The following is a 72089-nucleotide window of genomic DNA, read 5'->3' on the forward strand; positions in this document are numbered from 1 at the left end:
CCCGGGGAGTGGAACCCACCCCGAACAGGTTCCAGGCGGTGGCCGATGAGCCTGAGACACCACAAGACACAACAACACAAACACAAAACCAGGTCACCCACCACCTCCCTCCGATCGTCGCGGAGTTCACTCGGAATTACGAGGAACTCTTCGAAATGCTAAAAACAGCAATCGGGGGAGGAAATTTCAAAGCAAAACCTGCTGGTGGTGACAATATAAAAATAACATTATTCACACTCGAGCACTACACCACAATAAAAACACTACTCAACAGCAAAAACATACCCCACTACACTTTCCCCACAACGAAAACACGCAATAGAAACATTGTCATCAGGGACCTGCCGAGACGAGTGGCCCCCCAGGCAATCAAAACAGACCTGACTGCCCAGGGGTACATCGTCAAGGCGGTCCAACAGATGGGACACATAGGCAGCAAATGGCCCCTGTATCAGGTCACACTGCCAGACGTCCCACAGAATAAAAGGGACATCAAGACGATCCTGGCGGTCCCTGTGACCACTGAACCACTGCGCCGCAAAAACAGGACGGTGCAGTGCTTCAGATGTCAGGGCCTCAACCACATTGCGGCACACTGCTCAATGGCAGTGAGGTGCAGAAAATGCGCCGAGGCCCATGACACACGGACGTGCAACATAAAACACACGGACCCGCAAATAAGGTGCGCGCTGTGTGGCAAAAACCACACAGCGGGTTACCAAGGATGCGAGGTCCATAAAAGACACGCACAGCAGGCAAAGGGCGCAAAGGCCGCCCCCCACACACGAAAAGAAAACACCACGAACCCACCCAGACACACAAGAAACCAAAACATGACAACACACACAGACAAGGCCTGGGTAAAACCAAGGCCAGACACACCAAGGGCAACATATGCGGAAGTGGTTTCTCCCCCGAGGAGCCACGAAAGCATTGCCCAACCACCGCAACATCAGACACCAACACAAGAACAACACCGGGTAAAACACAGCAACAACGACCAGGTCCAACTTGATGGAGAAGGCCCTAGGAAACCCCAAACACACTTCCCCCCCATGGATCAGTTGTTAGGCGTAATGGTGCAGACCATGAACCTCGTCATGGAAATGATGAAGGAATTCAGGGAGGCCCAAAAGCAGAACACACAGGTCCTCGCTGCCCTTCAGGCAACAGTCCAGCAGTCGCTCCCCTCTGCGACTTCCACAGTAATATCAAAACCCCATCATGGATAGACGACCAAACATCCAAGGCCTGACAATGTGCGTCTTTAACGCAGACGGCATTGTTAATTAAGAGGTCGAGTTCCGAGAACTCATGAAGGAGTTCTCCATCGACATATGCATGATGGGGGAAACCCACCTAAAACCGGGAGTAAAAGCGACAGTTCCCAATTACGTTAGCTACCGTAAAGACAGGCCAACCCAAGGCGGAGGAGTGGCCATATATGTAAAAAGAGGGATCCCCCACCACCAGGTATTCTTACCAGCTACCAACAAAATCGAAGCAGTGGCGGTGGAAGTAACCACTGCCACTGGACCCCTAACAATTGTTGCAGTCTACCGACCCCCACAGGACCAGATAGATGAGGGAGACATAGCTGCTCTAGGGCAAATTGAAGGCAAACTCGTAATAGGGGGAGACTTCAATGCCAAACACCCTGACTGGAATTCTAGAGTAACCTCCAGAGCAGGCGCCAAACTGCAACAACTAGCGCGCACCCACCACTTCGAAACATGGGGTCCAGTCGAGCCCACACATTTTCCGAAAAACGGAAGCAGGCCCGATGTGTTAGACATAGCTCTCACTAGGAGGATCGCAGGATTTGTGACCGCAAGGACAATCAACAGAATGTCCTCCGACCACAACCCAGTGATTCTAGAAGTCGATGTGGGAGAATGGGTAGCACTCCCACGGTACCAGACGTCGTACAAACGTACAGACTGGGAGCGATACCAAGAAACTGTCGCCTCTGATATCGCTCGCGCTCCGCCACCTACTGCCGAAACAGTAGAACAAGCGCTACAAGACCTAACAGGCACCATCTTGCAGGCAGCGGAAGAAGCCACCCCTCCACAAAGGGATGGCCCACCGCCACAAATACAGCTCCCGGAACACTTGTTAGCTCAAATTCGACACAAGAACAGAGTGGCAAAAGAGTGGAAGATCACCAGAAATCAGGCCACCAGGAGGCTGCTCAATCGTCTACAGAGAGAACTGAAGGTAGCGCTCAATGAGCACAGAAACCAGCAATGGCAAAACCGCCTCACAGCTCTCAAAGTAGACGATCATACACTTTGGCAAGCAACCAAACAATTCACAAAAAGACGCGCTAGGATGCCGCCACTGCACGGCGAGCGGGGACTGGTCTACAGCAATGCTGAGAAGGCCAACGCCCTCGCCGACTCCTTCGAGAAGCAGTTTCAAACGGCAGAACCCGAGGATGAAGAGCATGAAGAGGTAGTCAGTCGTCAACTGGCCGTCTTCCTCAATGCTGAGGAGGACCCAGAGGATGAACCCATACTTTTTGCCCCCGAGGACGTGGCAAGAGTAATCAGGTCCCTCCCTACAAAAAAGGCGCCAGGGCACGACAGTGTCACAAACCAGTTAGTCAAAAAACTCCCACCCACAGCGATCACACACCTCGCGAACGTCCTCAACGAGATTACTCGTTCCCGTGAGTTCCCAGCTTGCTGGAAACATGCGGAAGTGGTCGCGATACACAAACCAGGAAAAGACCCTCTATTCCCGCAGCACTACAGGCCGATTAGCCTCTTGCCAACACTCAGCAAGATCTATGAGCGCCTCCTGCTAAAACCCATACAAGAACATATTACCAGAGAGCAAATTCTGCCGGATTTCCAATTTGGATTCCGGCAGAACCACTCTGCCTCACAACAGGTCATGAGAATGGTTGAAGCAGCCACAGAGGGCTTCAACCACAGAGGCTACTGCGGGATAGTGCTACTAGACGTAGCCAAAGCCTTTGATTCAGTATGGCATAGAGGGCTACTCTACAAGTTGTACTCACAAGGGTTTCCAGGGAGCATTGTTCAGCTAATCAAGAGCTACCTCGCGAATAGGACTTTCTCCGTCAAAGTAGAAACCGCCACCTCCACCAGAAGGCGTATTCGTGCTGGGGTGCCACAGGGATCGGTCCTGGGGCCCGTATTGTACAGCTTGTACACTGCGGACACTCCGACGGCCCCCCTGGTGCACACTGCGCAGTACGCAGACGACACAGCCTTCTACACGAGAAATGCGAACAAGGACCTGGTCATTCGTAGGCTACAAAGGGTTTTAGACGACACAGAAACCTGGGCCCGTCGCTGGCGCATCACCATCAATTCGGAGAAGACGCAGGCAATGCTGATTACCCGCAGGCTCGGAAGGCGCGAACCTCCTCAACGTCCCCCCCTCCACCTCCACCTAAATGGAACCCAACTCCCCTGGCGCAGAACCGCCAAGTACCTTGGCCTAACCTTGGACTCTCGTCTTACGTGGAAACCCCACATAGACGAGGTCCACAGGAAGGCCTGCGCCAGAATGTCCATCCTATATCCTATCCTGAACACAACCAGCTCCCTTCCCTGTCCAGTAGCAGTAAATGTTTATCAGGCCCTGATCCGGCCAGTAATGGAGTATGCGTGCCCTGTCTGGGGATACGCGGCAAAGCAGCACCTGGACAAACTCCAGAGGCTGCAGAACCGCGCCCTCAGAAGGGCACTGCATCTACCACTCGGATTCCCCGTAGACGACCTGCACGCCGCAGCCGAAATCCCACTCCTGAGAGAGCGTTTCCAGGATCTGGCAAGGGCCTTCTACGAGGGTTCTTCCAGATCCGAAAACGCACTCATCCACTCCCTAGGTCGGTATGACATGTCCCGCGATAAGCACAAGCGCCCTATGACGATCTTCGACGACTAAGTCGAAGAGAAAATCCCAACACCCAATCCATCATCCTGTTCCTTCCCATATAACACCAAACTTCTCGCCTACCTCAGGCAAGTACCAGACACACTCACAACAATCATCACAAATCACAGACACCAAAAACTATAGAAAAATCACACACACACGTTCACAGGGGAGTAAAAGCCGAAAGGCTACAGACTCCCCCTCACACTTCCCCAAAGAGGGGAAAGCAAAAGATGAGTGCAGGCAGGCTGCGCCGGCACGCACTCCGCTGCTCGACTCGCTGCCGCTCGCACCGGTCGTTTTCGTTTTCGTTTCCGTTTCGTGTGCACCGTCGCTAGCCCATCGCCATGTCCGGACGCGGAAAGGGAGGCAAAGTCAAGGGCAAGTCAAAGTCCCGCTCAAGCAGGGCTGGGCTCCAGTTCCCGGTCGGCAGAATCCACCGCCTCCTGCGCAAGGGAAACTACGCAGAGCGCGTCGGCGCCGGGGCGCCCGTCTACCTCGCCGCCGTCATGGAGTACCTCGCGGCTGAGGTGCTCGAGCTGGCCGGAAACGCGGCCCGCGACAACAAGAAGACGCGCATCATCCCGCGCCACCTGCAGCTTGCCATCCGCAACGACGAGGAGCTCAACAAGCTCCTGTCGGGCGTCACCATCGCACAGGGTGGTGTCCTGCCCAACATCCAGGCCGTCCTGCTGCCAAAGAAGACCGAGAAGAAGGCCTAAAGGAGGCCAGGCAATCGCAGCGCCGCGTGCTCCCCTGCGCGCAACGCGCTTTGCCGGCTCGGCTCGGCCCGGCCCACAACAATCGGCCCTTTTCAGGGCCACCACACAAACATACGTCCAAAGCAAAATTTCAGTCGTCCTTGTTTTGTTTTAACTTTGCACTTTCACAGCACAGCCGCCGCCGGCGGCGCACGTCCGCCATCTTGTCGTCCACACAGCCCGTGTGGCCCAACACACACACACACACACACATTTTGCACGGTCGCAGTCGCCTTCCAAACGACAACGGCAGCAATAATGACCATTGTTAAAAAGGGAGGCGTGTCGACACACCGCCCTCCGCTCCCGCGCGCAACGGCCGTCGACACGAACGAAACAGCTGATCCGGCCGCCTATGCCCACACGCCTTGCCTCGGAAACCCCAACGCCGCCGCAAACACACAGAGCCAAACCACGCAAGCAAATAATCACCGCCTCTCGCACAACAACACACAGCCCGCCATCTCCATCGCGATCGATACAAAGACACACAATAACAAACACAAACGAAGCAGCTCCACTCTCACACACACAGCCAGCCACATGACACGCTTCCTTTCCTTCTCCCCTCCCAGTCACATCACGTCGCTCAAACGGACAGAAAGAAACAAACAAACAACACAGCGCACACACGCAGCAACAACACAGACTCTTTCGCACTTTTCAACTTCCGAACAGTGTGGTGGCCCTGAAAAGGGCCGTTTTCTAGTCTCTCCCACCCACAAGCACGGCCGCGGGAAGGCCAGCGCCCGCTGCGACGCAGCCTAACCGCCGAAACCGTACAGGGTGCGCCCCTGCCTCTTCAGGGCGTACACCACGTCCATGGCCGTCACAGTCTTGCGCTTGGCGTGCTCAGTGTACGTCACCGCGTCGCGGATCACGTTCTCCAGGAACACCTTCAGCACCCCGCGGGTCTCCTCGTAGATCAGACCAGAGATGCGCTTCACGCCGCCCCTGCGAGCCAGGCGGCGGATGGCGGGCTTCGTGATGCCCTGGATGTTGTCGCGCAACACCTTGCGGTGCCGCTTGGCGCCACCCTTGCCGAGCCCCTTTCCTCCCTTGCCGCGGCCTGTCATCCTTCCTTCCTTCCTCGGGCAAAGCAAAACGTGCACAAACAGCAGCTGCAGCGGCTGGCGAGTCGGCTACGGTCTGCGCCCAGCGCGCCCGCCGCCCCCCTATATAGACTCTGGCCCGCCCTCCCCCCACCACGCGCAACCGAGGGCATATAAGCGCAGCACGGAGGCGCGCGGGCCCGTTGTCAAGGCAGCACCGGACGCCGCGCCGCACCTAACCTCCACGCACGCCGCTCCGCTACCGCTATGGCCCGCACAAAGCAAACGGCCCGCAAGTCCACCGGCGGAAAGGCGCCGCGCAAACAGCTCGCCACCAAGGCGGCGAGGAAGAGCGCGCCCGCCACCGGAGGCGTCAAGAAGCCCCACCGCTACAGGCCGGGCACCGTCGCCCTGCGAGAAATCAGGCGCTACCAGAAGAGCACAGAGCTGCTCATCCGCAAGCTGCCATTCCAGCGCCTAGTGCGCGAGATCGCCCAGGACTTCAAGACCGACCTGCGCTTCCAGAGCTCCGCAGTCATGGCCCTGCAGGAGGCCAGCGAGGCCTACCTCGTCGGCCTCTTCGAAGACACCAACCTGTGCGCAATCCACGCCAAGCGCGTCACCATCATGCCCAAGGACATCCAGCTCGCGCGCCGCATCCGCGGCGAGCGCGCCTAAACCGCGCCGCGGCACCGCACCGCACAAACAAAAACGGCCCTTTTCAGGGCCACTAACATCTCTCCGTCGCGAGCAAACTTTGTCGGTCGCCTGCCTCTCGCCCCACAACCCAAAACAAAAACCACCACTTCCCGTCCGTCCGCCACACCCGCTCACTCTGCCTGCCTGCTTAGCAGCGCGCAACAATCACACATCATCCCTCCCCGGCGCTCAAAGCGCACAATACCCAACGGCCGACGTCACACCGCACGGGTGGCTGGCCGGCCGGCCGCCGCTTTCGTTTCGAAAACACAACCCGCACTCCACTCCGACGGCCAACGGCCAGGCAGGCGCGCCACCGAAATCCCCGCCGACATCTCATCTCAACGTGCCCCCCGTTGCAAAACATAACACACACACACACACAAAGAAACAAACAAAGACCAGACACGACTAGACAAGACAGACATCCGAGAAGAACGAACGCAGGCAAGCCAACCAACGTATTCAAAAAAACAACGTGACAGAAAACCAACCGTCGGCCGCCGCCAAAAACACGGCGACAATCAACCACGACAACAACACCGCTTACCGCTACCGCCGCCCACACCCGCCACCGACCCCCGCAATCCAACCACCACGGCACGCAAACAGCATCCCCACGGGCATACAGAAAACGCCAGACAGACAGACACACACCCACACCGCAACACGACAATCAAAACCTTCCCCGACGTGCTTTGATGGCCCTGAGAAGGGCCGTTTTGGGCCGCGCGTCTCTTGCGCGCCACTAGACGACGACGGGGGCTGGGGACGACGGAGTCAAGCGCCAAACCCTTCCTTTCCCATCCTCTTTCTCTTTCTCCTCTACTCTACTCTACTTCTTCTTCTTGGGCGAAGCCTTCGCCTTAGACGGCGTCGTCGCCTTCTTCGGGCGCGGCGCCTTCGGCTTCTTCGTCGGAACCTTGGCGGCCTTCTTCGCCTTCGACGGCGACTTGGCCTTGGCCGGCTTGGCCGCAGCCGCCTTCTTCGCACCCGCGGGAGCGGCCGACGCCGCAGACGCCTTCTTGGCGGCGCCCGCCTTCCGACCGGTCGCCGCCTTCACGCCACCAGCCTTCTTTGCGCCGGCCGCACGGGCGCCCTTCTTCTCCTTGCTGGCCGGAGCGGCGCGCTTCTTCTTGGCACCGCCAGCACGAGCCTTGCCGCCCTCGGCCGCCCCCCCGCCGCCGGCGCCGGCAAGCTTGAACGAGCCGGACGCGCCCTTCCCCTTCGTCTGCACCAGCTCGCCCGCCACGACGGCCGACTTGAGGTACTTCTTGATAAACGGCGCCAGCTTCTCCGCGTCCAGCTTGTAGTGCGCGGCAATGTACTTCTTGATCGCCTGCAGCGACGACCCGCCGCGCTCCTTCAGACTCTTGATGGCGGCCGTCACCATCTCAGAGGTGCGCGGGTGCGCAGGCTTGGCGCGCGGCTTCTTCGCAGACGACGCAGACTTGGCCTTCTTCGTAGTGCCGGTGGCGGCGGGTGCCGCAGCAGTCTCGTTCGTAGCCGCCTGATCTGCCATTTCGACGACGCGCCTAACACACAGCGAGAGCGAGAGCGAGCGGGACGGCAGGCACGCAAGCACAGCACAGCACAGCGGAGCAGAGAATCACGAGGCCCAGCCAGTGTCGCGGGCGGGCGCGGACGGCCGAGAGAGCGGCCGCCACTCTGCGCGCCGCCGCGCCGCGCCTCCCGCGCTTGCTACCGCCCAACGTCCGACAGCCTGTGCGGAGCAGCCCCAAACCTGCGCCACAACCGCCCGCGCCTTTCAAACCACCGAGGATGGGGCTACACACAGCCACACCACAGTCGCCAACCAGTCGCCGCGGCAGCGCCGCAAACCACGGCCAAACTGCAGCTACCGCGCGCTACAGCCTGGGTCGGCCCGCCGAGAATCGCCGCCCCCGCCCAAATGCCGCCCCCACAGCCCCAGCCGACGACCCGCCACAATGGCCAAACCTTCGGCAAAACTCCCACACCGTCGCCGCGGCAGCCCGGCCAGCGCGGCCGGCGCCACAGCCACACAAGCCGAGGCGTGCGGCGATGACGGCCGTGCAAACGCGCCTCCGCCGCCCCATCGCCTTCCGTCGCCCTCCCGCCGTTTCCCGATCGGCCCGCAGCCGTCGGGCCACATCGCGCGCCGTCCTCCTCCTCTCGCCCGCCAACATTCACAGCCGTTTCTCAACAATTGCCCGCCGCAAACGGACGCCGCCTGCGCAACAGGCACCGCCGCCCCTCGCCGCTTCCGACCCAACCCCTCGCCCGAGGCAAACCGCAATCCGAATCTACAGACCAACCCAATCTGCCGTCAGCACACACGACAGCCGACCTTACACGTTACGCGTTACACATTACGTTCTTACACGTCTAGGGTAGGTTAGGTTAGGTGGACGTGGGTTAGGTTAAGGGGACTTGGGTTAGGTTAAGCGTCCAAACTTAGGTTAAGCATTCAAACACGTCAGTCGTCAGACGTTAGGTTAGGTTACACGTTAGGTTAGGTTAAGGGGTCAGTGCTAGGTTAAGAAGAAGCGTCAAACGTAGGTTAAGAAAGCGTTCAAACGTGAGGCGTGAGCCGGACAGCTTACCTTACGTAGACGGTAGGGGCTCAGGCTGAGCTGACCTCACCTCACCACACCACAGGTTAGGTTAGGTTCGGTTCGGTTCCGCTCGGCTCAGCGTAAAGCGCCGAGGTCAGGGTTACGTTCGTTCACCTTCGGGCGCCACACTACTTTCGGTTGAAAGGTCGCGACGGGACGACGTCGGCAGGCACGCCGCAAACAAACAAACAAAACGTACAGACGGGGAGCAGCACGACCACGACCAGATACCGAGCGCGAACGAGACACACGCGAACCACCCCCACCGGCCAAAGGGCACCACACAACAACCCAGAGCACCACGTGTCGACACCAGAGCAACCCGCCGCTCACGCGACATGGCTGGCACCGAAGGGCAACCGCCCGCAACTGCGCTTTCCGCGCCGGCCCGGACGCACGTCGTGCTACAACACCACCACTACCGTACACAACATCACTATCATGCGCGCCCGCGGCTCGCCGCCGTCGCAGTCGCAGCCCCAACGCCAGCACTTTTGCACCACCATTCACACGCACCGCAACACAGCTCGCCGACACAGCCGAACAAAACAAACAACAGCAACAACGCCGCCGCCTCTACTTGTGCCGGCGACCCACCCCGCCGATGGCGCACCTTTCGCCAGCCGGCAATCGACACGCACGCACCCACCCACCCACCGGGGCCCAGTGCAAAAACACACAAAAATAAAAAAAAAATTAAAACACAAACGACACGGGAAGCGCACACCGCCACTTCGCGCGCACGCCACCCACCAACCAGTCGTCGTCTCAAAATAACAAACAACAACCAAAACACAAACAAAATAAACTAACAACTAGGGCAACACAAAACAAAAACGCCTCGCACGAACCGCCCACAAAACGAACAAGCACACGCACAGCCTCTGCTGACGACCACGACGCAGCGGCACGCTGCTCCTGTCCCGCGCCCCGCGCCCCACTCGATTCACAACTCACGCGACACCGTCAACGACGGGCTCGCTTCCCGCAACCTACCACCTTTCGGCCACGACGCACAGCCCCAGCCCCACCCGACGACGCCCGTGGCAACGACTGCACTTTCACCACCGCCTCCCCCCAACACACACACAGCCAGCCAAAAACGCACTCGCGACCCACACATGCACACGCCAACCAGTCAACGTCGACAACCACACGCAAGGCTCGAAACGAAACCGGCGTCCTTCCACGTTGCCATCAAGCTACCTACACGACACAAGACACAAGGACCCAACACAACAGCCGGCCCCACTAATTCCCACTCTCACGCCAAACGCACGCACATTCCCCTTCGCACTGACACCGACCGGCTCGCTACCACACCTCTCGGCAGCCGTTTCACGCCAATTCACCACACCGCCCACACAGTCGACAAGCGCCCGCCCTGTACGGCACGCAACGACGCAGCGCAGCAAAAGGGCGCCCGCAACACATACCTTACCTCTCCTCTCTCTCTCCGCCGCCCGACGCGCCAACCGCCACACCACACCGCCAGCCACTCGCAAATTGTGCACTGCCACCAGCCACACGTCCAACACGCCGCGCCGCCTCCGGCCACCCGCCAGGGGGCGCTCACGTCCGCCGACAACAGCGCGGCCCGCCGGGCCGGGCCGAACCGAACCGAGCCGCCGCTGCTCTGCACTCGGCACGGCCACACCCTGCTGCAGACCGGGCTCGTCTCTCTGTACGCGTCTGCCTGCGCATCAACACAACACGCCACATCGCGCAATGGCCGTGCCGACCTTTTTTTCTCTCTACCGCCATCCCTTCTTCTCGCGTTTTACTCGTTGTTGCAGCAGCGGCGCACACCTACACATCCACAGCCCCAGCCGAGCCGAGCCGAGCCGGCCTCACCTCAGGGCCCGCCGCCAGCGTCTCCTCCTCGGGCACAGGTGCGGTGCTGTGGCCGCCCATCCAACCGCATTGCTGGCCGTCCAGCCGCCAGGCGTTCCCACTGCCGCGAGCCACGCCGCGCACCGACCCTGCTGCAGAAAACGAAGCATGGCCAGAGACCGACCGATACACAAAGCAAGCCGTCGCCTCGCCTCTTGTCCTTCCTGCCTTCCTTCCGCCCCCGCCCTTCTCAACACCACCGCCTCTCCACTTTCGCCCCCCCCTTCCTGTTTTTTTTTTTTTTCTTCTTCTTTCTTTCTTTCTTTCTTTCTTAGGCCCTCTCTCCTTCCCGCCATGGCGGTTACGGCACCGCCTGCAGCAGCAGATTTTTTTTTTTTTTTTTTTTGCGCCCACACGCCTACTCCTACCACCATTACCTTGCCTTGCCCTGCCCTGCCCTGCCCTGCCCTGCCCTGCCCATCACAACGTCGCAGTCGAACCGACGCTTGCCAACACACTGCCCACGTTCCTTTCTCTTTTCGGCCTACGCCCATTACGCGCCGCCGCCACAGCATATTCTCCCTTCCCTTCCCTTCCCACAACACACCGACGTCATCACACGCACCCAAAACAGGGGCCACGACCGTGTTCCTCGCCCACTCCCATCCCGCACGGTACGCACATTCCCAACTACTACCGCGCACCCTCCCTTTCCAATCGGTGTGTCTCTGTGTCTGTGTCCTGTCCGCGCGTGACGCCTCTCAACATCCGCCGTCCCCCGTCCCGTTTTCGCCCCCATGCCGTCGTCGCGCCGCCTCCTCCTCCTCCTCCTCCTCCTCCTCCTCCTCCTCCGCCCCGTCCACCGCCGCCCCTGTCCGCCCCGCACCACACCATACACCGCTGCTTGTCCCGGCCGTTGCCACCAAAGGCGCCGACCGCAAACGCGCCACGCCGCAGCCCCCGTGCGTCTCGCTCGCTTGCATCTCCGTGCCGACGCTGCCTCTCTTCCCGCACGCACTCGACCTCGACAACACAGTCTTTGGGCTCCGCCACTGCGTGTTCCGGTGGTACGCACGCTGCAACACGTATGTATTCATTACCAGAGCGATGGCGAGGCATGACAGCATCTCCGTCTGACCAGAGGGTTATTTATCGTTGCTGGTCGGCGCTTGGACCGCGCCAGACGACAGTAGTGGCACGCAGCGAGTCGCCAGGAACAGTTGTTATATATATTTATTGTAGCGCGAGTCGGGAGAGGTAGTAGTCAGTCGACAGTAGTAGCGGGTGGACGGTTGTACTGAGCGGGCGTCGGCGGCGTGCTCTGCTCGTCTCGCGACTCTGGTCACGGTTCGGGACGATGTACAGTATATTGTGTTGCAATAAAAAGGTAGTGTGAAGCTGCATTGCGCAAATCTGATAACGTGTGTTAATTGTACTTATTTTGTTCAACAACACAAGCCCCACTATTACTTTTTTCTAAAGTAACTTCTTTCTTTTAACGAAAAACATTCACTTTTTAAAGACTACTTCCTATGGCATTTCCCTCCAAGGAGTGCAATTAATTACCAGCCAGAACTCATTCATTGCACACAGCTGTGTAAGGTGGGGTATCTACAATTGAGGAGCAGATATAAATGCAATTTTTTGTTTCTTTCGTGTGTCTTTTTCATTGGGGTAACGATCTTTGGCTCTTTTTATTCTGAATACAGGGCCAAAGGTCAACGCTGCTGCCCTTATACAATTCATCAGGTTTCATTATGTCTGTTGCAATGTTACATACGGTTCATTCTTTCATTAATATTATCGTTGGGTTTCTTTTGTAGGGACCTTAACATTCTGGCACATTTTTATTATCATCGGTCTCTCTGCCTATTTGTGCGGGGAGGTTATACCTGGGTCCATTTACATTTCAATATTGATAGACTTTTTGTTTTCTTTTTTGTTTCTTGTTCTTTCTTTTTTTCCTTCTTTTTTTTTTTGTTTTGTTTTTCCCACTCTCACCACCACCGCCGCATCACGCCATGCCTCCCCCCTTCCGTTTTTTTTTTTTTTGGTTTCTTTTCTGTTCTTCAACTGCTTCAACATCACCGCGCCCCATTTCCACACCACAGCCATCAGCCTCCAAGACGGGCAGCCGCAGTGTGCCATTTCCGGCGCACAAGCACACCCGTACGGTACTCTCCTCGCCCCCACGCCACCAACAACACGGCGACCACGCGGCTTTCAGGCATGGCACGGCACCGGCGAAATGCCCCGCCCCCGCCCCCGCCCCTCCGCGCATCCGTCCGTCTCGCCACGTTCACTGACAGCCGCGTCTGCGGCTACACCACGACAACCACAACACAACACCGCTCCCCTCCCTGGCAACTCATTGTTTTTCTCCTCCTCTTTTGCACAAACCACAACGCCGAGCACAGGCGCAAGCCACCCACACCGCGCCCCTCCCCGTGTCTTTGGCCGCCGCTCCTCGTTTCCTCGTTTGCCCCCTCCCATCTCCCGAAATGCCATGCCAGCAGCGTTACGCATGCCCCTCCCCTGTCCACACAACACTACCGCCAGCCAAACGAACAGCCTTCCGGGCCACATGCAGGGCAAGCCCACCTCCAAACACTGCCAATTCACGGACGCAATTCGCTAAACACACACACACACACACACTTTCTCGACACCTTTCTGTACGGAGGGTGGCGTCATCTCGACCGTGACAGAGTGACGGCAACTATCGACGATCCATTTCCCCCCACTGGTAAAACATGTCCACCAACACCTACATACATCATTCAAGTACACAGACAATAGCATACACACAATGGGAGGGCACACGAACATGGACGGCACGGCACTGTCATACACTCTTCCTCAGAACCATATCAACAAACGTTACGTACACCCGGGAAAGCGAAAGCGAAAGCAAAAGCAAAGCCCAATGCAGCCGTCAAAGGTAACGTTCACCACGGCAGACACTTGCAGCCGCGCCGCCGTTAAACGCATTTCAGTGCGGCTCCAATACGCCTCCGACACGGGAACGTTCCGTTGCTCTGCGAATGCGTTTCTCCCTTTTTCCCTTCCTCTCTCTTTTGCCCCCCCCTCTCCCTCTGTCCTTTCCTCCTGCACTCTTGCCTCATTCCTCACGTTCTGCCCAGACATTCGACCGATCAAAGTCAACCTTTCGTTACCGTTCTCAGCGCGACGGCGTACAACAGTATGACGGGTGTGCCCAAGACTTCGGTTCAGTTGCGTGACGCCGGTCTATCGCGCCGATCGACAGTTACTCAGGGGGCGACGGATCGGACCACGTCACCGACACACAAAACACTTCCAAACAAACAAATACATACACACCGGATGGACACAGACAAACACGTGTACAGACATTCGCCAAAAACGACCGCCGCCGCCGCCGTCTAGCGTCGCGCTTACTGTACTGCACTGGACACGCGTGCATCTTGAATGACGACATCGGTGTGCGTGCGTCGTACGCAATCAGTCAGACACGGCTATCAAAAATCAGAGTCGAATGGTACATCATCGTGCGTGTCGCCGTACACGTACAGTACAATACAACAACAATGCGTCTTAGTGGCACGTTCATTTCAACGTCACTCACACACCTCCACGCTGCAGTTACGTCGCACCATTGTCAAAACTCGGCGTACAGCAAAGGGAATAGTGGGCGGCAAAAAAACAAAAAAAAAAAAAACAAAAAAAAACAAAACAAATAAAAACATTTCACATTTCACCCTCGCCATGTATGGATGTGCAAAAACAAACCCGCAAACGGCCGTCGTTACGGTGACAACAAAAAGTCGGCGATCGCACTGTCCCCCCTCGCAGACAGGTAACACACACACACCAACACCAATGGGTCAAAAAACCACGCCACGGCGACCAACCTCGTGGCCGTACCCCGCAACACCCTTTGACGCGCCCCCCCCACCCACAATCAAAATGCACACACACACATCACAGCCGTCCACACAAACAACAACAACAACAACAACAACAACAACAACAATTCCGCCCTTCCCGCAAAAGGCAAGTTGGTGGCCCTGAAAAGGGCCGTTTTGCCGCTCTCGCAACGGAGGAGCCTTCTCCATCCTTCCTTCCTTCCATTCCAGAGCCACCTCCTTACTTGGAGCTCGTGTACTTGGTCACCGCCTTCGTGCCCTCGCTCACGGCGTGCTTGGCCAGCTCGCCAGGCAGCAACAGCCGCACAGCGGTCTGGATCTCGCGGGACGTGATGGTCGAGCGCTTGTTGTAGTGCGCCAGGCGAGAAGCCTCGGCCGCAATGCGCTCGAAAATGTCGTTCACGAAGCTGTTCATGATGCTCATCGCCTTCGACGAGATGCCCGTGTCAGGGTGCACCTGCTTCAGCACCTTGTAGATGTAGATGGCATAGCTCTCCTTCCTCTTGCGCTTCTTCTTCTTGTCGCCCTTCGAAATGTTCTTCTGCGCCTTGCCAGCCTTCTTGGCGGCCTTCCCGCTAGTCTTGGGCGGCATCTCGAACCAACGTACGGCAGCAGCAACACCAGTAGCAAGCGCTCCGCTCTAGTCAGCGTCTCCCCACACAGTGGCACCCGCCGCCAGCCGCCGCCGCACCTTTACCAGCTCGCCCTGTTGCGGCCGCCGACCAATGGGGCGCGCGCGCAACCGGCCGCCGCACCCGAGCCCATAAAGCACCCCCACCCCGGCTGCGCCGGCACGCACTCCGCTGCTCGACTCGCTGCCGCTCGCACCGGTCGTTTTCGTTTTCGTTTCCGTTTCGTGTGCACCGTCGCTAGCCCATCGCCATGTCCGGACGCGGAAAGGGAGGCAAAGTCAAGGGCAAGTCAAAGTCCCGCTCAAGCAGGGCTGGGCTCCAGTTCCCGGTCGGCAGAATCCACCGCCTCCTGCGCAAGGGAAACTACGCAGAGCGCGTCGGCGCCGGGGCGCCCGTCTACCTCGCCGCCGTCATGGAGTACCTCGCGGCTGAGGTGCTCGAGCTGGCCGGAAACGCGGCCCGCGACAACAAGAAGACGCGCATCATCCCGCGCCACCTGCAGCTTGCCATCCGCAACGACGAGGAGCTCAACAAGCTCCTGTCGGGCGTCACCATCGCACAGGGTGGTGTCCTGCCCAACATCCAGGCCGTCCTGCTGCCAAAGAAGACCGAGAAGAAGGCCTAAAGGAGGCCAGGCAATCGCAGCGCCGCGTGCTCCCCTGCGCGCAACGCGCTTTGCCGGCTCGGCTCGGCCCGGCCCACAACAATCGGCCCTTTTCAGGGCCACCACACAAACCTACGTCCAAAGCAAAATTTCAGTCGTCCTTGTTTTGTTTTAACTTTGCACTTTCACAGCACAGCCGCCGCCGGCGGCGCACGTCCGCCATCTTGTCGTCCACACAGCCCGTGTGGCCCAACACACACACACACACACACATTTTGCACGGTCGCAGTCGCCTTCCAAACGACAACGGCAGCAATAATGACCATTGTTAAAAAGGGAGGCGTGTCGACACACCGCCCTCCGCTCCCGCGCGCAACGGCCGTCGACACGAACGAAACAGCTGATCCGGCCGCCTATGCCCACACGCCTTGCCTCGGAAACCCCAACGCCGCCGCAAACACACAGAGCCAAACCACGCAAGCAAATAATCACCGCCTCTCGCACAACAACACACAGCCCGCCATCTCCATCGCGATCGATACAAAGACACACAATAACAAACACAAACGAAGCAGCTCCACTCTCACACACACAGCCAGCCACATGACACGCTTCCTTTCCTTCTCCCCTCCCAGTCACATCACGTCGCTCAAACGGACAGAAAGAAACAAACAAACAACACAGCGCACACACGCAGCAACAACACAGACTCTTTCGCACTTTTCAACTTCCGAACAGTGTGGTGGCCCTGAAAAGGGCCGTTTTCTAGTCTCTCCCACCCACAAGCACGGCCGCGGGAAGGCCAGCGCCCGCTGCGACGCAGCCTAACCGCCGAAACCGTACAGGGTGCGCCCCTGCCTCTTCAGGGCGTACACCACGTCCATGGCCGTCACAGTCTTGCGCTTGGCGTGCTCAGTGTACGTCACCGCGTCGCGGATCACGTTCTCCAGGAACACCTTCAGCACCCCGCGGGTCTCCTCGTAGATCAGACCAGAGATGCGCTTCACGCCGCCCCTGCGAGCCAGGCGGCGGATGGCGGGCTTCGTGATGCCCTGGATGTTGTCACGCAACACCTTGCGGTGCCGCTTGGCGCCACCCTTGCCGAGCCCCTTTCCTCCCTTGCCGCGGCCTGTCATCCTTCCTTCCTTCCTCGGGCAAAGCAAAACGTGCACAAACAGCAGCTGCAGCGGCTGGCGAGTCGGCTACGGTCTGCGCCCAGCGCGCCCGCCGCCCCCCTATATAGACTCTGGCCCGCCCTCCCCCCACCACGCGCAACCGAGGGCATATAAGCGCAGCACGGAGGCGCGCGGGCCCGTTGTCAAGGCAGCACCGGACGCCGCGCCGCACCTAACCTCCACGCACGCCGCTCCGCTACCGCTATGGCCCGCACAAAGCAAACGGCCCGCAAGTCCACCGGCGGAAAGGCGCCGCGCAAACAGCTCGCCACCAAGGCGGCGAGGAAGAGCGCGCCCGCCACCGGAGGCGTCAAGAAGCCCCACCGCTACAGGCCGGGCACCGTCGCCCTGCGAGAAATCAGGCGCTACCAGAAGAGCACAGAGCTGCTCATCCGCAAGCTGCCATTCCAGCGCCTAGTGCGCGAGATCGCCCAGGACTTCAAGACCGACCTGCGCTTCCAGAGCTCCGCAGTCATGGCCCTGCAGGAGGCCAGCGAGGCCTACCTCGTCGGCCTCTTCGAAGACACCAACCTGTGCGCAATCCACGCCAAGCGCGTCACCATCATGCCCAAGGACATCCAGCTCGCGCGCCGCATCCGCGGCGAGCGCGCCTAAACCGCGCCGCGGCACCGCACCGCACAAACAAAAACGGCCCTTTTCAGGGCCACTAACATCTCTCCGTCGCGAGCAAACTTTGTCGGTCGCCTGCCTCTCGCCCCACAACCCAAAACAAAAACCACCACTTCCCGTCCGTCCGCCACACCCGCTCACTCTGCCTGCCTGCTTAGCAGCGCGCAACAATCACACATCATCCCTCCCCGGCGCTCAAAGCGCACAATACCCAACGGCCGACGTCACACCGCACGGGTGGCTGGCCGGCCGGCCGCCGCTTTCGTTTCGAAAACACAACCCGCACTCCACTCCGACGGCCAACGGCCAGGCAGGCGCGCCACCGAAATCCCCGCCGACATCTCATCTCAACGTGCCCCCCGTTGCAAAACATAACACACACACACACACAAAGAAACAAACAAAGACCAGACACGACTAGACAAGACAGACATCCGAGAAGAACGAACGCAGGCAAGCCAACCAACGTATTCAAAAAAACAACGTGACAGAAAACCAACCGTCGGCCGCCGCCAAAAACACGGCGACAATCAACCACGACAACAACACCGCTTACCGCTACCGCCGCCCACACCCGCCACCGACCCCCGCAATCCAACCACCACGGCACGCAAACAGCATCCCCACGGGCATACAGAAAACGCCAGACAGACAGACACACACCCACACCGCAACACGACAATCAAAACCTTCCCCGACGTGCTTTGATGGCCCTGAGAAGGGCCGTTTTGGGCCGCGCGTCTCTTGCGCGCCACTAGACGACGACGGGGGCTGGGGACGACGGAGTCAAGCGCCAAACCCTTCCTTTCCCATCCTCTTTCTCTTTCTCCTCTACTCTACTCTACTTCTTCTTCTTGGGCGAAGCCTTCGCCTTAGACGGCGTCGTCGCCTTCTTCGGGCGCGGCGCCTTCGGCTTCTTCGTCGGAACCTTGGCGGCCTTCTTCGCCTTCGACGGCGACTTGGCCTTGGCCGGCTTGGCCGCAGCCGCCTTCTTCGCACCCGCGGGAGCGGCCGACGCCGCAGACGCCTTCTTGGCGGCGCCCGCCTTCCGACCGGTCGCCGCCTTCACGCCACCAGCCTTCTTTGCGCCGGCCGCACGGGCGCCCTTCTTCTCCTTGCTGGCCGGAGCGGCGCGCTTCTTCTTGGCACCGCCAGCACGAGCCTTGCCGCCCTCGGCCGCCCCCCCGCCGCCGGCGCCGGCAAGCTTGAACGAGCCGGACGCGCCCTTCCCCTTCGTCTGCACCAGCTCGCCCGCCACGACGGCCGACTTGAGGTACTTCTTGATAAACGGCGCCAGCTTCTCCGCGTCCAGCTTGTAGTGCGCGGCAATGTACTTCTTGATCGCCTGCAGCGACGACCCGCCGCGCTCCTTCAGACTCTTGATGGCGGCCGTCACCATCTCAGAGGTGCGCGGGTGCGCAGGCTTGGCGCGCGGCTTCTTCGCAGACGACGCAGACTTGGCCTTCTTCGTAGTGCCGGTGGCGGCGGGTGCCGCAGCAGTCTCGTTCGTAGCCGCCTGATCTGCCATTTCGACGACGCGCCTAACACACAGCGAGAGCGAGAGCGAGAGCGAGCGGGACGGCAGGCACGCAAGCACAGCACAGCACAGCGGAGCAGAGAATCACGAGGCCCAGCCAGTGTCGCGGGCGGGCGCGGACGGCCGAGAGAGCGGCCGCCACTCTGCGCGCCGCCGCGCCGCGCCTCCCGCGCTTGCTACCGCCCAACGTCCGACAGCCTGTGTGGAGCAGCCCCAAACCTGCGCCACAACCGCCCGCGCCTTTCAAACCACCGAGGATGGGGCTACACACAGCCACACCACAGTCGCCAACCAGTCGCCGCGGCAGCGCCGCAAACCACGGCCAAACTGCAGCTACCGCGCGCTACAGCCTGGGTCGGCCCGCCGAGAATCGCCGCCCCCGCCCAAATGCCGCCCCCACAGCCCCAGCCGACGACCCGCCACAATGGCCAAACCTTCGGCAAAACTCCCACACCGTCGCCGCGGCAGCCCGGCCAGCGCGGCCGGCGCCACAGCCACACAAGCCGAGGCGTGCGGCGATGACGGCCGTGCAAACGCGCCTCCGCCGCCCCATCGCCTTCCGTCGCCCTCCCGCCGTTTCCCGATCGGCCCGCAGCCGTCGGGCCACATCGCGCGCCGTCCTCCTCCTCTCGCCCGCCAACATTCACAGCCGTTTCTCAACAATTGCCCGCCGCAAACGGACGCCGCCTGCGCAACAGGCACCGCCGCCCCTCGCCGCTTCCGACCCAACCCCTCGCCCGAGGCAAACCGCAATCCGAATCTACAGACCAACCCAATCTGCCGTCAGCACACACGACAGCCGACCTTACACGTTACGCGTTACACATTACGTTCTTACACGTCTAGGGTAGGTTAGGTTAGGTGGACGTGGGTTAGGTTAAGGGGACTTGGGTTAGGTTAAGCGTCCAAACTTAGGTTAAGCATTCAAACACGTCAGTCGTCAGACGTTAGGTTAGGTTACACGTTAGGTTAGGTTAAGGGGTCAGTGCTAGGTTAAGAAGAAGCGTCAAACGTAGGTTAAGAAAGCGTTCAAACGTGAGGCGTGAGCCGGACAGCTTACCTTACGTAGACGGTAGGGGCTCAGGCTGAGCTGACCTCACCTCACCACACCACAGGTTAGGTTAGGTTCGGTTCGGTTCCGCTCGGCTCAGCGTAAAGCGCCGAGGTCAGGGTTACGTTCGTTCACCTTCGGGCGCCACACTACTTTCGGTTGAAAGGTCGCGACGGGACGACGTCGGCAGGCACGCCGCAAACAAACAAACAAAACGTACAGACGGGGAGCAGCACGACCACGACCAGATACCGAGCGCGAACGAGACACACGCGAACCACCCCCACCGGCCAAAGGGCACCACACAACAACCCAGAGCACCACGTGTCGACACCAGAGCAACCCGCCGCTCACGCGACATGGCTGGCACCGAAGGGCAACCGCCCGCAACTGCGCTTTCCGCGCCGGCCCGGACGCACGTCGTGCTACAACACCACCACTACCGTACACAACATCACTATCATGCGCGCCCGCGGCTCGCCGCCGTCGCAGTCGCAGCCCCAACGCCAGCACTTTTGCACCACCATTCACACGCACCGCAACACAGCTCGCCGACACAGCCGAACAAAACAAACAACAGCAACAACGCCGCCGCCTCTACTTGTGCCGGCGACCCACCCCGCCGATGGCGCACCTTTCGCCAGCCGGCAATCGACACGCACGCACCCACCCACCCACCGGGGCCCAGTGCAAAAACACACAAAAATAAAAAAAAAATTAAAACACAAACGACACGGGAAGCGCACACCGCCACTTCGCGCGCACGCCACCCACCAACCAGTCGTCGTCTCAAAATAACAAACAACAACCAAAACACAAACAAAATAAACTAACAACTAGGGCAACACAAAACAAAAACGCCTCGCACGAACCGCCCACAAAACGAACAAGCACACGCACAGCCTCTGCTGACGACCACGACGCAGCGGCACGCTGCTCCTGTCCCGCGCCCCGCGCCCCACTCGATTCACAACTCACGCGACACCGTCAACGACGGGCTCGCTTCCCGCAACCTACCACCTTTCGGCCACGACGCACAGCCCCAGCCCCACCCGACGACGCCCGTGGCAACGACTGCACTTTCACCACCGCCTCCCCCCAACACACACACAGCCAGCCAAAAACGCACTCGCGACCCACACATGCACACGCCAACCAGTCAACGTCGACAACCACACGCAAGGCTCGAAACGAAACCGGCGTCCTTCCACGTTGCCATCAAGCTACCTACACGACACAAGACACAAGGACCCAACACAACAGCCGGCCCCACTAATTCCCACTCTCACGCCAAACGCACGCACATTCCCCTTCGCACTGACACCGACCGGCTCGCTACCACACCTCTCGGCAGCCGTTTCACGCCAATTCACCACACCGCCCACACAGTCGACAAGCGCCCGCCCTGTACGGCACGCAACGACGCAGCGCAGCAAAAGGGCGCCCGCAACACATACCTTACCTCTCCTCTCTCTCTCCGCCGCCCGACGCGCCAACCGCCACACCACACCGCCAGCCACTCGCAAATTGTGCACTGCCACCAGCCACACGTCCAACACGCCGCGCCGCCTCCGGCCACCCGCCAGGGGGCGCTCACGTCCGCCGACAACAGCGCGGCCCGCCGGGCCGGGCCGAACCGAACCGAGCCGCCGCTGCTCTGCACTCGGCACGGCCACACCCTGCTGCAGACCGGGCTCGTCTCTCTGTACGCGTCTGCCTGCGCATCAACACAACACGCCACATCGCGCAATGGCCGTGCCGACCTTTTTTTCTCTCTACCGCCATCCCTTCTTCTCGCGTTTTACTCGTTGTTGCAGCAGCGGCGCACACCTACACATCCACAGCCCCAGCCGAGCCGAGCCGAGCCGGCCTCACCTCAGGGCCCGCCGCCAGCGTCTCCTCCTCGGGCACAGGTGCGGTGCTGTGGCCGCCCATCCAACCGCATTGCTGGCCGTCCAGCCGCCAGGCGTTCCCACTGCCGCGAGCCACGCCGCGCACCGACCCTGCTGCAGAAAACGAAGCATGGCCAGAGACCGACCGATACACAAAGCAAGCCGTCGCCTCGCCTCTTGTCCTTCCTGCCTTCCTTCCGCCCCCGCCCTTCTCAACACCACCGCCTCTCCACTTTCGCCCCCCCCTTCCTGTTTTTTTTTTTTTTTCTTCTTCTTTCTTTCTTTCTTTCTTTCTTAGGCCCTCTCTCCTTCCCGCCATGGCGGTTACGGCACCGCCTGCAGCAGCAGATTTTTTTTTTTTTTTTTTGCGCCCACACGCCTACTCCTACCACCATTACCTTGCCTTGCCCTGCCCTGCCCTGCCCTGCCCTGCCCTGCCCATCACAACGTCGCAGTCGAACCGACGCTTGCCAACACACTGCCCACGTTCCTTTCTCTTTTCGGCCTACGCCCATTACGCGCCGCCGCCACAGCATATTCTCCCTTCCCTTCCCTTCCCACAACACACCGACGTCATCACACGCACCCAAAACAGGGGCCACGACCGTGTTCCTCGCCCACTCCCATCCCGCACGGTACGCACATTCCCAACTACTACCGCGCACCCTCCCTTTCCAATCGGTGTGTCTCTGTGTCTGTGTCCTGTCCGCGCGTGACGCCTCTCAACATCCGCCGTCCCCCGTCCCGTTTTCGCCCCCATGCCGTCGTCGCGCCGCCTCCTCCTCCTCCTCCTCCTCCTCCTCCTCCTCCTCCTCCTCCGCCCCGTCCACCGCCGCCCCTGTCCGCCCCGCACCACACCATACACCGCTGCTTGTCCCGGCCGTTGCCACCAAAGGCGCCGACCGCAAACGCGCCACGCCGCAGCCCCCGTGCGTCTCGCTCGCTTGCATCTCCGTGCCGACGCTGCCTCTCTTCCCGCACGCACTCGACCTCGACAACACAGTCTTTGGGCTCCGCCACTGCGTGTTCCGGTGGTACGCACGCTGCAACACGTATGTATTCATTACCAGAGCGATGGCGAGGCATGACAGCATCTCCGTCTGACCAGAGGGTTATTTATCGTTGCTGGTCGGCGCTTGGACCGCGCCAGACGACAGTAGTGGCACGCAGCGAGTCGCCAGGAACAGTTGTTATATATATTTATTGTAGCGCGAGTCGGGAGAGGTAGTAGTCAGTCGACAGTAGTAGCGGGTGGACGGTTGTACTGAGCGGGCGTCGGCGGCGTGCTCTGCTCGTCTCGCGACTCTGGTCACGGTTCGGGACGATGTACAGTATATTGTGTTGCAATAAAAAGGTAGTGTGAAGCTGCATTGCGCAAATCTGATAACGTGTGTTAATTGTACTTATTTTGTTCAACAACACAAGCCCCACTATTACTTTTTTCTAAAGTAACTTCTTTCTTTTAACGAAAAACATTCACTTTTTAAAGACTACTTCCTATGGCATTTCCCTCCAAGGAGTGCAATTAATTACCAGCCAGCACTCATTCATTGCACACAGCTGTGTAAGGGGGGGTATCTACAATTGAGGAGCAGATATAAATGCAATTTTTTGTTTCTTTCGTGTGTCTTTTTCATTGGGGTAACGATCTTTGGCTCTTTTTATTCTGAATACAGGGCCAAAGGTCAACGCTGCTGCCCTTATACAATTCATCAGGTTTCATTATGTCTGTTGCAATGTTACATACGGTTCATTCTTTCATTAATATTATCGTTGGGTTTCTTTTGTAGGGACCTTAACATTCTGGCACATTTTTATTATCATCGGTCTCTCTGCCTATTTGTGCGGGGAGGTTATACCTGGGTCCATTTACATTTCAATATTGATAGACTTTTTGTTTTCTTTTTTGTTTCTTGTTCTTTCTTTTTTTCCTTCTTTTTTTTTTGTTTTGTTTTTCCCGCTCTCACCACCACCGCCGCATCACGCCATGCCTCCCCCCTTCCGTTTTTTTTTTTTTGGTTTCTTTTCTGTTCTTCAACTGCTTCAACATCACCGCGCCCCATTTCCACACCACAGCCATCAGCCTCCAAGACGGGCAGCCGCAGTGTGCCATTTCCGGCGCACAAGCACACCCGTACGGTACTCTCCTCGCCCCCACGCCACCAACAACACGGCGACCACGCGGCTTTCAGGCATGGCACGGCACCGGCGAAATGCCCCGCCCCCGCCCCCGCCCCCGCCCCCGCCCCTCCGCGCATCCGTCCGTCTCGCCACGTTCACTGACAGCCGCGTCTGCGGCTACACCACGACAACCACAACACAACACCGCTCCCCTCCCTGGCAACTCATTGTTTTTCTCCTCCTCTTTTGCACAAACCACAACGCCGAGCACAGGCGCAAGCCACCCACACCGCGCCCCTCCCCGTGTCTTTGGCCGCCGCTCCTCGTTTCCTCGTTTGCCCCCTCCCATCTCCCGAAATGCCATGCCAGCAGCGTTACGCATGCCCCTCCCCTGTCCACACAACACTACCGCCAGCCAAACGAACAGCCTTCCGGGCCACATGCAGGGCAAGCCCACCTCCAAACACTGCCAATTCACGGACGCAATTCGCTAAACACACACACACACACACACTTTCTCGACACCTTTCTGTACGGAGGGTGGCGTCATCTCGACCGTGACAGAGTGACGGCAACTATCGACGATCCATTTCCCCCCACTGGTAAAACATGTCCACCAACACCTACATACATCATTCAAGTACACAGACAATAGCATACACACAATGGGAGGGCACACGAACATGGACGGCACGGCACTGTCATACACTCTTCCTCAGAACCATATCAACAAACGTTACGTACACCCGGGAAAGCGAAAGCGAAAGCAAAAGCAAAGCCCAATGCAGCCGTCAAAGGTAACGTTCACCACGGCAGACACTTGCAGCCGCGCCGCCGTTAAACGCATTTCAGTGCGGCTCCAATACGCCTCCGACACGGGAACGTTCCGTTGCTCTGCGAATGCGTTTCTCCCTTTTTCCCTTCCTCTCTCTTTTGCCCCCCCCTCTCCCTCTGTCCTTTCCTCCTGCACTCTTGCCTCATTCCTCACGTTCTGCCCAGACATTCGACCGATCAAAGTCAACCTTTCGTTACCGTTCTCAGCGCGACGGCGTACAACAGTATGACGGGTGTGCCCAAGACTTCGGTTCAGTTGCGTGACGCCGGTCTATCGCGCCGATCGACAGTTACTCAGGGGGCGACGGATCGGACCACGTCACCGACACACAAAACACTTCCAAACAAACAAATACATACACACCGGATGGACACAGACAAACACGTGTACAGACATTCGCCAAAAACGACCGCCGCCGCCGCCGTCTAGCGTCGCGCTTACTGTACTGCACTGGACACGCGTGCATCTTGAATGACGACATCGGTGTGCGTGCGTCGTACGCAATCAGTCAGACACGGCTATCAAAAATCAGAGTCGAATGGTACATCATCGTGCGTGTCGCCGTACACGTACAGTACAATACAACAACAATGCGTCTTAGTGGCACGTTCATTTCAACGTCACTCACACACCTCCACGCTGCAGTTACGTCGCACCATTGTCAAAACTCGGCGTACAGCAAAGGGAATAGTGGGCGGCAAAAAAACAAAAAAAAAAAAAACAAAAAAAAACAAAACAAATAAAAACATTTCACATTTCACCCTCGCCATGTATGGATGTGCAAAAACAAACCCGCAAACGGCCGTCGTTACGGTGACAACAAAAAGTCGGCGATCGCACTGTCCCCCCTCGCAGACAGGTAACACACACACACCAACACCAATGGGTCAAAAAACCACGCCACGGCGACCAACCTCGTGGCCGTACCCCGCAACACCCTTTGACGCGCCCCCCCCACCCACAATCAAAATGCACACACACACATCACAGCCGTCCACACAAACAACAACAACAACAACAACAACAACAACAACAACAATTCCGCCCTTCCCGCAAAAGGCAAGTTGGTGGCCCTGAAAAGGGCCGTTTTGCCGCTCTCGCAACGGAGGAGCCTTCTCCATCCTTCCTTCCTTCCATTCCAGAGCCACCTCCTTACTTGGAGCTCGTGTACTTGGTCACCGCCTTCGTGCCCTCGCTCACGGCGTGCTTGGCCAGCTCGCCAGGCAGCAACAGCCGCACAGCGGTCTGGATCTCGCGGGACGTGATGGTCGAGCGCTTGTTGTAGTGCGCCAGGCGAGAAGCCTCGGCCGCAATGCGCTCGAAAATGTCGTTCACGAAGCTGTTCATGATGCTCATCGCCTTCGACGAGATGCCCGTGTCAGGGTGCACCTGCTTCAGCACCTTGTAGATGTAGATGGCATAGCTCTCCTTCCTCTTGCGCTTCTTCTTCTTGTCGCCCTTCGAAATGTTCTTCTGCGCCTTGCCAGCCTTCTTGGCGGCCTTCCCGCTAGTCTTGGGCGGCATCTCGAACCAACGTACGGCAGCAGCAACACCAGTAGCAAGCGCTCCGCTCTAGTCAGCGTCTCCCCACACAGTGGCACCCGCCGCCAGCCGCCGCCGCACCTTTACCAGCTCGCCCTGTTGCGGCCGCCGACCAATGGGGCGCGCGCGCAACCGGCCGCCGCACCCGAGCCCATAAAGCACCCCCACCCCGGCTGCGCCGGCACGCACTCCGCTGCTCGACTCGCTGCCGCTCGCACCGGTCGTTTTCGTTTTCGTTTCCGTTTCGTGTGCACCGTCGCTAGCCCATCGCCATGTCCGGACGCGGAAAGGGAGGCAAAGTCAAGGGCAAGTCAAAGTCCCGCTCAAGCAGGGCTGGGCTCCAGTTCCCGGTCGGCAGAATCCACCGCCTCCTGCGCAAGGGAAACTACGCAGAGCGCGTCGGCGCCGGGGCGCCCGTCTACCTCGCCGCCGTCATGGAGTACCTCGCGGCTGAGGTGCTCGAGCTGGCCGGAAACGCGGCCCGCGACAACAAGAAGACGCGCATCATCCCGCGCCACCTGCAGCTTGCCATCCGCAACGACGAGGAGCTCAACAAGCTCCTGTCGGGCGTCACCATCGCACAGGGTGGTGTCCTGCCCAACATCCAGGCCGTCCTGCTGCCAAAGAAGACCGAGAAGAAGGCCTAAAGGAGGCCAGGCAATCGCAGCGCCGCGTGCTCCCCTGCGCGCAACGCGCTTTGCCGGCTCGGCTCGGCCCGGCCCACAACAATCGGCCCTTTTCAGGGCCACCACACAAACCTACGTCCAAAGCAAAATTTCAGTCGTCCTTGTTTTGTTTTAACTTTGCACTTTCACAGCACAGCCGCCGGCGGCGGCGCACGTCCGCCATCTTGTCGTCCACACAGCCCGTGTGGCCCAACACACACACACACACACACATTTTGCACGGTCGCAGTCGCCTTCCAAACGACAACGGCAGCAATAATGACCATTGTTAAAAAGGGAGGCGTGTCGACACACCGCCCTCCGCTCCCGCGCGCAACGGCCGTCGACACGAACGAAACAGCTGATCCGGCCGCCTATGCCCACACGCCTTGCCTCGGAAACCCCAACGCCGCCGCAAACACACAGAGCCAAACCACGCAAGCAAATAATCACCGCCTCTCGCACAACAACACACAGCCCGCCATCTCCATCGCGATCGATACAAAGACACACAATAACAAACACAAACGAAGCAGCTCCACTCTCACACACACAGCCAGCCACATGACACGCTTCCTTTCCTTCTCCCCTCCCAGTCACATCACGTCGCTCAAACGGACAGAAAGAAACAAACAAACAACACAGCGCACACACGCAGCAACAACACAGACTCTTTCGCACTTTTCAACTTCCGAACAGTGTGGTGGCCCTGAAAAGGGCCGTTTTCTAGTCTCTCCCACCCACAAGCACGGCCGCGGGAAGGCCAGCGCCCGCTGCGACGCAGCCTAACCGCCGAAACCGTACAGGGTGCGCCCCTGCCTCTTCAGGGCGTACACCACGTCCATGGCCGTCACAGTCTTGCGCTTGGCGTGCTCAGTGTACGTCACCGCGTCGCGGATCACGTTCTCCAGGAACACCTTCAGCACCCCGCGGGTCTCCTCGTAGATCAGACCAGAGATGCGCTTCACGCCGCCCCTGCGAGCCAGGCGGCGGATGGCGGGCTTCGTGATGCCCTGGATGTTGTCGCGCAACACCTTGCGGTGCCGCTTGGCGCCACCCTTGCCGAGCCCCTTTCCTCCCTTGCCGCGGCCTGTCATCCTTCCTTCCTTCCTCGGGCAAAGCAAAACGTGCACAAACAGCAGCTGCAGCGGCTGGCGAGTCGGCTACGGTCTGCGCCCAGCGCGCCCGCCGCCCCCCTATATAGACTCTGGCCCGCCCTCCCCCCACCACGCGCAACCGAGGGCATATAAGCGCAGCACGGAGGCGCGCGGGCCCGTTGTCAAGGCAGCACCGGACGCCGCGCCGCACCTAACCTCCACGCACGCCGCTCCGCTACCGCTATGGCCCGCACAAAGCAAACGGCCCGCAAGTCCACCGGCGGAAAGGCGCCGCGCAAACAGCTCGCCACCAAGGCGGCGAGGAAGAGCGCGCCCGCCACCGGAGGCGTCAAGAAGCCCCACCGCTACAGGCCGGGCACCGTCGCCCTGCGAGAAATCAGGCGCTACCAGAAGAGCACAGAGCTGCTCATCCGCAAGCTGCCATTCCAGCGCCTAGTGCGCGAGATCGCCCAGGACTTCAAGACCGACCTGCGCTTCCAGAGCTCCGCAGTCATGGCCCTGCAGGAGGCCAGCGAGGCCTACCTCGTCGGCCTCTTCGAAGACACCAACCTGTGCGCAATCCACGCCAAGCGCGTCACCATCATGCCCAAGGACATCCAGCTCGCGCGCCGCATCCGCGGCGAGCGCGCCTAAACCGCGCCGCGGCACCGCACCGCACAAACAAAAACGGCCCTTTTCAGGGCCACTAACATCTCTCCGTCGCGAGCAAACTTTGTCGGTCGCCTGCCTCTCGCCCCACAACCCAAAACAAAAACCACCACTTCCCGTCCGTCCGCCACACCCGCTCACTCTGCCTGCCTGCTTAGCAGCGCGCAACAATCACACATCATCCCTCCCCGGCGCTCAAAGCGCACAATACCCAACGGCCGACGTCACACCGCACGGGTGGCTGGCCGGCCGGCCGCCGCTTTCGTTTCGAAAACACAACCCGCACTCCACTCCGACGGCCAACGGCCAGGCAGGCGCGCCACCGAAATCCCCGCCGACATCTCATCTCAACGTGCCCCCCGTTGCAAAACATAACACACACACACACACAAAGAAACAAACAAAGACCAGACACGACTAGACAAGACAGACATCCGAGAAGAACGAACGCAGGCAAGCCAACCAACGTATTCAAAAAAACAACGTGACAGAAAACCAACCGTCGGCCGCCGCCAAAAACACGGCGACAATCAACCACGACAACAACACCGCTTACCGCTACCGCCGCCCACACCCGCCACCGACCCCCGCAATCCAACCACCACGGCACGCAAACAGCATCCCCACGGGCATACAGAAAACGCCAGACAGACAGACACACACCCACACCGCAACACGACAATCAAAACCTTCCCCGACGTGCTTTGATGGCCCTGAGAAGGGCCGTTTTGGGCCGCGCGTCTCTTGCGCGCCACTAGACGACGACGGGGGCTGGGGACGACGGAGTCAAGCGCCAAACCCTTCCTTTCCCATCCTCTTTCTCTTTCTCCTCTACTCTACTCTACTTCTTCTTCTTGGGCGAAGCCTTCGCCTTAGACGGCGTCGTCGCCTTCTTCGGGCGCGGCGCCTTCGGCTTCTTCGTCGGAACCTTGGCGGCCTTCTTCGCCTTCGACGGCGACTTGGCCTTGGCCGGCTTGGCCGCAGCCGCCTTCTTCGCACCCGCGGGAGCGGCCGACGCCGCAGACGCCTTCTTGGCGGCGCCCGCCTTCCGACCGGTCGCCGCCTTCACGCCACCAGCCTTCTTTGCGCCGGCCGCACGGGCGCCCTTCTTCTCCTTGCTGGCCGGAGCGGCGCGCTTCTTCTTGGCACCGCCAGCACGAGCCTTGCCGCCCTCGGCCGCCCCCCCGCCGCCGGCGCCGGCAAGCTTGAACGAGCCGGACGCGCCCTTCCCCTTCGTCTGCACCAGCTCGCCCGCCACGACGGCCGACTTGAGGTACTTCTTGATAAACGGCGCCAGCTTCTCCGCGTCCAGCTTGTAGTGCGCGGCAATGTACTTCTTGATCGCCTGCAGCGACGACCCGCCGCGCTCCTTCAGACTCTTGATGGCGGCCGTCACCATCTCAGAGGTGCGCGGGTGCGCAGGCTTGGCGCGCGGCTTCTTCGCAGACGACGCAGACTTGGCCTTCTTCGTAGTGCCGGTGGCGGCGGGTGCCGCAGCAGTCTCGTTCGTAGCCGCCTGATCTGCCATTTCGACGACGCGCCTAACACACAGCGAGAGCGAGAGCGAGAGCGAGCGGGACGGCAGGCACGCAAGCACAGCACAGCACAGCGGAGCAGAGAATCACGAGGCCCAGCCAGTGTCGCGGGCGGGCGCGGACGGCCGAGAGAGCGGCCGCCACTCTGCGCGCCGCCGCGCCGCGCCTCCCGCGCTTGCTACCGCCCAACGTCCGACAGCCTGTGCGGAGCAGCCCCAAACCTGCGCCACAACCGCCCGCGCCTTTCAAACCACCGAGGATGGGGCTACACACAGCCACACCACAGTCGCCAACCAGTCGCCGCGGCAGCGCCGCAAACCACGGCCAAACTGCAGCTACCGCGCGCTACAGCCTGGGTCGGCCCGCCGAGAATCGCCGCCCCCGCCCAAATGCCGCCCCCACAGCCCCAGCCGACGACCCGCCACAATGGCCAAACCTTCGGCAAAACTCCCACACCGTCGCCGCGGCAGCCCGGCCAGCGCGGCCGGCGCCACAGCCACACAAGCCGAGGCGTGCGGCGATGACGGCCGTGCAAACGCGCCTCCGCCGCCCCATCGCCTTCCGTCGCCCTCCCGCCGTTTCCCGATCGGCCCGCAGCCGTCGGGCCACATCGCGCGCCGTCCTCCTCCTCTCGCCCGCCAACATTCACAGCCGTTTCTCAACAATTGCCCGCCGCAAACGGACGCCGCCTGCGCAACAGGCACCGCCGCCCCTCGCCGCTTCCGACCCAACCCCTCGCCCGAGGCAAACCGCAATCCGAATCTACAGACCAACCCAATCTGCCGTCAGCACACACGACAGCCGACCTTACACGTTACGCGTTACACATTACGTTCTTACACGTCTAGGGTAGGTTAGGTTAGGTGGACGTGGGTTAGGTTAAGGGGACTTGGGTTAGGTTAAGCGTCCAAACTTAGGTTAAGCATTCAAACACGTCAGTCGTCAGACGTTAGGTTAGGTTACACGTTAGGTTAGGTTAAGGGGTCAGTGCTAGGTTAAGAAGAAGCGTCAAACGTAGGTTAAGAAAGCGTTCAAACGTGAGGCGTGAGCCGGACAGCTTACCTTACGTAGACGGTAGGGGCTCAGGCTGAGCTGACCTCACCTCACCACACCACAGGTTAGGTTAGGTTCGGTTCGGTTCCGCTCGGCTCAGCGTAAAGCGCCGAGGTCAGGGTTACGTTCGTTCACCTTCGGGCGCCACACTACTTTCGGTTGAAAGGTCGCGACGGGACGACGTCGGCAGGCACGCCGCAAACAAACAAACAAAACGTACAGACGGGGAGCAGCACGACCACGACCAGATACCGAGCGCGAACGAGACACACGCGAACCACCCCCACCGGCCAAAGGGCACCACACAACAACCCAGAGCACCACGTGTCGACACCAGAGCAACCCGCCGCTCACGCGACATGGCTGGCACCGAAGGGCAACCGCCCGCAACTGCGCTTTCCGCGCCGGCCCGGACGCACGTCGTGCTACAACACCACCACTACCGTACACAACATCACTATCATGCGCGCCCGCGGCTCGCCGCCGTCGCAGTCGCAGCCCCAACGCCAGCACTTTTGCACCACCATTCACACGCACCGCAACACAGCTCGTCGACACAGCCGAACAAAACAAACAACAGCAACAACGCCGCCGCCTCTACTTGTGCCGGCGACCCACCCCGCCGATGGCGCACCTTTCGCCAGCCGGCAATCGACACGCACGCACCCACCCACCCACCGGGGCCCAGTGCAAAAACACACAAAAATAAAAAAAAAATTAAAACACAAACGACACGGGAAGCGCACACCGCCACTTCGCGCGCACGCCACCCACCAACCAGTCGTCGTCTCAAAATAACAAACAACAACCAAAACACAAACAAAATAAACTAACAACTAGGGCAACACAAAACAAAAACGCCTCGCACGAACCGCCCACAAAACGAACAAGCACACGCACAGCCTCTGCTGACGACCACGACGCAGCGGCACGCTGCTCCTGTCCCGCGCCCCGCGCCCCACTCGATTCACAACTCACGCGACACCGTCAACGACGGGCTCGCTTCCCGCAACCTACCACCTTTCGGCCACGACGCACAGCCCCAGCCCCACCCGACGACGCCCGTGGCAACGACTGCACTTTCACCACCGCCTCCCCCCAACACACACACAGCCAGCCAAAAACGCACTCGCGACCCACACATGCACACGCCAACCAGTCAACGTCGACAACCACACGCAAGGCTCGAAACGAAACCGGCGTCCTTCCACGTTGCCATCAAGCTACCTACACGACACAAGACACAAGGACCCAACACAACAGCCGGCCCCACTAATTCCCACTCTCACGCCAAACGCACGCACATTCCCCTTCGCACTGACACCGACCGGCTCGCTACCACACCTCTCGGCAGCCGTTTCACGCCAATTCACCACACCGCCCACACAGTCGACAAGCGCCCGCCCTGTACGGCACGCAACGACGCAGCGCAGCAAAAGGGCGCCCGCAACACATACCTTACCTCTCCTCTCTCTCTCCGCCGCCCGACGCGCCAACCGCCACACCACACCGCCAGCCACTCGCAAATTGTGCACTGCCACCAGCCACACGTCCAACACGCCGCGCCGCCTCCGGCCACCCGCCAGGGGGCGCTCACGTCCGCCGACAACAGCGCGGCCCGCCGGGCCGGGCCGAACCGAACCGAGCCGCCGCTGCTCTGCACTCGGCACGGCCACACCCTGCTGCAGACCGGGCTCGTCTCTCTGTACGCGTCTGCCTGCGCATCAACACAACACGCCACATCGCGCAATGGCCGTGCCGACCTTTTTTTCTCTCTACCGCCATCCCTTCTTCTCGCGTTTTACTCGTTGTTGCAGCAGCGGCGCACACCTACACATCCACAGCCCCAGCCGAGCCGAGCCGAGCCGGCCTCACCTCAGGGCCCGCCGCCAGCGTCTCTTCCTCGGGCACAGGTGCGGTGCTGTGGCCGCCCATCCAACCGCATTGCTGGCCGTCCAGCCGCCAGGCGTTCCCACTGCCGCGAGCCACGCCGCGCACCGACCCTGCTGCAGAAAACGAAGCATGGCCAGAGACCGACCGATACACAAAGCAAGCCGTCGCCTCGCCTCTTGTCCTTCCTGCCTTCCTTCCGCCCCCGCCCTTCTCAACACCACCGCCTCTCCACTTTCGCCCCCCCCTTCCTGTTTTTTTTTTTTTCTTCTTCTTTCTTTCTTTCTTTCTTTCTTAGGCCCTCTCTCCTTCCCGCCATGGCGGTTACGGCACCGCCTGCAGCAGCAGATTTTTTTTTTTTTTTTTTGCGCCCACACGCCTACTCCTACCACCATTACCTTGCCTTGCCCTGCCCTGCCCTGCCCTGCCCTGCCCTGCCCATCACAACGTCGCAGTCGAACCGACGCTTGCCAACACACTGCCCACGTTCCTTTCTCTTTTCGGCCTACGCCCATTACGCGCCGCCGCCACAGCATATTCTCCCTTCCCTTCCCTTCCCACAACACACCGACGTCATCACACGCACCCAAAACAGGGGCCACGACCGTGTTCCTCGCCCACTCCCATCCCGCACGGTACGCACATTCCCAACTACTACCGCGCACCCTCCCTTTCCAATCGGTGTGTCTCTGTGTCTGTGTCCTGTCCGCGCGTGACGCCTCTCAACATCCGCCGTCCCCCGTCCCGTTTTCGCCCCCATGCCGTCGTCGCGCCGCCTCCTCCTCCTCCTCCTCCTCCTCCTCCTCCTCCTCCTCCTCCGCCCCGTCCACCGCCGCCCCTGTCCGCCCCGCACCACACCATACACCGCTGCTTGTCCCGGCCGTTGCCACCAAAGGCGCCGACCGCAAACGCGCCACGCCGCAGCCCCCGTGCGTCTCGCTCGCTTGCATCTCCGTGCCGACGCTGCCTCTCTTCCCGCACGCACTCGACCTCGACAACACAGTCTTTGGGCTCCGCCACTGCGTGTTCCGGTGGTACGCACGCTGCAACACGTATGTATTCATTACCAGAGCGATGGCGAGGCATGACAGCATCTCCGTCTGACCAGAGGGTTATTTATCGTTGCTGGTCGGCGCTTGGACCGCGCCAGACGACAGTAGTGGCACGCAGCGAGTCGCCAGGAACAGTTGTTATATATATTTACTGTAGCGCGAGTCGGGAGAGGTAGTAGTCAGTCGACAGTAGTAGCGGGTGGACGGTTGTACTGAGCGGGCGTCGGCGGCGTGCTCTGCTCGTCTCGCGACTCTGGTCACGGTTCGGGACGATGTACAGTATATTGTGTTGCAATAAAAAGGTAGTGTGAAGCTGCATTGCGCAAATCTGATAACGTGTGTTAATTGTACTTATTTTGTTCAACAACACAAGCCCCACTATTACTTTTTTCTAAAGTAACTTCTTTCTTTTAACGAAAAACATTCACTTTTTAAAGACTACTTCCTATGGCATTTCCCTCCAAGGAGTGCAATTAATTACCAGCCAGCACTCATTCATTGCACACAGCTGTGTAAGGGGGGGTATCTACAATTGAGGAGCAGATATAAATGCAATTTTTTGTTTCTTTCGTGTGTCTTTTTCATTGGGGTAACGATCTTTGGCTCTTTTTATTCTGAATACAGGGCCAAAGGTCAACGCTGCTGCCCTTATACAATTCATCAGGTTTCATTATGTCTGTTGCAATGTTACATACGGTTCATTCTTTCATTAATATTATCGTTGGGTTTCTTTTGTAGGGACCTTAACATTCTGGCACATTTTTATTATCATCGGTCTCTCTGCCTATTTGTGCGGGGAGGTTATACCTGGGTCCATTTACATTTCAATATTGATAGACTTTTTGTTTTCTTTTTTGTTTCTTGTTCTTTCTTTTTTTCCTTCTTTTTTTTTTGTTTTGTTTTTCCCGCTCTCACCACCACCGCCGCATCACGCCATGCCTCCCCCCTTCCGTTTTTTTTTTTTTTGGTTTCTTTTCTGTTCTTCAACTGCTTCAACATCACCGCGCCCCATTTCCACACCACAGCCATCAGCCTCCAAGACGGGCAGCCGCAGTGTGCCATTTCCGGCGCACAAGCACACCCGTACGGTACTCTCCTCGCCCCCACGCCACCAACAACACGGCGACCACGCGGCTTTCAGGCATGGCACGGCACCGGCGAAATGCCCCGCCCCCGCCCCCGCCCCCGCCCCCGCCCCCGCCCCTCCGCGCATCCGTCCGTCTCGCCACGTTCACTGACAGCCGCGTCTGCGGCTACACCACGACAACCACAACACAACACCGCTCCCCTCCCTGGCAACTCATTGTTTTTCTCCTCCTCTTTTGCACAAACCACAACGCCGAGCACAGGCGCAAGCCACCCACACCGCGCCCCTCCCCGTGTCTTTGGCCGCCGCTCCTCGTTTCCTCGTTTGCCCCCTCCCATCTCCCGAAATGCCATGCCAGCAGCGTTACGCATGCCCCTCCCCTGTCCACACAACACTACCGCCAGCCAAACGAACAGCCTTCCGGGCCACATGCAGGGCAAGCCCACCTCCAAACACTGCCAATTCACGGACGCAATTCGCTAAACACACACACACACACACACTTTCTCGACACCTTTCTGTACGGAGGGTGGCGTCATCTCGACCGTGACAGAGTGACGGCAACTATCGACGATCCATTTCCCCCCACTGGTAAAACATGTCCACCAACACCTACATACATCATTCAAGTACACAGACAATAGCATACACACAATGGGAGGGCACACGAACATGGACGGCACGGCACTGTCATACACTCTTCCTCAGAACCATATCAACAAACGTTACGTACACCCGGGAAAGCGAAAGCGAAAGCAAAAGCAAAGCCCAATGCAGCCGTCAAAGGTAACGTTCACCACGGCAGACACTTGCAGCCGCGCCGCCGTTAAACGCATTTCAGTGCGGCTCCAATACGCCTCCGACACGGGAACGTTCCGTTGCTCTGCGAATGCGTTTCTCCCTTTTTCCCTTCCTCTCTCTTTTGCCCCCCCCTCTCCCTCTGTCCTTTCCTCCTGCACTCTTGCCTCATTCCTCACGTTCTGCCCAGACATTCGACCGATCAAAGTCAACCTTTCGTTACCGTTCTCAGCGCGACGGCGTACAACAGTATGACGGGTGTGCCCAAGACTTCGGTTCAGTTGCGTGACGCCGGTCTATCGCGCCGATCGACAGTTACTCAGGGGGCGACGGATCGGACCACGTCACCGACACACAAAACACTTCCAAACAAACAAATACATACACACCGGATGGACACAGACAAACACGTGTACAGACATTCGCCAAAAACGACCGCCGCCGCCGCCGTCTAGCGTCGCGCTTACTGTACTGCACTGGACACGCGTGCATCTTGAATGACGACATCGGTGTGCGTGCGTCGTACGCAATCAGTCAGACACGGCTATCAAAAATCAGAGTCGAATGGTACATCATCGTGCGTGTCGCCGTACACGTACAGTACAATACAACAACAATGCGTCTTAGTGGCACGTTCATTTCAACGTCACTCACACACCTCCACGCTGCAGTTACGTCGCACCATTGTCAAAACTCGGCGTACAGCAAAGGGAATAGTGGGCGGCAAAAAAACAAAAAAAAAAAAACAAAAAAAAACAAAACAAATAAAAACATTTCACATTTCACCCTCGCCATGTATGGATGTGCAAAAACAAACCCGCAAACGGCCGTCGTTACGGTGACAACAAAAAGTCGGCGATCGCACTGTCCCCCCTCGCAGACAGGTAACACACACACACCAACACCAATGGGTCAAAAAACCACGCCACGGCGACCAACCTCGTGGCCGTACCCCGCAACACCCTTTGACGCGCCCCCCCCACCCACAATCAAAATGCACACACACACATCACAGCCGTCCACACAAACAACAACAACAACAACAACAACAATTCCGCCCTTCCCGCAAAAGGCAAGTTGGTGGCCCTGAAAAGGGCCGTTTTGCCGCTCTCGCAACGGAGGAGCCTTCTCCATCCTTCCTTCCTTCCATTCCAGAGCCACCTCCTTACTTGGAGCTCGTGTACTTGGTCACCGCCTTCGTGCCCTCGCTCACGGCGTGCTTGGCCAGCTCGCCAGGCAGCAACAGCCGCACAGCGGTCTGGATCTCGCGGGACGTGATGGTCGAGCGCTTGTTGTAGTGCGCCAGGCGAGAAGCCTCGGCCGCAATGCGCTCGAAAATGTCGTTCACGAAGCTGTTCATGATGCTCATCGCCTTCGACGAGATGCCCGTGTCAGGGTGCACCTGCTTCAGCACCTTGTAGATGTAGATGGCATAGCTCTCCTTCCTCTTGCGCTTCTTCTTCTTGTCGCCCTTCGAAATGTTCTTCTGCGCCTTGCCAGCCTTCTTGGCGGCCTTCCCGCTAGTCTTGGGCGGCATCTCGAACCAACGTACGGCAGCAGCAACACCAGTAGCAAGCGCTCCGCTCTAGTCAGCGTCTCCCCACACAGTGGCACCCGCCGCCAGCCGCCGCCGCACCTTTACCAGCTCGCCCTGTTGCGGCCGCCGACCAATGGGGCGCGCGCGCAACCGGCCGCCGCACCCGAGCCCATAAAGCACCCCCACCCCGGCTGCGCCGGCACGCACTCCGCTGCTCGACTCGCTGCCGCTCGCACCGGTCGTTTTCGTTTTCGTTTCCGTTTCGTGTGCACCGTCGCTAGCCCATCGCCATGTCCGGACGCGGAAAGGGAGGCAAAGTCAAGGGCAAGTCAAAGTCCCGCTCAAGCAGGGCTGGGCTCCAGTTCCCGGTCGGCAGAATCCACCGCCTCCTGCGCAAGGGAAACTACGCAGAGCGCGTCGGCGCCGGGGCGCCCGTCTACCTCGCCGCCGTCATGGAGTACCTCGCGGCTGAGGTGCTCGAGCTGGCCGGAAACGCGGCCCGCGACAACAAGAAGACGCGCATCATCCCGCGCCACCTGCAGCTTGCCATCCGCAACGACGAGGAGCTCAACAAGCTCCTGTCGGGCGTCACCATCGCACAGGGTGGTGTCCTGCCCAACATCCAGGCCGTCCTGCTGCCAAAGAAGACCGAGAAGAAGGCCTAAAGGAGGCCAGGCAATCGCAGCGCCGCGTGCTCCCCTGCGCGCAACGCGCTTTGCCGGCTCGGCTCGGCCCGGCCCACAACAATCGGCCCTTTTCAGGGCCACCACACAAACCTACGTCCAAAGCAAAATTTCAGTCGTCCTTGTTTTGTTTTAACTTTGCACTTTCACAGCACAGCCGCCGCCGGCGGCGCACGTCCGCCATCTTGTCGTCCACACAGCCCGTGTGGCCCAACACACACACACACACACACATTTTGCACGGTCGCAGTCGCCTTCCAAACGACAACGGCAGCAATAATGACCATTGTTAAAAAGGGAGGCGTGTCGACACACCGCCCTCCGCTCCCGCGCGCAACGGCCGTCGACACGAACGAAACAGCTGATCCGGCCGCCTATGCCCACACGCCTTGCCTCGGAAACCCCAACGCCGCCGCAAACACACAGAGCCAAACCACGCAAGCAAATAATCACCGCCTCTCGCACAACAACACACAGCCCGCCATCTCCATCGCGATCGATACAAAGACACACAATAACAAACACAAACGAAGCAGCTCCACTCTCACACACACAGCCAGCCACATGACACGCTTCCTTTCCTTCTCCCCTCCCAGTCACATCACGTCGCTCAAACGGACAGAAAGAAACAAACAAACAACACAGCGCACACACGCAGCAACAACACAGACTCTTTCGCACTTTTCAACTTCCGAACAGTGTGGTGGCCCTGAAAAGGGCCGTTTTCTAGTCTCTCCCACCCACAAGCACGGCCGCGGGAAGGCCAGCGCCCGCTGCGACGCAGCCTAACCGCCGAAACCGTACAGGGTGCGCCCCTGCCTCTTCAGGGCGTACACCACGTCCATGGCCGTCACAGTCTTGCGCTTGGCGTGCTCAGTGTACGTCACCGCGTCGCGGATCACGTTCTCCAGGAACACCTTCAGCACCCCGCGGGTCTCCTCGTAGATCAGACCAGAGATGCGCTTCACGCCGCCCCTGCGAGCCAGGCGGCGGATGGCGGGCTTCGTGATGCCCTGGATGTTGTCGCGCAACACCTTGCGGTGCCGCTTGGCGCCACCCTTGCCGAGCCCCTTTCCTCCCTTGCCGCGGCCTGTCATCCTTCCTTCCTTCCTCGGGCAAAGCAAAACGTGCACAAACAGCAGCTGCAGCGGCTGGCGAGTCGGCTACGGTCTGCGCCCAGCGCTTCGCTTCGCTTCTTCCTTACGAGCTGTCCTTTGCTCGCGTAGGAGCAGGGTAAACAATGCTTTGTTGTTCCTGCTATGCCTGTTGTTTTGATTATGGTGCCTGATTTATTGATTCGGCCTATGGGGATACATTTGCATCCTGCCTGCTGAGGGTTGTTAGTCCCTCAGTAGGTCAGGCCAACGTGTGGTTGGCCTGTGGTGTATGTTGTGGCCCAGGCCCTGTATGAGCCGGTTTTCTGAGTTCTCAGCCTTACTGTAGAACAGTCGCGCCGACTGTCTGAATCGGTCCCGCAGATGCAGGATGCCGGTCTGTTCGTGTAGCAGAGTGGAGGAATATCTTCGTGGAAGGCGCAGGGCGAGCTTAAGGGCTCTGTTCTGCACCCTCTGTAGTGTGCCTATATGGGTGTCGGCTGCCATACCCCACACCACGGCTGCGTACTCTAGCACTGGTCTGACCAGCGCTAGGTACAGGGTGATGCCGTGCTGGGGGGCCAGCGTTGACGATGGGTTAAGCAGGGGGTACAGGGTGTGAAGTCGCCCTATAGCCCTGCTCCTAACGTCCTGGACGTGTGGTCTCCAGGTAAGCCTCTGGTCGAGTGTGACCCCGAGGTATTTGCCGGTTTTACTCCACGGCACGGGGCTTCCCGTGATAGTAACCGGCGGCAAATCGGGAGGCAGTAGCCTTCTAGTGAATACTACTGCCTGGCTCTTTGCGGCGTTCTGTTTGAGCCGCCACTTAGTTGACCACGCGCCCAGGGTGTCGCAGCCAATCTGGAGGAGGCGTCGCATTTCCCTCACGTTCATGCTCCGCACGAATAGCGCGGTGTCGTCAGCGTAGAGTGCTAATTTCACCGGCGCCACTCGTGGGGCGTCTGCAGTGAAAATGGAGTACAGCAGGGGGCCAAGTACGGACCCCTGTGGCACTCCTGCTCGTATCGGCCTGTGGGTCGAGGTGCCATCATCTAGTCGGACGTGGAAGGTCCGGTCGGCCAGGTAGGAGCTGATGAGGACTCCATGTGATGTCGGTACCCCGTGCACAAAGAGTTTGTACACGAGGCCGTCGTGCCACACGGAGTCGAAGGCTCTGGAGACATCAAGGAATACGGCCCCAAGGTATTCCCTGGTCTCCAGGGCGCGCATGGCTTCTTCCACCAGCCGCAGGAGCTGGTGGGTGGTGGAATGACCGCTCCTGAATCCGAACTGTTCGTCCGGGATGATGCCCTCGACCGTCACATGTCGGAGCAGTCTCTTGGCGTACAGACGCTCGAACACCTTGGAGAGGGATGGGAGGAGGCTGATTGGCCTGTAGTTTTCAGCCTGCCTTGCGTCCTTATTCGCTTTGGGTATGGCTACCACCTCCGCGTGTTTCCACTCAGAGGGGTAGATCCCAGAGCGGAGGACCTGATTGAAGATGCCTGTAAGGAGCTGGTGGGCCCCTTCCGGCAAGTTCTTCAGCAGGTGGTTGTTGACGCCGTCGGCGCCTCCCGCCCTTTTGGTGTTGAGCGTCCGTATCTGTTCAGCCACGTCCTCCTCTGAGATTGGGTCGATCCTGTCCCCTTCATCTCTCGCTGCTAGGAAGATGGGGAGCTCTTCCTCCACTCTGCTAATGTGGGCCACATCGAGATTGTCATCCACTGGGGTGAATGACGACTCGAAGTGGTCGGCCAGTAATCCTGCTTTCCCATCTGGACTACAGACGACCATCTGCCCAGCCTGCAGCGGTGGGACTCGCTGCCGCCGGCGCAGGAATGACTTGACGACTCGCCAAGCACTGCCGTCCTGTGTGTTGAGGGTGGCGACTAGGTCGGCCCAGTCGCGGTTTCTATGTTCCTCAACCGCCGCCTTGATCTCCCTCCTCATCCTGTTTAGGAGGCGTTTGGTGGCAGGTTGTCGCGTAAGTTGCCATTCGCGGAACACTCTGTTCTTCTCCCGTATAGTCTCCCGTATGTGCAACGGGAGGCTACGGGCGAAATCCTTTGGCTGGCGTGGGGGAGGAGGTGATGCTACTTCAGCTGCAAGTAGCAGCTGGCGGTTGAGGTACCGTAGTGCGTTATCTACCCCCACTTCCGTGGGGTCAGGAGCATCCGAGAGAAGTTCCAGGACGTTCTCCTGAAACCTCTCGCTGTCCATACGGTGGTAGTTCCTACGGCGGGGTGGGAGGGTGGCCCCCCTTACGTCGATGTCGTAGACCACTGGTAGGTGGTCTGACGACAGTGCACACCGGGTGGCAGCGGTCATGTGGTTCCCGATGCCCTTAATAATGGCGATATCGAGCACATCTGACTGTCCTCGGTGTGGATAGATGGTGTGGTCCTGGGGTCCGAGCGCGATGGCGCCGTTGCGGAGGGCGGCACGGAGGAGTCGACGACCGCTGACGTTGGTGAGACGGGAGTTCCACTCCGTATGCTTAGCGTTAAAGTCGCCAGCCAGGAAAACCCGTCCCCCAATCGTCAGTAGTGTGTCAAAGTCTGCCTCCAAGAGATTACCCCGTGGCGGCCTGTAGGCAGCCACGAAGGTGATCTGTCCCACCATGGAGGAAACATTGACGCCTGTGGCTTCAAGGGTTGCCAGGGCTGGGAGATGGATCTGGTGGTGTCGGAGGGAGGTCCTGACATAGATGGCAGTACCTCCTCCGGCGGTTGGCCTGTCGTGGCGGTAGCAGGCATAGTTCGCTACCTTTACCTGGACTCCTGGTTTCAGGTGAGTCTCGCACACTAGGCACAGGTCGACTGCCTCGTCCTGTATAAATTGGCGAAACTCACCTTGTTGTTTTACCAGGCCGTTTGCGTTGAATACGCATACCGATAGACCATGGATTTGCTGTCTATCCATGGTGAGCTGCTGAGGGAACGGTGACAGCCTGGAGGGCCCCCGTTACTGCCGTGACTAGTACTGGCAGTTGGGTGAGTAGAGTGTTGAGTGAGCGTAGTAGCTCACCCAAACTGGTTGCATCGCTACCTGGGGAAGTGGCGGCTGCATGGGCGGGCGCCGAGGTGGCGGCTACGGTTTGCGGCTGCGACGCCGCTACCGGTCGCCGCGTAGGACGCTCCGCACTTTGCAGTGGGTTGCTGGTGGTGGGGGGCACTTGGGGGTGTCCGCACCCTGTGTTGCTGGACAAGGGCATGTCCAGCAATCCTGTGGGTGTGAGGTTTGTCTCCGCGTTTTGGTGTTGCGGCGGAGACTTCTGTGCTGGCTGGCGCGATGGGGTGGCAGTGGTCCCCTTGGCAGCGGCAGCGTAGTTTGTGCCTGGTTGTACCTTGCGCGAGGGGGGCTTTTTCCCTTGGGGTCTGCTTGTGCGCTTAAATATAGTGCAGCCCCTGTAGCTGGCCACATGTGGCTCGCCACAGTTGCAGCACTGCGGGGGTTCTTCCCTCTTTTTCGCGCAGTCCCGGCTTTGATGATCTCCAGCGCACTTAACGCAGCGGGATGGCATGCTGCAATAGTACGCAACATGATCCAGGCCCTGGCATGAGTAGCACTGGGCCCTTCTTCGTTTCGCGCGTAGTGGCTCGACCGCCACCGTCACCCGCGCTACCCTCTCTACCTGGAATATTTTCCTGTTGTCCAGGTTATCAGGGAGAATAGCTAGGAACAGTGGCATGTCTCGCTTGGTCCTCGGTGACTTCATGAGAGTCACCGAGCTGACTGGGTAGCCCATGGCTACCAGTTCTTCTTTGAGGTGATCTGTCGCCATCTTCATTGGTAGATGGCGAAGGACCACCTTTAGTTGCTTCTGGGGGTTGGCATTGTGGGTGAAGCATTTGAGCTTCTCCTGCTCGACGACTTTCATGGCTCGACGGTAGTCGTCCGTCGAGCGCACAGTTGTTTTCAGCAGGTCGCGTCCCTGGGTCTTTACCGTCAGGGAGGGGACATCTTTAAATAACTGTAGGAAGGACTCGTAGTCCTCCTGCCATTGGATTGTGATCGGAGGCGGTGCAGGCGCCCGTTTTATCGGCGCCTGCCCCGTCTCCATGTCCTCGTTGTCTTGGACGGCAGCAAAGGAGTTTGTCGTCTGCAGCGGCGCCACGATTTCGAGCACCTTTGCCCGAGCCGTGTGCCTCCGCTTGGGGACGACAAACTCCCCCTCTTCTTCCTGGGCGGCCTCCTCGTCTGTGGCGGCCTCTGGCGCGCGTTGTTTCTTCTTCTGCAGCAACCTGTGGACAGAAGAAGGCGCGCTTGCCGGTGGTTCGTCCTCGTCCGTCGACGCTGGCCTCTTGCGAGACGGCAGCGCGACGTCCATTCCTTCTTCATGTAGAAGAAGCTGTTCCAGGTTCGCTTCTGGAAACATTGGGTCCTTTTGTGCTGCTGTCGGCAGGTCAACAGCCTCTTGAATGGTCTGGGCCGGAGGGGCGGCCAGCAGAACATTGGTTGCTTGGGTAACCAAGCCTGGTGGCACTGCTCCCTTCAGGGCCGCCTCCGGCAGGACAGTGTCCTCTTGTCGAGACACGCCTGGCGGGGCTCCTGTCGGCACACAGACCTCTTCTATGGCTGCGCCTGGCGAGACAGCGGCAACTTCGTATTTTTTATAGATCTCTTCGATGGCTGTGTCTGGCGACACAGCGGCAACTTCGTATCTTAGAAACCGTCTGTAAGCATCCTGTGCAGACTCTTTTTCAGGAACTGAGGTGGGCTTGTCCAAACGTTGGATTATGGCGAGCAGTTCAAGCCCGGTTAACGGGATATAGCCTGGGGGCGCAGCGGAGGGCACGACCTTGGTCGTGGCCTCGATTGCTGCCGGTAGCGGGGCGGGTGCGGTCATCGCCTGAGCGTGCTCAGACGGGGCGGTGGCCACCGCGTCCGTTGTTTGCGCTTCCATGATGAAGGCAGAAGAGATAGAGTCTAAACGAGTGAGCGCGGACTGGTCCCACGCGAAGGGGGTCCTGACTCACGGCGTGCCCTAACGGTCCCTAGGCGCGGCACAAATCGATTCCTGAATCGATTTGATTCGCAGCCGAAAGCGTGGAGTACACGACAATTTCGCCGCTGACGCACTCGCAAGCGAGTAGTCAGCAGTGAAGAGTCGCTGAAGCCTCCGTTACACACTCGCCAGTGACCACGTGCCTTGAGAAAGGCGCGCGAACAAAGACGCGCGGGAACAAAGGCGCCAGCGAGACAAAGCGGAGCGGTGAGCCAGAGCGTCCTCTCGCTACGGCGGCTCAGCGCGGTCCCCTGCGCCCAGCGCGCCCGCCGCCCCCCTATATAGACTCTGGCCCGCCCTCCCCCCACCACGCGCAACCGAGGGCATATAAGCGCAGCACGGAGGCGCGCGGGCCCGTTGTCAAGGCAGCACCGGACGCCGCGCCGCACCTAACCTCCACGCACGCCGCTCCGCTACCGCTATGGCCCGCACAAAGCAAACGGCCCGCAAGTCCACCGGCGGAAAGGCGCCGCGCAAACAGCTCGCCACCAAGGCGGCGAGGAAGAGCGCGCCCGCCACCGGAGGCGTCAAGAAGCCCCACCGCTACAGGCCGGGCACCGTCGCCCTGCGAGAAATCAGGCGCTACCAGAAGAGCACAGAGCTGCTCATCCGCAAGCTGCCATTCCAGCGCCTAGTGCGCGAGATCGCCCAGGACTTCAAGACCGACCTGCGCTTCCAGAGCTCCGCAGTCATGGCCCTGCAGGAGGCCAGCGAGGCCTACCTCGTCGGCCTCTTCGAAGACACCAACCTGTGCGCAATCCACGCCAAGCGCGTCACCATCATGCCCAAGGACATCCAGCTCGCGCGCCGCATCCGCGGCGAGCGCGCCTAAACCGCGCCGCGGCACCGCACCGCACAAACAAAAACGGCCCTTTTCAGGGCCACTAACATCTCTCCGTCGCGAGCAAACTTTGTCGGTCGCCTGCCTCTCGCCCCACAACCCAAAACAAAAACCACCACTTCCCGTCCGTCCGCCACACCCGCTCACTCTGCCTGCCTGCTTAGCAGCGCGCAACAATCACACATCATCCCTCCCCGGCGCTCAAAGCGCACAATACCCAACGGCCGACGTCACACCGCACGGGTGGCTGGCCGGCCGGCCGCCGCTTTCGTTTCGAAAACACAACCCGCACTCCACTCCGACGGCCAACGGCCAGGCAGGCGCGCCACCGAAATCCCCGCCGACATCTCATCTCAACGTGCCCCCCGTTGCAAAACATAACACACACACACACACAAAGAAACAAACAAAGACCAGACACGACTAGACAAGACAGACATCCGAGAAGAACGAACGCAGGCAAGCCAACCAACGTATTCAAAAAAACAACGTGACAGAAAACCAACCGTCGGCCGCCGCCAAAAACACGGCGACAATCAACCACGACAACAACACCGCTTACCGCTACCGCCGCCCACACCCGCCACCGACCCCCGCAATCCAACCACCACGGCACGCAAACAGCATCCCCACGGGCATACAGAAAACGCCAGACAGACAGACACACACCCACACCGCAACACGACAATCAAAACCTTCCCCGACGTGCTTTGATGGCCCTGAGAAGGGCCGTTTTGGGCCGCGCGTCTCTTGCGCGCCACTAGACGACGACGGGGGCTGGGGACGACGGAGTCAAGCGCCAAACCCTTCCTTTCCCATCCTCTTTCTCTTTCTCCTCTACTCTACTCTACTTCTTCTTCTTGGGCGAAGCCTTCGCCTTAGACGGCGTCGTCGCCTTCTTCGGGCGCGGCGCCTTCGGCTTCTTCGTCGGAACCTTGGCGGCCTTCTTCGCCTTCGACGGCGACTTGGCCTTGGCCGGCTTGGCCGCAGCCGCCTTCTTCGCACCCGCGGGAGCGGCCGACGCCGCAGACGCCTTCTTGGCGGCGCCCGCCTTCCGACCGGTCGCCGCCTTCACGCCACCAGCCTTCTTTGCGCCGGCCGCACGGGCGCCCTTCTTCTCCTTGCTGGCCGGAGCGGCGCGCTTCTTCTTGGCACCGCCAGCACGAGCCTTGCCGCCCTCGGCCGCCCCCCCGCCGCCGGCGCCGGCAAGCTTGAACGAGCCGGACGCGCCCTTCCCCTTCGTCTGCACCAGCTCGCCCGCCACGACGGCCGACTTGAGGTACTTCTTGATAAACGGCGCCAGCTTCTCCGCGTCCAGCTTGTAGTGCGCGGCAATGTACTTCTTGATCGCCTGCAGCGACGACCCGCCGCGCTCCTTCAGACTCTTGATGGCGGCCGTCACCATCTCAGAGGTGCGCGGGTGCGCAGGCTTGGCGCGCGGCTTCTTCGCAGACGACGCAGACTTGGCCTTCTTCGTAGTGCCGGTGGCGGCGGGTGCCGCAGCAGTCTCGTTCGTAGCCGCCTGATCTGCCATTTCGACGACGCGCCTAACACACAGCGAGAGCGAGAGCGAGAGCGAGCGCGAGCGGGACGGCAGGCACGCAAGCACAGCACAGCACAGCGGAGCAGAGAATCACGAGGCCCAGCCAGTGTCGCGGGCGGGCGCGGACGGCCGAGAGAGCGGCCGCCACTCTGCGCGCCGCCGCGCCGCGCCTCCCGCGCTTGCTACCCGGCCTGGAATTCATTGGTCACTAATCGTAATGGGCGCCTTCTACTCCAGGCCACTGAAGAGGTGAATGCGTATGTCTGTGGTCCCGTGGAGCCAACGTGTTATCCAAGCAGAGGGAGGCCTGACGTACTTGACATCGCTATTACTCGGGGACTTAATCAGTTCCTGACTGCTGACGTTCTCCACGCCCTGAACTCCGACCACCTGCCAGTTCTCTTTCAACTGGACGTCGCCCCGGTGCAGAGTACAGGCCGCCTCAATCTCAACCGCACGGACTGGCCGTGCTTTCAGCGTCGAGTTACTGCAGCCCTGCAGCGACAGGTGGATGGCGTCGGAGTTCACGAGGCCTCTGCAGCCCAGTTTGCTGATACACTCACAGCAGCTCTGGTGGGAGCGACGCCCCGCCCGCGCACCAGCACAGTCGCATCTTCCGCTCTCCCAGCGGAAATCCTCCAGGACATCCGCACACGTAATCGCCTCTGCAAGGAATGGCGTGTGACCAGGGACCCACAGCTGAAGCGCCACATCAACAGCCTGCGCCGTGACATCAAGGCCGCAATTGTCCAGCATAAGAATCGACGCTGGGCTGAGAAACTGCAGGCGTTCACCCCTGACCCCATGCACTGGAATGCGGTCCGCTTTTTTACGAAGCGCAGGACACGGATGCCCCCTCTTGCAACACCGACTGGGACGGCCTATCTACATGAGGATAAGGCGAATCTCCTTGCGGACATCTTTCAGGAGAATTTTACCCCCCTTCAAGAAGATGTGGACCAGCTACACGTCGACCAGGTTGACGCAGCGGTGCAGACCATCCTCCACGGGGACGGGGAGGAGGACCGTGACGACATACCACCTATTTCAGTGGCCGAAGTCCGTGCAAGCATCAAGGCTCTCCCGGCGTCCAAGGCTCCAGGTGTTGACGACGTTACCGGCCGGGTCCTGAAGAACCTGCCGCTCCTGGCTGTGGTTCATCTCACTGCCATCTTCAATTGGGTTCTGCGGACTCGCACCTACCCTGCAGCGTGGAAGCACTCCATCGTTATTGCTGTTCCTAAGCCGGGCAAGGATCGGAAGGACCCAAAATCCTACCGGCCTATCAGTTTGCTTCCGCACATCAGCAAGCTGTTTGAGCGGCTTCTTCTTCAGCGACTCCGGACCATCCTGGATATTCGGGAAATCCTCCCCCCGGAACAGTTTGGATTCCGCAGCGGCCACTCCACGACCCAGCAGATTGTACGTGTTGTGGAGTACATCACTCGCGCCTTCAACAACCGGGAGTACTGTGGAGCGGTTCTTCTAGATGTCACGAAGGCCTTTGACAGTGTTTGGCATGCTGGACTTCTCTGGAAGATGGACCACCTTGGCATTCCCCGAGCGTACGTGCGCCTCATTGCGTCGTACCTGCAGCACCGTACTTTTGCTGTCCGCGTTGACGCGGCTCTCTCCACTGCCAGACCTATCGTCGCCGGGGTGCCGCAGGGCTCCGTCCTGGGCCCCGTCCTTTATACTATATTTACCTCGGACCTTCCGACGTCGCCCCGAGTGGAGAAAGCCGTCTACGCCGACGATACGATGCTCTACACCAGGAGCCGGTGGCATGCCGCCATGCATTCCCGGTTGCAGCAGGCATGCGACGACCTCGAGATCTGGGCAGCTCGCTGGCGCATCCGGTTCAACCCCCTGAAGACGCAGGCCATCGTCTTTACGAGGAAGACGACGATGCCGGCCCCGCCACTTCGACTCTATGGGACCGCCCTCCCCTGGCAGAAGACCGTCCGGTACCTGGGCGTTATCATGGACGATCGCCTACTGTGGAAGCCACACATCGACGCCGTGCGTGCCAAAGTCCACCAGCGGATAGGTGCGCTGTACCCGTTCCTTAATGAAGGGTCTGAACTCTCCATCCGGAATGGCCTCCTCATCTTCCGCTTATTTATACGACCAATTGTGGACTACGCGTGTGAGGCCTGGGGCAATGCGGCTCCCACGCATATTCAGCGTCTTCAGGCGCAACAGAATAAGATCCTCCGGCGGGTCTTCCATGTACACCCGCAGTTTCCGCATCAATACCTCCACCATGCAGCTGATGAACTGGAAGTGATGCCCCGCATCCAGCAGAATGCCGGCCGTTTTTACCGACGGTCGCGCGCCTCTGCCAATCCCCTCATTCGAGACGTTGGCGCACCTCAAGATGTTCGTGACCGCTATCAGCGGCCTGTTGCACTCCTCGACCGCTGAGACTCGGGAGTGCACCCAGCGGACGCTGCTTGCAGCTCCGTCCCTATGATTTTCTTTTTATGATCCCGCATACCCCGATGCCATACAACAAATAAAGAAGTTCAACACACCCTTTCTCCTCTGACGAATGCAGGCAATGCCGTCAGGTAAATCCTGTGTTGCTCTCCTCTTCTTGGGACATAACGACTGGCGGATGGGCGCTTGCTACCGCCCAACGTCCGACAGCCTGTGCGGAGCAGCCCCAAACCTGCGCCACAACCGCCCGCGCCTTTCAAACCACCGAGGATGGGGCTACACACAGCCACACCACAGTCGCCAACCAGTCGCCGCGGCAGCGCCGCAAACCACGGCCAAACTGCAGCTACCGCGCGCTACAGCCTGGGTCGGCCCGCCGAGAATCGCCGCCCCCGCCCAAATGCCGCCCCCACAGCCCCAGCCGACGACCCGCCACAATGGCCAAACCTTCGGCAAAACTCCCACACCGTCGCCGCGGCAGCCCGGCCAGCGCGGCCGGCGCCACAGCCACACAAGCCGAGGCGTGCGGCGATGACGGCCGTGCAAACGCGCCTCCGCCGCCCCATCGCCTTCCGTCGCCCTCCCGCCGTTTCCCGATCGGCCCGCAGCCGTCGGGCCACATCGCGCGCCGTCCTCCTCCTCTCGCCCGCCAACATTCACAGCCGTTTCTCAACAATTGCCCGCCGCAAACGGACGCCGCCTGCGCAACAGGCACCGCCGCCCCTCGCCGCTTCCGACCCAACCCCTCGCCCGAGGCAAACCGCAATCCGAATCTACAGACCAACCCAATCTGCCGTCAGCACACACGACAGCCGACCTTACACGTTACGCGTTACACATTACGTTCTTACACGTCTAGGGTAGGTTAGGTTAGGTGGACGTGGGTTAGGTTAAGGGGACTTGGGTTAGGTTAAGCGTCCAAACTTAGGTTAAGCATTCAAACACGTCAGTCGTCAGACGTTAGGTTAGGTTACACGTTAGGTTAGGTTAAGGGGTCAGTGCTAGGTTAAGAAGAAGCGTCAAACGTAGGTTAAGAAAGCGTTCAAACGTGAGGCGTGAGCCGGACAGCTTACCTTACGTAGACGGTAGGGGCTCAGGCTGAGCTGACCTCACCTCACCACACCACAGGTTAGGTTAGGTTCGGTTCGGTTCCGCTCGGCTCAGCGTAAAGCGCCGAGGTCAGGGTTACGTTCGTTCACCTTCGGGCGCCACACTACTTTCGGTTGAAAGGTCGCGACGGGACGACGTCGGCAGGCACGCCGCAAACAAACAAACAAAACGTACAGACGGGGAGCAGCACGACCACGACCAGATACCGAGCGCGAACGAGACACACGCGAACCACCCCCACCGGCCAAAGGGCACCACACAACAACCCAGAGCACCACGTGTCGACACCAGAGCAACCCGCCGCTCACGCGACATGGCTGGCACCGAAGGGCAACCGCCCGCAACTGCGCTTTCCGCGCCGGCCCGGACGCACGTCGTGCTACAACACCACCACTACCGTACACAACATCACTATCATGCGCGCCCGCGGCTCGCCGCCGTCGCAGTCGCAGCCCCAACGCCAGCACTTTTGCACCACCATTCACACGCACCGCAACACAGCTCGCCGACACAGCCGAACAAAACAAACAACAGCAACAACGCCGCCGCCTCTACTTGTGCCGGCGACCCACCCCGCCGATGGCGCACCTTTCGCCAGCCGGCAATCGACACGCACGCACCCACCCACCCACCGGGGCCCAGTGCAAAAACACACAAAAATAAAAAAAAAAATTAAAACACAAACGACACGGGAAGCGCACACCGCCACTTCGCGCGCACGCCACCCACCAACCAGTCGTCGTCTCAAAATAACAAACAACAACCAAAACACAAACAAAATAAACTAACAACTAGGGCAACACAAAACAAAAACGCCTCGCACGAACCGCCCACAAAACGAACAAGCACACGCACAGCCTCTGCTGACGACCACGACGCAGCGGCACGCTGCTCCTGTCCCGCGCCCCGCGCCCCACTCGATTCACAACTCACGCGACACCGTCAACGACGGGCTCGCTTCCCGCAACCTACCACCTTTCGGCCACGACGCACAGCCCCAGCCCCACCCGACGACGCCCGTGGCAACGACTGCACTTTCACCACCGCCTCCCCCCAACACACACACAGCCAGCCAAAAACGCACTCGCGACCCACACATGCACACGCCAACCAGTCAACGTCGACAACCACACGCAAGGCTCGAAACGAAACCGGCGTCCTTCCACGTTGCCATCAAGCTACCTACACGACACAAGACACAAGGACCCAACACAACAGCCGGCCCCACTAATTCCCACTCTCACGCCAAACGCACGCACATTCCCCTTCGCACTGACACCGACCGGCTCGCTACCACACCTCTCGGCAGCCGTTTCACGCCAATTCACCACACCGCCCACACAGTCGACAAGCGCCCGCCCTGTACGGCACGCAACGACGCAGCGCAGCAAAAGGGCGCCCGCAACACATACCTTACCTCTCCTCTCTCTCTCCGCCGCCCGACGCGCCAACCGCCACACCACACCGCCAGCCACTCGCAAATTGTGCACTGCCACCAGCCACACGTCCAACACGCCGCGCCGCCTCCGGCCACCCGCCAGGGGGCGCTCACGTCCGCCGACAACAGCGCGGCCCGCCGGGCCGGGCCGAACCGAACCGAGCCGCCGCTGCTCTGCACTCGGCACGGCCACACCCTGCTGCAGACCGGGCTCGTCTCTCTGTACGCGTCTGCCTGCGCATCAACACAACACGCCACATCGCGCAATGGCCGTGCCGACCTTTTTTTCTCTCTACCGCCATCCCTTCTTCTCGCGTTTTACTCGTTGTTGCAGCAGCGGCGCACACCTACACATCCACAGCCCCAGCCGAGCCGAGCCGAGCCGGCCTCACCTCAGGGCCCGCCGCCAGCGTCTCCTCCTCGGGCACAGGTGCGGTGCTGTGGCCGCCCATCCAACCGCATTGCTGGCCGTCCAGCCGCCAGGCGTTCCCACTGCCGCGAGCCACGCCGCGCACCGACCCTGCTGCAGAAAACGAAGCATGGCCAGAGACCGACCGATACACAAAGCAAGCCGTCGCCTCGCCTCTTGTCCTTCCTGCCTTCCTTCCGCCCCCGCCCTTCTCAACACCACCGCCTCTCCACTTTCGCCCCCCCTTCCTGTTTTTTTTTTTTCTTCTTCTTTCTTTCTTTCTTTCTTTCTTAGGCCCTCTCTCCTTCCCGCCATGGCGGTTACGGCACCGCCTGCAGCAGCAGATTTTTTTTTTTTTTTTTTTGCGCCCACACGCCTACTCCTACCACCATTACCTTGCCTTGCCCTGCCCTGCCCTGCCCTGCCCTGCCCTGCCCTGCCCTGCCCATCACAACGTCGCAGTCGAACCGACGCTTGCCAACACACTGCCCACGTTCCTTTCTCTTTTCGGCCTACGCCCATTACGCGCCGCCGCCACAGCATATTCTCCCTTCCCTTCCCTTCCCACAACACACCGACGTCATCACACGCACCCAAAACAGGGGCCACGACCGTGTTCCTCGCCCACTCCCATCCCGCACGGTACGCACATTCCCAACTACTACCGCGCACCCTCCCTTTCCAATCGGTGTGTCTCTGTGTCTGTGTCCTGTCCGCGCGTGACGCCTCTCAACATCCGCCGTCCCCCGTCCCGTTTTCGCCCCCATGCCGTCGTCGCGCCGCCTCCTCCTCCTCCTCCTCCTCCTCCTCCTCCTCCTCCTCCTCCGCCCCGTCCACCGCCGCCCCTGTCCGCCCCGCACCACACCATACACCGCTGCTTGTCCCGGCCGTTGCCACCAAAGGCGCCGACCGCAAACGCGCCACGCCGCAGCCCCCGTGCGTCTCGCTCGCTTGCATCTCCGTGCCGACGCTGCCTCTCTTCCCGCACGCACTCGACCTCGACAACACAGTCTTTGGGCTCCGCCACTGCGTGTTCCGGTGGTACGCACGCTGCAACACGTATGTATTCATTACCAGAGCGATGGCGAGGCATGACAGCATCTCCGTCTGACCAGAGGGTTATTTATCGTTGCTGGTCGGCGCTTGGACCGCGCCAGACGACAGTAGTGGCACGCAGCGAGTCGCCAGGAACAGTTGTTATATATATTTATTGTAGCGCGAGTCGGGAGAGGTAGTAGTCAGTCGACAGTAGTAGCGGGTGGACGGTTGTACTGAGCGGGCGTCGGCGGCGTGCTCTGCTCGTCTCGCGACTCTGGTCACGGTTCGGGACGATGTACAGTATATTGTGTTGCAATAAAAAGGTAGTGTGAAGCTGCATTGCGCAAATCTGATAACGTGTGTTAATTGTACTTATTTTGTTCAACAACACAAGCCCCACTATTACTTTTTTCTAAAGTAACTTCTTTCTTTTAACGAAAAACATTCACTTTTTAAAGACTACTTCCTATGGCATTTCCCTCCAAGGAGTGCAATTAATTACCAGCCAGCACTCATTCATTGCACACAGCTGTGTAAGGGGGGGTATCTACAATTGAGGAGCAGATATAAATGCAATTTTTTGTTTCTTTCGTGTGTCTTTTTCATTGGGGTAACGATCTTTGGCTCTTTTTATTCTGAATACAGGGCCAAAGGTCAACGCTGCTGCCCTTATACAATTCATCAGGTTTCATTATGTCTGTTGCAATGTTACATACGGTTCATTCTTTCATTAATATTATCGTTGGGTTTCTTTTGTAGGGACCTTAACATTCTGGCACATTTTTATTATCATCGGTCTCTCTGCCTATTTGTGCGGGGAGGTTATACCTGGGTCCATTTACATTTCAATATTGATAGACTTTTTGTTTTCTTTTTTGTTTCTTGTTCTTTCTTTTTTTCCTTCTTTTTTTTTTTTGTTTTGTTTTTCCCGCTCTCACCACCACCGCCGCATCACGCCATGCCTCCCCCCTTCCGTTTTTTTTTTTTTTGGTTTCTTTTCTGTTCTTCAACTGCTTCAACATCACCGCGCCCCATTTCCACACCACAGCCATCAGCCTCCAAGACGGGCAGCCGCAGTGTGCCATTTCCGGCGCACAAGCACACCCGTACGGTACTCTCCTCGCCCCCACGCCACCAACAACACGGCGACCACGCGGCTTTCAGGCATGGCACGGCACCGGCGAAATGCCCCGCCCCCGCCCCCGCCCCCGCCCCCGCCCCCGCCCCTCCGCGCATCCGTCCGTCTCGCCACGTTCACTGACAGCCGCGTCTGCGGCTACACCACGACAACCACAACACAACACCGCTCCCCTCCCTGGCAACTCATTGTTTTTCTCCTCCTCTTTTGCACAAACCACAACGCCGAGCACAGGCGCAAGCCACCCACACCGCGCCCCTCCCCGTGTCTTTGGCCGCCGCTCCTCGTTTCCTCGTTTGCCCCCTCCCATCTCCCGAAATGCCATGCCAGCAGCGTTACGCATGCCCCTCCCCTGTCCACACAACACTACCGCCAGCCAAACGAACAGCCTTCCGGGCCACATGCAGGGCAAGCCCACCTCCAAACACTGCCAATTCACGGACGCAATTCGCTAAACACACACACACACACACACTTTCTCGACACCTTTCTGTACGGAGGGTGGCGTCATCTCGACCGTGACAGAGTGACGGCAACTATCGACGATCCATTTCCCCCCACTGGTAAAACATGTCCACCAACACCTACATACATCATTCAAGTACACAGACAATAGCATACACACAATGGGAGGGCACACGAACATGGACGGCACGGCACTGTCATACACTCTTCCTCAGAACCATATCAACAAACGTTACGTACACCCGGGAAAGCGAAAGCGAAAGCAAAAGCAAAGCCCAATGCAGCCGTCAAAGGTAACGTTCACCACGGCAGACACTTGCAGCCGCGCCGCCGTTAAACGCATTTCAGTGCGGCTCCAATACGCCTCCGACACGGGAACGTTCCGTTGCTCTGCGAATGCGTTTCTCCCTTTTTCCCTTCCTCTCTCTTTTGCCCCCCCCTCTCCCTCTGTCCTTTCCTCCTGCACTCTTGCCTCATTCCTCACGTTCTGCCCAGACATTCGACCGATCAAAGTCAACCTTTCGTTACCGTTCTCAGCGCGACGGCGTACAACAGTATGACGGGTGTGCCCAAGACTTCGGTTCAGTTGCGTGACGCCGGTCTATCGCGCCGATCGACAGTTACTCAGGGGGCGACGGATCGGACCACGTCACCGACACACAAAACACTTCCAAACAAACAAATACATACACACCGGATGGACACAGACAAACACGTGTACAGACATTCGCCAAAAACGACCGCCGCCGCCGCCGTCTAGCGTCGCGCTTACTGTACTGCACTGGACACGCGTGCATCTTGAATGACGACATCGGTGTGCGTGCGTCGTACGCAATCAGTCAGACACGGCTATCAAAAATCAGAGTCGAATGGTACATCATCGTGCGTGTCGCCGTACACGTACAGTACAATACAACAACAATGCGTCTTAGTGGCACGTTCATTTCAACGTCACTCACACACCTCCACGCTGCAGTTACGTCGCACCATTGTCAAAACTCGGCGTACAGCAAAGGGAATAGTGGGCGGCAAAAAAACAAAAAAAAAAAAACAAAAAAAAACAAAACAAATAAAAACATTTCACATTTCACCCTCGCCATGTATGGATGTGCAAAAACAAACCCGCAAACGGCCGTCGTTACGGTGACAACAAAAAGTCGGCGATCGCACTGTCCCCCCTCGCAGACAGGTAACACACACACACCAACACCAATGGGTCAAAAAACCACGCCACGGCGACCAACCTCGTGGCCGTACCCCGCAACACCCTTTGACGCGCCCCCCCCACCCACAATCAAAATGCACACACACACATCACAGCCGTCCACACAAACAACAACAACAACAACAACAACAACAACAACAACAATTCCGCCCTTCCCGCAAAAGGCAAGTTGGTGGCCCTGAAAAGGGCCGTTTTGCCGCTCTCGCAACGGAGGAGCCTTCTCCATCCTTCCTTCCTTCCATTCCAGAGCCACCTCCTTACTTGGAGCTCGTGTACTTGGTCACCGCCTTCGTGCCCTCGCTCACGGCGTGCTTGGCCAGCTCGCCAGGCAGCAACAGCCGCACAGCGGTCTGGATCTCGCGGGACGTGATGGTCGAGCGCTTGTTGTAGTGCGCCAGGCGAGAAGCCTCGGCCGCAATGCGCTCGAAAATGTCGTTCACGAAGCTGTTCATGATGCTCATCGCCTTCGACGAGATGCCCGTGTCAGGGTGCACCTGCTTCAGCACCTTGTAGATGTAGATGGCATAGCTCTCCTTCCTCTTGCGCTTCTTCTTCTTGTCGCCCTTCGAAATGTTCTTCTGCGCCTTGCCAGCCTTCTTGGCGGCCTTCCCGCTAGTCTTGGGCGGCATCTCGAACCAACGTACGGCAGCAGCAACACCAGTAGCAAGCGCTCCGCTCTAGTCAGCGTCTCCCCACACAGTGGCACCCGCCGCCAGCCGCCGCCGCACCTTTACCAGCTCGCCCTGTTGCGGCCGCCGACCAATGGGGCGCGCGCGCAACCGGCCGCCGCACCCGAGCCCATAAAGCACCCCCACCCCGGCTGCGCCGGCACGCACGCACGAACGCGGCAGACGCTTGGTGACAGCCGTACTGTGCGGAGATCGTGTGCTGGGCTACGGGAGCACGTACGGTACTGCACCAAGCCTTAGGAACCCGCTTGCGGGAACAGTCGCTCGTTTGTCCGCGCTAAGGCCGGACATTTACGTGCACTGAGGCTTCCGAGCTCCTGATTTTATTAAATCGGGAGCGAAGTTGCAGGAAGATTCGGACTCCAAGGGCTGTATTACCGACAGCTGTTGAGCAAATTGTCGGTGTTGGTTGTGGGCTGCGGGTTGGCGCGGTTTGGGGCGTGCCTTCTTGCTGCCGTGTGCTGCCTTTCCGGCTGGATCGAGCACCTCGCTGCCGCAGATACTCCATCTGCCCCCCCCGAGGCGTAGGGAATTTCCCAAGTCAGGGCCTGGTCACTGGCCAGTCACCCGCGCTTGGTAGGACGTTAGGGTCGGTGTTGTCGCCTGAGACGGATAACGGTGCCAACGAAAGCGACTCCCGACACTCCCTGGCAGCTTTGACTCCCTTTCCGCCGACGGACATGAAAATCATCGGAGCGAGAGCGAGAATTGTCCCCCAAGCGGGAGGGTCGGCCATTGCGATCTTAGGAACTGAAGAGGCGAGTGCAAACAGGGAGCCCTCAGCTCCAAAATCCCCCCTAGGCTTATCACCACCAACTAGAGCTCTTCCACCCCCATCACAGCTTCCACTTGCAAGCGCAACCAAAGACAGGAAAACCCCTACCGTACTGCGACTGCTACTTCCGAAAGGACAAGCGTCGCCCAAACAAACAATGAAACAACCGCGTAAGGAGACAACCCGAGAGGAGAGGAATGTAACACCGGCTGTAGAGAGGGGAGAGGGGGGGAAAAACCGGCCGGACACAACAGTAGTCGAGGATGAAATCGCAGCAAAAGAGGATAACCCTGCAGAAGCGGGAATGGGCGTGGCTAGTAGTAGCCTAGAGTTCCTCACAAGTCTGATACCAGGAAGGAACCAGGCAGCGACAGACGGGGCGACTGTCCAGCAGGGGTGCTCAGGGGCGGCCTCTGAGAAGACACTCCCCACGAAACAGACCGATTTAGGAGAGGAGAATATCCCACGTAAGAGGCCAGCGGCAACCTCCAAAATAACATCCCCAGAAAAGCTAACCACCTCGAAAGGAAAAGCCCCCAGTTTGCAAACGTGCAAAAAGGCATCACATGCCGGCACAAAGGCCACAAAAGGAGTACAGCTAACTGAGGACGGCTTCCAAGTGCCGAAAAAGAGGCACACGGCCAGAGCAGCGGTGCTCCACCAAGTACGACCACTTGACACCTCAAATAGGTACGTCACATTCACGGACGAGCCGGGGGAACCAACAACAGGGGAACCCACTGAGGAACCGACACAGAGAACAGTCCAAATCCCACCAATAGTCATTGTATGGACCGAGGACTTCAAAAGCCTCCAAATCCTTTTGAAGGGTGTGACATCGTCCACACTATCATTCAAGGTGTCAGGCAGAGATACCTACAAGGTCCTCACAAAATCCAGAGAGGACTACGACAATATTATGAAGGTAGTGAAAGATAAACGGCTGCACTCATATACTCACAGCACCGAACCATTGAGGCTCCTGAAGGTAGTGTTCCGCAAACTCCCCTTCCAGATGGATCCTGACCATCTGAAAGAGGAACTTGAGGACCTAGGCTACGGAATAAGGGCTGTATCACGCATGAAGACGCCGAAGACAAATCGGCAAACGCCGTTGTTCATGGTCGTCCTGGTAGACAACGTAGAAAACAGGAAGATATTCCAGGTAACTAGGGTCGCGAACATTACGAACGTGCAAGTAGAGAAGTTCCGCGGTAAAGGACGCAGGGCACAATGCTACTCCTGCCAAGGGTTAAACCATGTGGCAAGATATTGCACAATGCCCCCACGGTGTGTGAAATGCGCAGGGGAGCACCAAAGTAGAGACTGCCCCACACCAAGAACGAACACGCCCAAGTGCTGCAACTGTGGGCTCGCCCACGTAGCAAGCTACAGGGGGTGCGTGGTCTTCAAGAAGGCCGACAACAAACAGACTAGGAACAACATACCGGCGAGAAAAAACACCACACCAGCCAGGAAAATCGAAAATGGCGTAAGTTACTCCAGCATTGCCAAGCCGCGAAATGACGCGGAAGCAACAGCGGGTGGCAAGCGAGCAAGCGCAGGAAGCGCTAGCGAGCAAGCCACCGCGCCCGAGAGCGCAGCTAACACGAGCAAAACAGTGACGACCACAGAACACACCAATGACGCGAATAACACCTCCGCAAACATCGCGGAAGAACTCCGCGAGATGCGCCTACTAATGACATCGGTAGCCGAAATGATGAAAACACTACCGCAGCTCATAACTGCACTTACGACAGCCAACAAGGCCCAACAACCACCTGGAACCAATACCAATGAATAACGTCATTCATGAATTAACAGTTTGCGCCTGGAACGCAAATGGCATACGTACCCAAGGTGGGGAATTCAGGCAGTTTCTCCGGGACGAGGCAATAGATATATGCCTAGTCTCGGAAACTATGCTAAAGCCAGGTATTTTCGTACGTGCGGCGAATTACACATGCCACCGCACAGATAGGTTAACTCATGGAGGAGGCACTGCCATTTATATTAAAAACTGCCTCAAACACCACATTGTGCAACTGCCGAGACTTCGCACGGTTGAAGCCACAGCAGTGGTAGTACAAACATCGACAGGCGAAACCACATTCGTTGCAACCTACCGACCACCAGGTAAACTACTGGACCCGGCGGACTTCGCAGCATTGTTGTCCATCCGCGGTAAAATCTTTATCGCGGGTGACCTCAATGCTAAACACGCCGAGTGGAACTCCAGAGTGACCAATACGAGTGGACGTCGCCTGTTAAATGTGGTTCGACGGCACAACGCAGTCGCCCTGGGACCGTATGATCCCACATGCTACCCTGCAAAAGGCGGCCGTCCCGACGTGCTCGACATCGCACTACTGAAGGGAGTGGGCAACCGCACAACTGCAACAACCCGAAACGCGCTCTCGTCGGATCACCTACCAGTAATATTCGACCTGGAGGTTCAAGGCGAGCTACTCCAGAGCCACCGAAGGCCACTAGGTAAAGTCAACTGGGAACAGTTTAGAGAGAGCCTGCAAGGTACCCTCAATGAAATCCCAGACCTGGCTGACATAGGTACTGATGAGGCAATCAGAAGACTTAATGCAGCTACAATACAGGCTGTAGCAAATGCTTCCCCCAGAGGCCCTCAAAAAATTAAAGACTTTTCACGCCAGCTCCCCCCAGAGCTAATAGACGCTATAGCCCACAAAAATAGAGTCTTTCGGGAATGGCAAGTAACCAGAAGTCCTGTCACTAAGCGTCTCCTCAACAGGCTCAGGAGAGAGCTGAAAGTGGCGGTGGAAGGCCATCGTAATAGGGAATGGGAAGGGAAGATAGCCAGCCTGCAGATAAACGATGGGTCAGCCTGGAAAACGACTAAGTACTTCCTGAGGAAAGGACAAAGCATCCCTCCCCTACAAGTCAGGGGTGAGGCGATTTGCGAGCCTGACGCCAAGGCCAGTGCCTTGGCCGATGCCTTTGCGGAGAACTTCACTCCTGTAGAGGATCCCATCGATGAGGAGCACATTCGTATAGTACAGCAACGGCTCCCAGTCTTCCTCGAAAGTGATGGCGGAACAGACATCGAAGACTTCACAGAGGAGGAAGTACAGGCTCAATTGAAGCAGTTAAACCCGAGGAAAGCGGGGGGGTGCGACCAGTTAGAAAATGCAATACTGCTTCAGTTACCACAAGCAGCCATTCGCCCCATCACCGCGATCTTCAATCGGATCATGCAGACTGGCAACTTCCCCTCAGCATGGAAACATGCAGAGGTGGTTGCCATACCGAAACAGGGCAAAGACACCAGGCTTCCACAGAACTACAGGCCGATCAGCCTTTTACCATCAATATCTAAGGTATTTGAGCGCCTGTACTCCAAAAGGCTAATGCTTCACGTCAACGCTGAGGAGCTAATCCCGCCGGAACAATTCGGCTTCCGACGTGGACATAGCACAGAGCAACAGCTGTTACGTCTTGTGGAGGATGCGATGGGTGCCCTGGAGAGTCGGCAGTACGCAGGGGTAGTGCTGCTTGATGTCTCTAGGGCCTTCGATTGTGTGTGGCACGAGGGCCTCCTCTACAAACTGTTTGCAATGGGGGTACCTACGCCACACGTTCGACTCATCAAGTCCTACCTTAGTGGACGCACGTTCAATGTCCGTGCGGGAGCGGGTATATCCACGGCAAGGCCCATACAGGCGGGAGTGCCACAGGGCTCTGTCCTTGGCCCCCTTTTGTACTCCCTATACACCTCGGACACGCCAAAGGCTAACAGAGTCTCGGTCGCATTGTACGCCGATGACACCGCGTTGTATACCAGAACCGCGAACGCAAACCTCATGCGCCGCCGCCTGCAGACGGCATGTGAAGCTTTAGGGACATGGGCCACAAAGTGGCGCCTGAAATACAATGCCAGCAAAAGCCAGGCAATCATCATTACAAGGAAAAGAATCCCCAACGACCTACAGCCGGTGCGGATCATGGGAGGCCCCATCACATGGACCCGCACTGCAAAATACCTAGGGGTCACCCTGGATAGGCGCCTCACGTGGGGACCGCACATAAGGGACATTGTGGGTAAAGCCTATGGCCGATTGAGAGCGCTATACCCAATCCTGAACCCGAAGACAACCCTACCCACACGCTGCGGCATTACGCTGTTTCTCGCCCTTATAAGGCCGGTGATGGAGTATGCGGCAGTAGTGTGGGGCAACGCGGCAGACTGCCACATCCGGAGATTGCAGGGCCTCCAGGGTAGAGTGCTTAGGATGGTCATGAAACTCCCGCGTGATTTTCCCAACAGGGAGTTGCATGCCATCACTGGAGTGCAGCCAATAAAGGATAGGATAAGACAGACCGCTCAACTGTTTTATGAGAAAACACAGCAGTCAGAGAACAGACTGGTCTCGAACCTCGGGAACCAACCACATAAAAGGGCCACCACAAGATGGCCCGACCTGCTGCGGCAGTAAAACCTTTCCAGTAACGATTATAAAGTAACATAAATGCTCATCACAAAATAGGACCTACACACACGATAGGCCAACTCCAACACATATTAGGAAACGCAGGAATAGTGCTTGCACTTAACTTGCTTAACCAAGAGGTAGTCAGGCACTACCCAACCAGGTAATGAGCGTGCGTGCGCCGGCACGCACTCCGCTGCTCGACTCGCTGCCGCTCGCACCGGTCGTTTTCGTTTTCGTTTCCGTTTCGTGTGCACCGTCGCTAGCCCATCGCCATGTCCGGACGCGGAAAGGGAGGCAAAGTCAAGGGCAAGTCAAAGTCCCGCTCAAGCAGGGCTGGGCTCCAGTTCCCGGTCGGCAGAATCCACCGCCTCCTGCGCAAGGGAAACTACGCAGAGCGCGTCGGCGCCGGGGCGCCCGTCTACCTCGCCGCCGTCATGGAGTACCTCGCGGCTGAGGTGCTCGAGCTGGCCGGAAACGCGGCCCGCGACAACAAGAAGACGCGCATCATCCCGCGCCACCTGCAGCTTGCCATCCGCAACGACGAGGAGCTCAACAAGCTCCTGTCGGGCGTCACCATCGCACAGGGTGGTGTCCTGCCCAACATCCAGGCCGTCCTGCTGCCAAAGAAGACCGAGAAGAAGGCCTAAAGGAGGCCAGGCAATCGCAGCGCCGCGTGCTCCCCTGCGCGCAACGCGCTTTGCCGGCTCGGCTCGGCCCGGCCCACAACAATCGGCCCTTTTCAGGGCCACCACACAAACCTACGTCCAAAGCAAAATTTCAGTCGTCCTTGTTTTGTTTTAACTTTGCACTTTCACAGCACAGCCGCCGCCGGCGGCGCACGTCCGCCATCTTGTCGTCCACACAGCCCGTGTGGCCCAACACACACACACACACACACACACATTTTGCACGGTCGCAGTCGCCTTCCAAACGACAACGGCAGCAATAATGACCATTGTTAAAAAGGGAGGCGTGTCGACACACCGCCCTCCGCTCCCGCGCGCAACGGCCGTCGACACGAACGAAACAGCTGATCCGGCCGCCTATGCCCACACGCCTTGCCTCGGAAACCCCAACGCCGCCGCAAACACACAGAGCCAAACCACGCAAGCAAATAATCACCGCCTCTCGCACAACAACACACAGCCCGCCATCTCCATCGCGATCGATACAAAGACACACAATAACAAACACAAACGAAGCAGCTCCACTCTCACACACACAGCCAGCCACATGACACGCTTCCTTTCCTTCTCCCCTCCCAGTCACATCACGTCGCTCAAACGGACAGAAAGAAACAAACAAACAACACAGCGCACACACGCAGCAACAACACAGACTCTTTCGCACTTTTCAACTTCCGAACAGTGTGGTGGCCCTGAAAAGGGCCGTTTTCTAGTCTCTCCCACCCACAAGCACGGCCGCGGGAAGGCCAGCGCCCGCTGCGACGCAGCCTAACCGCCGAAACCGTACAGGGTGCGCCCCTGCCTCTTCAGGGCGTACACCACGTCCATGGCCGTCACAGTCTTGCGCTTGGCGTGCTCAGTGTACGTCACCGCGTCGCGGATCACGTTCTCCAGGAACACCTTCAGCACCCCGCGGGTCTCCTCGTAGATCAGACCAGAGATGCGCTTCACGCCGCCCCTGCGAGCCAGGCGGCGGATGGCGGGCTTCGTGATGCCCTGGATGTTGTCGCGCAACACCTTGCGGTGCCGCTTGGCGCCACCCTTGCCGAGCCCCTTTCCTCCCTTGCCGCGGCCTGTCATCCTTCCTTCCTTCCTCGGGCAAAGCAAAACGTGCACAAACAGCAGCTGCAGCGGCTGGCGAGTCGGCTACGGTCTGCGCCCAGCGCGCCCGCCGCCCCCCTATATAGACTCTGGCCCGCCCTCCCCCCACCACGCGCAACCGAGGGCATATAAGCGCAGCACGGAGGCGCGCGGGCCCGTTGTCAAGGCAGCACCGGACGCCGCGCCGCACCTAACCTCCACGCACGCCGCTCCGCTACCGCTATGGCCCGCACAAAGCAAACGGCCCGCAAGTCCACCGGCGGAAAGGCGCCGCGCAAACAGCTCGCCACCAAGGCGGCGAGGAAGAGCGCGCCCGCCACCGGAGGCGTCAAGAAGCCCCACCGCTACAGGCCGGGCACCGTCGCCCTGCGAGAAATCAGGCGCTACCAGAAGAGCACAGAGCTGCTCATCCGCAAGCTGCCATTCCAGCGCCTAGTGCGCGAGATCGCCCAGGACTTCAAGACCGACCTGCGCTTCCAGAGCTCCGCAGTCATGGCCCTGCAGGAGGCCAGCGAGGCCTACCTCGTCGGCCTCTTCGAAGACACCAACCTGTGCGCAATCCACGCCAAGCGCGTCACCATCATGCCCAAGGACATCCAGCTCGCGCGCCGCATCCGCGGCGAGCGCGCCTAAACCGCGCCGCGGCACCGCACCGCACAAACAAAAACGGCCCTTTTCAGGGTCACTAACATCTCTCCGTCGCGAGCAAACTTTGTCGGTCGCCTGCCTCTCGCCCCACAACCCAAAACAAAAACCACCACTTCCCGTCCGTCCGCCACACCCGCTCACTCTGCCTGCCTGCTTAGCAGCGCGCAACAATCACACATCATCCCTCCCCGGCGCTCAAAGCGCACAATACCCAACGGCCGACGTCACACCGCACGGGTGGCTGGCCGGCCGGCCGCCGCTTTCGTTTCGAAAACACAACCCGCACTCCACTCCGACGGCCAACGGCCAGGCAGGCGCGCCACCGAAATCCCCGCCGACATCTCATCTCAACGTGCCCCCCGTTGCAAAACATAACACACACACACACACAAAGAAACAAACAAAGACCAGACACGACTAGACAAGACAGACATCCGAGAAGAACGAACGCAGGCAAGCCAACCAACGTATTCAAAAAAACAACGTGACAGAAAACCAACCGTCGGCCGCCGCCAAAAACACGGCGACAATCAACCACGACAACAACACCGCTTACCGCTACCGCCGCCCACACCCGCCACCGACCCCCGCAATCCAACCACCACGGCACGCAAACAGCATCCCCACGGGCATACAGAAAACGCCAGACAGACAGACACACACCCACACCGCAACACGACAATCAAAACCTTCCCCGACGTGCTTTGATGGCCCTGAGAAGGGCCGTTTTGGGCCGCGCGTCTCTTGCGCGCCACTAGACGACGACGGGGGCTGGGGACGACGGAGTCAAGCGCCAAACCCTTCCTTTCCCATCCTCTTTCTCTTTCTCCTCTACTCTACTCTACTTCTTCTTCTTGGGCGAAGCCTTCGCCTTAGACGGCGTCGTCGCCTTCTTCGGGCGCGGCGCCTTCGGCTTCTTCGTCGGAACCTTGGCGGCCTTCTTCGCCTTCGACGGCGACTTGGCCTTGGCCGGCTTGGCCGCAGCCGCCTTCTTCGCACCCGCGGGAGCGGCCGACGCCGCAGACGCCTTCTTGGCGGCGCCCGCCTTCCGACCGGTCGCCGCCTTCACGCCACCAGCCTTCTTTGCGCCGGCCGCACGGGCGCCCTTCTTCTCCTTGCTGGCCGGAGCGGCGCGCTTCTTCTTGGCACCGCCAGCACGAGCCTTGCCGCCCTCGGCCGCCCCCCCGCCGCCGGCGCCGGCAAGCTTGAACGAGCCGGACGCGCCCTTCCCCTTCGTCTGCACCAGCTCGCCCGCCACGACGGCCGACTTGAGGTACTTCTTGATAAACGGCGCCAGCTTCTCCGCGTCCAGCTTGTAGTGCGCGGCAATGTACTTCTTGATCGCCTGCAGCGACGACCCGCCGCGCTCCTTCAGACTCTTGATGGCGGCCGTCACCATCTCAGAGGTGCGCGGGTGCGCAGGCTTGGCGCGCGGCTTCTTCGCAGACGACGCAGACTTGGCCTTCTTCGTAGTGCCGGTGGCGGCGGGTGCCGCAGCAGTCTCGTTCGTAGCCGCCTGATCTGCCATTTCGACGACGCGCCTAACACACAGCGAGAGCGAGAGCGAGAGCGAGCGGGACGGCAGGCACGCAAGCACAGCACAGCACAGCGGAGCAGAGAATCACGAGGCCCAGCCAGTGTCGCGGGCGGGCGCGGACGGCCGAGAGAGCGGCCGCCACTCTGCGCGCCGCCGCGCCGCGCCTCCCGCGCTTGCTACCGCCCAACGTCCGACAGCCTGTGCGGAGCAGCCCCAAACCTGCGCCACAACCGCCCGCGCCTTTCAAACCACCGAGGATGGGGCTACACACAGCCACACCACAGTCGCCAACCAGTCGCCGCGGCAGCGCCGCAAACCACGGCCAAACTGCAGCTACCGCGCGCTACAGCCTGGGTCGGCCCGCCGAGAATCGCCGCCCCCGCCCAAATGCCGCCCCCACAGCCCCAGCCGACGACCCGCCACAATGGCCAAACCTTCGGCAAAACTCCCACACCGTCGCCGCGGCAGCCCGGCCAGCGCGGCCGGCGCCACAGCCACACAAGCCGAGGCGTGCGGCGATGACGGCCGTGCAAACGCGCCTCCGCCGCCCCATCGCCTTCCGTCGCCCTCCCGCCGTTTCCCGATCGGCCCGCAGCCGTCGGGCCACATCGCGCGCCGTCCTCCTCCTCTCGCCCGCCAACATTCACAGCCGTTTCTCAACAATTGCCCGCCGCAAACGGACGCCGCCTGCGCAACAGGCACCGCCGCCCCTCGCCGCTTCCGACCCAACCCCTCGCCCGAGGCAAACCGCAATCCGAATCTACAGACCAACCCAATCTGCCGTCAGCACACACGACAGCCGACCTTACACGTTACGCGTTACACATTACGTTCTTACACGTCTAGGGTAGGTTAGGTTAGGTGGACGTGGGTTAGGTTAAGGGGACTTGGGTTAGGTTAAGCGTCCAAACTTAGGTTAAGCATTCAAACACGTCAGTCGTCAGACGTTAGGTTAGGTTACACGTTAGGTTAGGTTAAGGGGTCAGTGCTAGGTTAAGAAGAAGCGTCAAACGTAGGTTAAGAAAGCGTTCAAACGTGAGGCGTGAGCCGGACAGCTTACCTTACGTAGACGGTAGGGGCTCAGGCTGAGCTGACCTCACCTCACCACACCACAGGTTAGGTTAGGTTCGGTTCGGTTCCGCTCGGCTCAGCGTAAAGCGCCGAGGTCAGGGTTACGTTCGTTCACCTTCGGGCGCCACACTACTTTCGGTTGAAAGGTCGCGACGGGACGACGTCGGCAGGCACGCCGCAAACAAACAAACAAAACGTACAGACGGGGAGCAGCACGACCACGACCAGATACCGAGCGCGAACGAGACACACGCGAACCACCCCCACCGGCCAAAGGGCACCACACAACAACCCAGAGCACCACGTGTCGACACCAGAGCAACCCGCCGCTCACGCGACATGGCTGGCACCGAAGGGCAACCGCCCGCAACTGCGCTTTCCGCGCCGGCCCGGACGCACGTCGTGCTACAACACCACCACTACCGTACACAACATCACTATCATGCGCGCCCGCGGCTCGCCGCCGTCGCAGTCGCAGCCCCAACGCCAGCACTTTTGCACCACCATTCACACGCACCGCAACACAGCTCGCCGACACAGCCGAACAAAACAAACAACAGCAACAACGCCGCCGCCTCTACTTGTGCCGGCGACCCACCCCGCCGATGGCGCACCTTTCGCCAGCCGGCAATCGACACGCACGCACCCACCCACCCACCGGGGCCCAGTGCAAAAACACACAAAAATAAAAAAAAAATTAAAACACAAACGACACGGGAAGCGCACACCGCCACTTCGCGCGCACGCCACCCACCAACCAGTCGTCGTCTCAAAATAACAAACAACAACCAAAACACAAACAAAATAAACTAACAACTAGGGCAACACAAAACAAAAACGCCTCGCACGAACCGCCCACAAAACGAACAAGCACACGCACAGCCTCTGCTGACGACCACGACGCAGCGGCACGCTGCTCCTGTCCCGCGCCCCGCGCCCCACTCGATTCACAACTCACGCGACACCGTCAACGACGGGCTCGCTTCCCGCAACCTACCACCTTTCGGCCACGACGCACAGCCCCAGCCCCACCCGACGACGCCCGTGGCAACGACTGCACTTTCACCACCGCCTCCCCCCAACACACACACAGCCAGCCAAAAACGCACTCGCGACCCACACATGCACACGCCAACCAGTCAACGTCGACAACCACACGCAAGGCTCGAAACGAAACCGGCGTCCTTCCACGTTGCCATCAAGCTACCTACACGACACAAGACACAAGGACCCAACACAACAGCCGGCCCCACTAATTCCCACTCTCACGCCAAACGCACGCACATTCCCCTTCGCACTGACACCGACCGGCTCGCTACCACACCTCTCGGCTGCCGTTTCACGCCAATTCACCACACCGCCCACACAGTCGACAAGCGCCCGCCCTGTACGGCACGCAACGACGCAGCGCAGCAAAAGGGCGCCCGCAACACATACCTTACCTCTCCTCTCTCTCTCCGCCGCCCGACGCGCCAACCGCCACACCACACCGCCAGCCACTCGCAAATTGTGCACTGCCACCAGCCACACGTCCAACACGCCGCGCCGCCTCCGGCCACCCGCCAGGGGGCGCTCACGTCCGCCGACAACAGCGCGGCCCGCCGGGCCGGGCCGAACCGAACCGAGCCGCCGCTGCTCTGCACTCGGCACGGCCACACCCTGCTGCAGACCGGGCTCGTCTCTCTGTACGCGTCTGCCTGCGCATCAACACAACACGCCACATCGCGCAATGGCCGTGCCGACCTTTTTTTCTCTCTACCGCCATCCCTTCTTCTCGCGTTTTACTCGTTGTTGCAGCAGCGGCGCACACCTACACATCCACAGCCCCAGCCGAGCCGAGCCGAGCCGGCCTCACCTCAGGGCCCGCCGCCAGCGTCTCCTCCTCGGGCACAGGTGCGGTGCTGTGGCCGCCCATCCAACCGCATTGCTGGCCGTCCAGCCGCCAGGCGTTCCCACTGCCGCGAGCCACGCCGCGCACCGACCCTGCTGCAGAAAACGAAGCATGGCCAGAGACCGACCGATACACAAAGCAAGCCGTCGCCTCGCCTCTTGTCCTTACTGCCTTCCTTCCACCCCCGCCCTTCTCAACACCACCGCCTCTCCACTTTCGCCCCCCCCTTCCTGTTTTTTTTTTTTTCTTCTTCTTTCTTTCTTTCTTTCTTTCTTAGGCCCTCTCTCCTTCCCGCCATGGCGGTTACGGCACCGCCTGCAGCAGCAGATTTTTTTTTTTTTTTTTTGCGCCCACACGCCTACTCCTACCACCATTACCTTGCCTTGCCCTGCCCTGCCCTGCCCTGCCCTGCCCTGCCCATCACAACGTCGCAGTCGAACCGACGCTTGCCAACACACTGCCCACGTTCCTTTCTCTTTTCGGCCTACGCCCATTACGCGCCGCCGCCACAGCATATTCTCCCTTCCCTTCCCTTCCCACAACACACCGACGTCATCACACGCACCCAAAACAGGGGCCACGACCGTGTTCCTCGCCCACTCCCATCCCGCACGGTACGCACATTCCCAACTACTACCGCGCACCCTCCCTTTCCAATCGGTGTGTCTCTGTGTCTGTGTCCTGTCCGCGCGTGACGCCTCTCAACATCCGCCGTCCCCCGTCCCGTTTTCGCCCCCATGCCGTCGTCGCGCCGCCTCCTCCTCCTCCTCCTCCTCCTCCTCCTCCTCCTCCTCCTCCGCCCCGTCCACCGCCGCCCCTGTCCGCCCCGCACCACACCATACACCGCTGCTTGTCCCGGCCGTTGCCACCAAAGGCGCCGACCGCAAACGCGCCACGCCGCAGCCCCCGTGCGTCTCGCTCGCTTGCATCTCCGTGCCGACGCTGCCTCTCTTCCCGCACGCACTCGACCTCGACAACACAGTCTTTGGGCTCCGCCACTGCGTGTTCCGGTGGTACGCACGCTGCAACACGTATGTATTCATTACCAGAGCGATGGCGAGGCATGACAGCATCTCCGTCTGACCAGAGGGTTATTTATCGTTGCTGGTCGGCGCTTGGACCGCGCCAGACGACAGTAGTGGCACGCAGCGAGTCGCCAGGAACAGTTGTTATATATATTTATTGTAGCGCGAGTCGGGAGAGGTAGTAGTCAGTCGACAGTAGTAGCGGGTGGACGGTTGTACTGAGCGGGCGTCGGCGGCGTGCTCTGCTCGTCTCGCGACTCTGGTCACGGTTCGGGACGATGTACAGTATATTGTGTTGCAATAAAAAGGTAGTGTGAAGCTGCATTGCGCAAATCTGATAACGTGTGTTAATTGTACTTATTTTGTTCAACAACACAAGCCCCACTATTACTTTTTTCTAAAGTAACTTCTTTCTTTTAACGAAAAACATTCACTTTTTAAAGACTACTTCCTATGGCATTTCCCTCCAAGGAGTGCAATTAATTACCAGCCAGCACTCATTCATTGCACACAGCTGTGTAAGGGGGGGTATCTACAATTGAGGAGCAGATATAAATGCAATTTTTTGTTTCTTTCGTGTGTCTTTTTCATTGGGGTAACGATCTTTGGCTCTTTTTATTCTGAATACAGGGCCAAAGGTCAACGCTGCTGCCCTTATACAATTCATCAGGTTTCATTATGTCTGTTGCAATGTTACATACGGTTCATTCTTTCATTAATATTATCGTTGGGTTTCTTTTGTAGGGACCTTAACATTCTGGCACATTTTTATTATCATCGGTCTCTCTGCCTATTTGTGCGGGGAGGTTATACCTGGGTCCATTTACATTTCAATATTGATAGACTTTTTGTTTTCTTTTTTGTTTCTTGTTCTTTCTTTTTTTCCTTCTTTTTTTTTTTGTTTTGTTTTTCCCGCTCTCACCACCACCGCCGCATCACGCCATGCCTCCCCCCTTCCGTTTTTTTTTTTTTTGGTTTCTTTTCTGTTCTTCAACTGCTTCAACATCACCGCGCCCCATTTCCACACCACAGCCATCAGCCTCCAAGACGGGCAGCCGCAGTGTGCCATTTCCGGCGCACAAGCACACCCGTACGGTACTCTCCTCGCCCCCACGCCACCAACAACACGGCGACCACGCGGCTTTCAGGCATGGCACGGCACCGGCGAAATGCCCCGCCCCCGCCCCCGCCCCCGCCCCCGCCCCCGCCCCTCCGCGCATCCGTCCGTCTCGCCACGTTCACTGACAGCCGCGTCTGCGGCTACACCACGACAACCACAACACAACACCGCTCCCCTCCCTGGCAACTCATTGTTTTTCTCCTCCTCTTTTGCACAAACCACAACGCCGAGCACAGGCGCAAGCCACCCACACCGCGCCCCTCCCCGTGTCTTTGGCCGCCGCTCCTCGTTTCCTCGTTTGCCCCCTCCCATCTCCCGAAATGCCATGCCAGCAGCGTTACGCATGCCCCTCCCCTGTCCACACAACACTACCGCCAGCCAAACGAACAGCCTTCCGGGCCACATGCAGGGCAAGCCCACCTCCAAACACTGCCAATTCACGGACGCAATTCGCTAAACACACACACACACACACA

Source organism: Schistocerca piceifrons, unplaced genomic scaffold (genome assembly GCF_021461385.2).
Source record: "Schistocerca piceifrons isolate TAMUIC-IGC-003096 unplaced genomic scaffold, iqSchPice1.1 HiC_scaffold_913, whole genome shotgun sequence".
In the NCBI taxonomy this organism is placed as follows: domain Eukaryota; kingdom Metazoa; phylum Arthropoda; class Insecta; order Orthoptera; family Acrididae; genus Schistocerca; species Schistocerca piceifrons.